This window comes from Phascolarctos cinereus, unplaced genomic scaffold, assembly GCF_003287225.1.
Source record: "Phascolarctos cinereus isolate Bilbo 61053 unplaced genomic scaffold, phaCin_HiC Scaffold_4;HRSCAF=312, whole genome shotgun sequence".
NCBI lineage: Eukaryota > Metazoa > Chordata > Mammalia > Diprotodontia > Phascolarctidae > Phascolarctos > Phascolarctos cinereus.
The window spans coordinates 122,836,110-122,897,849 of NW_027555847.1; the positions used below are offsets into that span (position 1 = coordinate 122,836,110).

A 61,740-nucleotide genomic window follows, 5' to 3' on the forward strand; every position below is an offset into this window, starting at 1 on the left:
TGGGCAAGGCCTTTGAGGTAGTCTATGTGAGTCTACACTTCTGCTCAGCAAGGCCCGACTCTGCCGCTGTCTTCAAATCCCAGGACCATGGCCGAAGCTGGTCACCTCTACGATTCTTCTCCTCACAGTGTAACCGAGTATACGGTAGGCCAAGCCGGGCTATGGGACAAGCTCCTGCCCAGGCCGCTTTGGGCTCCATAGTCCCTCGAGGCCCTGAAGCACTTTGTTCTGAGCCTCCACCAAGGACTGGTCCCCTCCTAGCCTTCAGCATGCAGGATGGCCTCCCACCTGGCCAGGACTTGGATTCCAGTCCTGTACTACAGGACTGGGTCACAGCCACTGATATCCGTGTGGTGCTCACCCGGCCAGTGGGGCCAAGGGCCACAGAGGGTGGGGTTGTTGCACCATATGTTTACTCTGTGGGTGAACTCCAGGTGGGTGGGCGCTGCAAATGCAATGGACATGCATCTCGATGTGTGGTGGACACCCAGGGCCGCCTGGTGTGTGACTGTAGGCATGGCACTGAAGGCCCGGATTGTGAGCGGTGCAAGCCTTTCTACTGTGACCGGCCCTGGCAGCGAGCCACAGCCCATGAGGCACACGCCTGTCTGGGTGAGGCAAACATGCCATGCCATGCATAACCAACCCCAGTTCCTCTCCTGGGAGGGGGACCCTTAAGAGCATTCTGTGTTTGGTCTGGGTCCCACAAGTTCCTAACTGCATGACTCCTGACCCATTCTTTCTTTTACTGATTTATTTAACAAACCTTGGTGCTGGGCCCCGTGACCTCCCAACCTTGACCTTTTTCTCAGCCTTCCCAGAAAAAGTTTTAGGGAGGTGAACAGTAAGATGAGTTCCCTTGCCTATCGCATCCACAGCCTGCTCCTTCTGCCCACCCTCTTGTCCCCATCCTAGTCTAATCCTCTGTACCTCGGTCTGAGTCTTCTCTTTCTTCCATGCCCCCCAATTCCTCCAGCCTGTTCCTGTAATGGTCATGCTCGTCGCTGCCGCTTCAACATGGAGTTGTACCGATTGTCGGGGCGGCGTAGTGGGGGTGTTTGCCTCAACTGCCGGCATAATACAGCAGGGCGGCACTGCCATTACTGTCGTGAGGGTTTCTACCGTGACCAAACCCGGGTCCTGAGCCACCGTCGTGCCTGCAAGGGTAAGACCTCACCCTAGTTCCTGAGTGCATACTCTAAATCTAAGCTATGCCCCATACCCCTCCACTCTAAGTCTCCAACTCCTGAAGCCCAGAACTGACCTCAGACTCCTACCCTCGACCTCCAACCTTGACTAACCTTTGGCTCTAACCTCCAGCCCTGCCCCCTAATCCTGGCCCTGAGACCCCCAGGGGCTTCTGCCTGCAAGGGTGAGACCATCCCTCACTCCTCTATCTCCAGCCTGTGACTGTCACCCTGTTGGAGCTGCTGGCAAAACCTGCAATCAGACGACTGGTCAGTGCCCATGCAAGGATGGAGTGACAGGCCTTACCTGCAATCGCTGTGCTCCTGGCTTCCAGCAGAGTCGCTCACCTGTAGCACCATGTGTCAGTGAGTGATTATCCACATCCTCTAGGGACCCAGATCCCTAGAGTTCCCTTCAGATTCCTTTGCATCCTGCATCAGTGAGTGGCTCAGTCACCTATGCTCCCAGGCCCCAGGTGATGACCTAGGTTCCCTTATTTTCAATGTCCCAAAGACTCCAGATGTCACCTGTGTTAGTGAGTGGCACAGGCTCCCAGTCTCCCCAGTCTCTCCCCAGGCTTCTAGCGATCCCTTGGGCCCTTGAGTTAGTGAATCACCCCAGAGCCTACAGAATCCCTAAGAACCCTCCTGCCCCCCAAGTCTTCAGGAGGTTTTGGGAATATGCTCAAGATCAGTTTCTTCCCTCCTTTCCATAGAAATTCCAGCTATGGTACCCACAGGAGTGACCAGCACAGTGGCCCCTGAGGGTGAGTGAGAGAGAATGGGTTTAGAGAGGATTTGGGGGGGTGGAAGAGATTTGCATGGGGTGGAGGTTCAGGGTAGGGGATGAGGAGGGCCAGGGAAGAACCATGAGACTTTGGGCTCTAAAATCTGCCTTCCTGGCCCCCAGATTGTGACTCTCATTGCAAACCAGCCAGGGGGAGCTACAGGATCAACTTGAAGAAATACTGTGGAAAAGACTATGGTACCAAACCCTGCCAACACCGGGTCCCTCTCACACTCACACATGAGTCGACTCTGCTATTCCTGGCACTGACAGGTCCCCAACACTAAGCCCGTCCTCCGCCCCGCCCATTCCTCTCTCTGGACCCTCAAAACCCAGACTCCACCCCCAATTGTTGACCCTGCCCATTCCCGACCCACCCTCAAAATTGGCTCCATTCCCAAGCACACATTCCCTTCCTTTCCTTTCTGATCCCCTCTTCTCCCTGATTCCTCTCTCTCCCCTATGAATCCAACCCCAGTCTTGGTCCCTCCCATTTAAAAAATCCGCCCCAGTCCTCCTATTTCTTCCCCCACCCCCACATCTCCGTCCTGTTCCCTTCCCCTGCCGGGTCCCCCAACCCTAGCCTTGCCCAGCCCCATCCATAGGCTCCACCCCCTCCCCATCTAGCCCCGCCCCAGCCACTACTAGCTCCACCCTAGGCTCTTTTTTTTTTTTGGTCTTGCCCCTCCCTACCCTGGTCTCACCCATCCCCGGTCCGGGCTCTTCTCCAGACCCCTCTCCCACGTAATGTGACCCCTCCTTCTCTCCCCCACCCCAGCGGTGCAGGTGGCAGTGGGCGCCGCTGAGGCCGTCGGTTCGTGGACGCGCTTCTCTGTGGCGGTGGTGTCGGTGTACAAGAGCCGTGAAGAGCGTGCGAGGCGCGGGGAGAGCGTCCTATGGGTTCCCGCGCGGGACCTGGCGTGTCGCTGTCCACGCGTGCACCCGGGGCACAGTTACTTGATCCTGGGCGGGACAGGACCAGGAACCGGGGTCGGGGAGCGGGCGGGACTTACCGCCGGGCGGGGCAGTCTGGTTATCCCCTGGCGGGATGCTTGGGCTCGGAGGCTCCGGAAATTACAGCGGCGGGAGCGGCAGGGACGCTGTGGAGGGGCGGCGTGACAGGGAAGGAAGGGAGGGCATCAAAGCAGGGACACGGGTGGGGAGGGGTGCCGCTTGGGAACGTGTGTAAGTGAGCAGGCGCGTGTGTGAGGGCACCGAGCGGCCACCGAATAGGAGAACTGGGCCGGAGAGGTCATGCGGATTCGGGGCCCTGAGAGAGTGGGCCAGGACCTTGGAGAGAGGGAGCCCTCGCCCGGAAACCTTGCCTGTAAATACTGTAAATACCTCGACCGCCGGCGGTCTTGGTCCCGCTGTGTGGTCCTTATTGTATCTGTCCTTGAGTCATTGTACCGAGCTCTGTATCATTGTATCAGTAGCTGTATCACTTTATGTATAGCTGTACTGCTGTATCCATTGCTGTACTGATCCCTGTATCGATGTATCCATCGCCATGTTGTTGTGTCTAGTGTCATCTGTATCGCCGTCATCCCCTCCGGATTCTACCTCTGCTTCTCTCCCTTAAAGAGTCATAACCCCAGAGGAACCTCAGGGGTCACCTATTCTAACCTGTAACTTCTACAGCATCCCTGGCAAGTGGCCGTTCAACTTGAAGGCCTCCAGTGATAGAGGACTCACTATCTTCCTAGACTGCTCATTCCATATTGGGGACAGCTCTACTTGCTAGAAAGTTTATCACTCTCTCCCCACCCCCATCTTATAAAGAGCTCAGATCTACCTCTTTAATTGACACTTGTTGATCTTAGTACAGTGCATAGGACACTGGCATTGGAGTTAGGAAGACACGAATTGGAACCCTGCTTCAGGGCCCTTAAAACCCTGGGATCTACCCATACCTCAGTTTCTTCCCCTATAAAACGGGGATAATAATAGCACTTGCCTAATAGCCTTATTTCGTGAAGAGTAAATGAATCAGTTTATGTAAAGCAACATTGTTATTCTCTCTTGGCTTAGTAGATTTAAAATTAGGAAGAAACAGAGTAACCTAGTCAAACCTCCCATTTTACAGATAAGAAAACTGAGGTTCAGAAAAGTGAAGTTTAATGAGATGGAGCCAGGATTTCAGTGCTCTTTCCACTGCACCAAGCTGCTGAGATTTGGGCCTAGGTCTTTTGAATCCAAACCCATTCCTCATTTCTGATCCAAGCAAAACAAACTCCTTTAGCTATTTCAGAGAACATCAGAGTAGGAAGGGACCTCCAAGCCCATCTAGTCCTACTCACCCCTGAGCAAGAATCTCTATAGTCCACCTAACAAGTGGTCAGCCTGCATTTGCTCAAAGGCTCCATTGAGTGAAAATGCTACAATGGTTTTGAAGCCAGTAGTCATGTTCTCCCTTCCCCATTAAATCTTCCATCATTCAGGCTAAAGTACTAGTTATTAACATCATTCTGGTTCCTTTTGAGCTAATTAACATCCTTCCTTAAATATGGCACCAATAACTCACCATAATACTCTGGATGTGGTCTGATGAGAAGAGTTTAATGGAACTATAACCTCTTGGACACTGTGCTTTTACCAACGTAGCCTAAAATCACATGAGTTTTTGTAACTATCTCATCACTGTTTTCTGTTAAACTTGCAGTCCACTAAAACCTCCATGTCCTTTTCCAATGAATAATTGTCTAACCCTATCTTAAAACTTGTGCAGTTGATCATTTTTAACCCAAATGTAGAACTTTACATTTAACCCAATTAAAGTTAATCTTAATTCTATTCAGTCCATCTTTCCAACCTGTCAAGATCTCCTTGGATCCCATTTCTGCTCAGTGCATTCTGTATCCTTTCTAGCTTCCTGTAATCCTCAAATTTGACAACCATGCCATCTAGGCCTTCACCCAAGTCACTTTTAAAAAAAAAGATTTATTAAAACAAACTAAAGAAAAGAACAGTACTCCATTAGAGACATACTTCCAGGTTGAGATCTATCCATTAGTCACCACTCTTTCAGCCAAGTTATTCAACCAGCTGTTTATCTATCTAACTATATTATCATTTAGTCTACTTCTATCCATCTTGTCCACATGATCATCGTGAGAAATTTTGTTCTGTCTTTCTGAAATCCAAATATATTGCGTCTAGGGAGTTCTAACAGTTCTAGTCTTAAATTGGACCTATGATTTTGTCAGTTTAGAAAAATCGCAATAAGGAATTTCCTCTAGTTAGTCAATTAACATTTGTTAAGTCAGTATTATGTACCATGTCCAAGAAACAGAGAGAGAGAGACAGAGACAGAGGAGAGAGAAGAGATGGCAAAAGAGTCCCTGCTCCCAAGGAGCTTATAGTTTCTCTAATGGAAAAGACAATGTACAAACAACTCTGTAAAATCAGGATATACAGGGGCAGCTAGGTGGCACAGAGGATAGAGCACTGGCCCTGAAGTCAGGAGGATCCAAGTTCAAATCCCGACTCAGACTAAACACTTAACACTTAATTGCTGTGTGACCCTGGGCAAGTCACTTAACCCCAATTGCCTAAAAACACACACACACACACACACACACACACACACAAGAAAGCAAGCTCTTCTGTGTGTCCCTGGGAAAGTCACTTAACCCCAATTAAATTAATTTAAAAAATTGAATTTTAAAAAAATCAAGATATATACAGGATAAATTGGAGGTAATCAACACAGGGAAGGCACTTGCATTAAGGAAGATCTGGAAAAGCTTTTTGCAGAAGGCGGGACTTTAGCTGAGGCTTGAAGGATACCAGGGAAGTCAAAATGAAGTGATAAAGGCAAAGAGCATCCCAGGTATGGGGAAAAGCCAGTGAAAATCCCCAGAATCAGGAGACAGAGTGTCTTGTTCCAGGAAAAGCCAAGAGATGCCTAACAACAACTGGTAATCTTAGAGTTGATCGGGCACTTAGAGGTTAAATGTCTTGGCCAAGGTCACATAGCCAGTCAGACATGACTTAAACCTGTGTCTCACTGACTTTGAGGCCTGATCTCTATCCATTATACCTCTAGTGTCTAGTTTAGTAACCTTGTCAAAAAAAGAAAGGAAGGAAGGAAGGAAGGAAGAGGGGCAGGTAGGTGGCACAGTCGATAGAGTACTGGCCCTGGAGTAGGAGGACCTGAGTTCAAATCTGGCCTCAGACACATGATACTTATTAGCTGTGTGACCCTAGGCAAGTCACTTAACCATGATTTACACACACACAAAAGAAATGAAGTTAGATTGGCATTTTTTTAGGCAATTGGGGTTAAGTGACTTACCCAGGGTCACACAGCTAGTAAGTGTCAAGTGTTCGGTCTAAGGCCACATTTGAACTCACACCCTGTTGACTTCAGGGCCCATGCTCTATCCACTGTGCCACCTAGCTGTCCCAGCTTGTCTTGTTCTTGATGAAACTACGCTGATTCAGTGATCATAGATTCATTTCCCAAATGCTAACAAAAATAACACATACATTTCTCTGTCCCTTGTCTCTTTCCTTGTGATAGAAAGCAGGGTTTTTAACAGAAGGCACCCCTCACCAAACCAAGACTCATTCATGTGTTCAATTATAAATCTTCCATCACACATGAAAACCCTTCATTCATGCTTCTTCCACCATAATGATGATGGAGATTCTCTGAGTCTTCTCAGCAGACCCCCAACCCCATCCTTCTCACCCTTTCCCATCATGGTCCCCTCTTAGGGCAAGACCCTAGACCGTGCATCCTTTGTCATTCTCTTGTTCTACTCTCCTTACCTTTGGAGTGAGTCCCATCTCCTCCCATGACAATTCAATGCTCAAAAAATGTTGAATAGGACAAAGTCTGGACACATCTAGAACTGCTGTTTGGTGAAGGAGGAGGAGGGGGTACAATCTCCAGATGTAGGGCAGAGAGCATCCAGCCATGTCTTTCAGCCTATGTGCCCCACTCCAATAGGAAATTATAATTAAAATTAAAAGAAGCAGAAATTTTTAAACAAGTCCCCAAACACACCCTTCCAATCTATTCTCCCTTTTTGCATCTCTATGTCTATTTCTATGTCTCTTTTTATATCTGTATGTGTCTCTTCCTTCTTTTCCATCTTTGTCCACATCATTCATTTTGTGATGAAAAGTGGCTCTCTATGAAGCAGCTTAACACTCTTTTTTACACGTCCAAGGTCACTGTGGTCTCTGAAGACTCTATAATTGCTGTGGGCACTTCAGAGACTGTGGTCACTACAAACACAATAAGCATTATGGGCACTGTGGACACTGAGCACTGTGGTCATACAAACACTCTCTTCTTGGTAGATGTGGTCACCACAGACACTGCCTACTTTAAACACAAATGTTCCCTATGGACACTGGTCAGTGATTATTTTCAGCAAATTCCTTTATAATAATTAAGAAGGAAATGCTAAAGAAGGCTAATGGAGACAGAGAAACAGACTAGATGATAAAATCTTCAAACGCTCCCTATAGCCCATGAAATCAAATACAAATCCCAGATCCTGGTCCTCCTCAAACTGACTTCAACATACTTTTCTAGCCTTATCTCATGTTTTTTCCTTCACATACTCTGTTCCAGGCTCTAGTTCTACTCTAGTCCTGCTCATTCTGGGATCATGCCTTTGTTCACATAATACATAGTATTCCTATTCTTGGAATGGAGTCCTTTCACCATTCCATCTGTTGAAATCCTTCTCCTCCTTTAACACCCAATTCAGGCAACACCTCTTTCATGAAGTCTTCCCTTACACCACTAATCCCCAGCTGACTCTCCTCAAATTTCCTATAGCACTTTGCCTACACCTTTTTTTTTGCACTTACCACACTCATCCTTGTACTATAATTGTGTGAATTTTGTTTCTTCTATTAATCAACAAATATTTATTAAACACCTATTATGTCCCAGACATTGTGCTAGACACTACAAAGACAAAATCAAAACACAAGTTCCTTGAGAATAGATGTGTCATTAAAAAAAATTTAATAACTGCTATTCAACATAATTGTTTCCCCCTTGTAATCCTATGTATCTTATGCCTTTAAAAAATTATTCTGAGGAGTCTGTAGCCTTCATCAGACTGTCAAATGGGGTCCATAACTCAAAACAGGGGAAGATCCACTCATTTTGTGAGCTAACAGAAGACCAAAATGGTTAAGTGATTTGCTGAAAGTCACACAGCTAAAATGTAGCATACTCAGACTCAGGTTTTCCAGGTCTAAGACCAGTGCTGGCTCCCCTACCATACAACCACCAACTAGAGGGTCAAAGGTCTCCATGTCAATTATCTTCAGGAACTCTTGGAGGCGAGGAGAGGCGAGGCGAGGGACAGCTTTCTGATAGAGACCTATACCCTCCCTATGCCCTTCGGCATACACCTATACCTTCCCAATGCCCGCGGTCTCCTTGGCCCCTCCCTGTTCGTCCTCCTCCCCACTCCCTAACACTTCCATTCCGTCTCCACCCACCCCCCACCACGTCCCGGTGGCTGGCTCCCGCAGTGCCGCGCATGCTCTCTCCACGATACAGCGCGCTGGCGAAGGGCAGAGTTCTAGTAATGCGCATGCTCGAGATCAGGTATTCAGGCTCGCTTTGTGAGAACCCGGGGGCGGTGCGTGCGCGGCACGGGGCGGTGCGGGGGCGGGACCAGTTAAAACGGCGCCTGCGCGTTCCGTCTGCCCGCTGTTGGTCGGAGAGCCGAGGTGAAAGCGGACCTTTGGAGCTGGGTGAGGCGCTGGGTGAAGGAAGAGATGGGGGTCTCGACTGTGGGGATTTAAGGCCTCCAGGTGCCAGTGGGAGGGCGGAGGAGAGGCAAAAGGAGCCCTGATGGGTGGCAGATTGTCTAGGCGTGGCGACTTTTCAGAGGAGCTGGGGGCTTCAGGGGGTCTGAGGGGGGACGTGGAGGCCTTGAGAGCTGTGAGGGAAGAAGGGGTTCATAGCAGGACGTTGGGGGGCACAGAGGGCAAGAGTGTTGGCAAGAGAGGAAGAGGATGTGGAGAGCATGTGGTGTGGGGGAAGCTTGGGAGGAGGTCGGGACTTTGATGGGGAGAAGTGTAGGTGACCAGGGAGCTCGAGTGGGGGTGGGGGAGTCGATCGGTGAGGGGTTGCAGATCCCCACGGAGCAGGGGATTGGGACTGGAGAGGGATGCGGAGGTCTTCTTCATCTGTCTGGGGCGGGAGAATCCATGGCAGAGCAGAGCAGAGCTGTCAGATGGGGCCAGACATCGACCAAATCCTGTGCCTGGCCAGGGTCTGTTGTGGAAACAGGGGTGACAAGTGCGGGTTAATCCAAGGAGCTCTGAGTGAGTGTTCTGAGTGTTTGTCCAATAGCCTGAAGGGGAAAAGAGGCTTTGAATCAACAGGCTTGAGCAGTTAAATAACTGCACAGTCAGATAACCTATCAGGTCAGGTCATTTGCTATTTCCTCAAGACAGCTGCTTCTGGGACCCTGAAAACTTAGGTGTCACAAAAAAGCGAGGGATCTCTCTACACTCTAGGGACCTCCCAAGTTGAGAGAGGCTGATTCAAGTATGAATGGTCAGACACTCAGCATGACCAACTGCACTTGATGAATTAGTCACAGGGTAGGGCTTATTCTTGTGATGTTTTAAAAGAGAAGACCAAATTCCTTAACTGCTGAGGTGGGGAAGCCCCTTGGATGGGTAGCTATGCTATCTAGTGCCTGTTCTAAGGAGGCACATCTAAGCAGTAGATCTTCATTAAATGAGACCAATGTTCCCCTCATTAATTGAGAACTGTTGTCAGCTATCGTCTGGTCCCTTCCAAAGCAGAGTTCCTTTTTTCAAAGCTCAGAAGGAGGGGCTTATTACTCTGGTTTCAGAAGTGGGGTAGATGTGATCTCCCTTCCTGACCCTCCCCAGCGATTTATGTGTAGAGCCTCCTGAAAGAGATAAAAGGATAACCTGGGGCTGAGTGGGAGATTGAGGAAGTAGATGCCTTGATCTGAATGAAGCAAGGAAATGAGACCTGAAACAAGATTAAACCTGAAGGGTTTTAAAAAAAAACCCTAAGTGATTTTAGATAGTCCTTCCAAGATGGCAAAAAGAAAGCCACCTAAGTAGACCAACAGCAATGAAAGTCACATCTCAGACAGGCTCACTATGGATGCCCAGTAGGACTAGAAGGCCTCAGGTATCAGGAGTTGCTCCTTGATTTAACTTCTATATTTTATTTTGGGTTTTTTCTCTCCCTTGTCCTCTCAGTGGGGATAGATCTGGTGCAGGCCAGAGAAGATAAGAATTTTGAGAACCCAACACTTAAATCTCCAGTAACTCTGGATGCTAGAATCTATAGAAATTTCTTCTACAAAGCAGAGACTCACTGATCCTAGGAATCTTTGCTCCAGTCCCTTATATCTTTACTATTACCTGTTCCTGAATGTGGGCACAGTGCCAGAAACTCTTGGTAACGTTTGCGGACTTTGGACAAATTGATCTGACCATTCTTAAGCTGAAGCTTGCAAAGAGGAAACTATATCTTAACCAGACTTGGAACTATCCATGCCACTTTGGAGTCAGAGAGAGATCAGGATTTCAGCATAGAGTTTCCTACTCCTTCCCACTTCACCCTGAATTATCCCCTCTTATCCTAGGGCTGAAACAGGTAAAACACTAGTAGCTTGATAGATTATTGGCAAGTTTTTAACCGTTTTGGTGTGGTATGCCTATTAATGATGAGTTTAATTCCAGGAATGACTACTTTTGGAGGTCCTGTGTTCCCTGATCAGCACAGGTCAGAGTAGGGGCTGGTAGTCAGGCTTTTTTGCATCTTTATCGTCTACTCCCTGTGGGTTCTTTAACTCAATCTTTTAAAATCTGTCTTGTCAGGCCTTTATAGGACCTTTGCTTTGGATTTTCAATTTCAAATCTAGAGAATATTCTTCATATGTTTCATATGGCACCCAAACTCCTTACAATTAATATCTTTCTACAGATTTCACACTGAATTTGTGCGTATTAGCTAATCTCATATTTGCTTTATAGAATCATACTTGAAGAGACCTTAGAGAGCTATCTAACCTAGATTAATTCCTTGTCTAATGGATCAATCTTCTCTTTAAGATTTCTGTCAAGTAGTCATCCAGCCACTGCCCAAATTTCTGGGGTGATAGAGAACTTATTACCTTATGAGATAGTCCATTTCATTTTTAACAGCTCTAATTATTAGGAAATTCTTACCAGTTTGGAGCTGATATGTCTCTCAGTACTTCTACCTGTTGGACCTAGTTCTGTCCTCTAGGGCCAAGCAGAATAACTCTAATCCCTTTTCTTTGTGATATTGCTTTCACTTACTATGTACCAAATTTTTAGATTAATAGCTATCTTTCAAAAATGTGAAGGGTTATCATGTCTCCATTAAATTTCCTCTTTTAAGTTAAACATCCTTACTTCCTTAAATAGATACTCAAATAACATGGTTTTGAATCACCTGCTTCTAGTTTGTCATACTTTTTAAAATATGGTGCCCAGAAATGAACACAATTAGTCTGCCCAGCATACAACACAGTGATACTGTCACCCCTCTTATTCTAGATTCTGTCTACTTCTGTTATTACAGCCCAAGAATCCATTTCCTTTTTTTTTTTTACCAGTAGCCACACTGATTCATATTAACCTTGAAATCGATTAAGCTCACTGGTCTCTTTTTACATTAATTGTTGCCTACCTACATCTTCAGCATTCTGTATTTGTGCAATGGATATTTTAAAACTGTATAAGAATTTACATTCATCCTTAAGAAATTTCCTCTGAAGTCTGCTTCATTGTTCCAGTCTGTCATATCTTTTTGGATCCCAATTCTGTTATCTAAATATTACCTCAACTTAGTGTAATATACAAATTTTTTAAGTATTCTGTTTATTTCTTAAGTCATCAATAAGCCCCAAAATAGGCTAGAGACATAGCTATTTACACATTATTAGAGATTGTCTTTCAAGCTGATATTTTTGGGTTAGGTCTTTCAACCAATTTTAGATACATCTAATTGTAGTATCATAGCCTATTTTTAAAAATTTCAACCACTTTGTCAAATCTCCTGCTGACATCCATGTATATCATTGTCTTTTGACAATTTCTAATAATTCTATAGTTCTGTCAAAAAAGGAAACCAGGTTAGTTTGACATGACCCATGCTGTCTTGTAGTGTGACTTTTTTTTCATTATTTTTATTATCAGTGAAAAGAAAGTATTATAAAACTATCTTCTATACATATGATAGATATATAGTATACATATTATATTTTATATATAATATTATATATTGTTTAATAAGAAATAAAAAAGTAATGATAATTAGTAGCATTTTCTTTGGCATTTCAAATGTTAAGACATCACTTTCATATTTGAAACTGTTAGAGAAGTGGAGCTGTTCCACAGAAAACAGACCTGTGCAAAGAAATCATTAGTGGCTGAAAAATAAAGGATCATAAAATGTCACAGCTGAAAAGGACTTTCAAGGTCATTGAGTCCTGTTGAGGTTTAGAGGTTTAGGGGTACAGGGGCCTCAAAATCATAACATGTGGATTCTGCCCAAAAGAATTTGACCAAGCCTTCTTTCAGCCAAAGACAAGGTTTATTAGAACATCTGCCATATTGGCCAGACTCTTAAGGAATCTGAACATTACTGAGCTATTGGCTAGATTATAAGAATCTGAGCAGTGGCTAGATTTTAAGAATCTGAGCAGTATAGTGTGACTTTTGCATCCTTAATTTCGAAAATCATCCATTTGATCCTGTCTTATAAAATCTTACTGAATGTGGATGTCAAACTAATCCATCCACAGTTGCAGAAGCTGAGATATTTGATTATCCGGATATTATTTGCCCATCTCCAGTTGTATGTTTAGAGACAACATAGAGTAGTTCAGCATTTACCTTGGGGTATAATTTGTACAAGCTAGGTACTTGAATTTATTTAGAATAACTAGGCGGTACCCTTTTATTATCTTTTTAAACTTATCTTAAATTTAAATTCTCTCTTGACTTTTATTGTTCTGTCTTTTCCAGTCTGGAGATCATTCTCCTTGATAGATAAAACAAGAAAAAGTGGAGTTGAGTAATTCTACTTTCTCTCTGCCGTCTGCTAAGATTGCCCCATCACAGGCCTATTCCTTCCTTGTTGCTTTTGTCTCCAATGCAGGTAAAACATTTGCCCTTTAGCATTTTTTACAGGTCTTAGACTATTTTGGACTTGTCTTCCTGACAGTTTTTTACAGATCCTTGCTTTTGTGCTTGGTCTTGGTTTAATGCACTCCTTCTAACTCCTATAAAAGTCCATTTTGAATCCGCTCATCAGAGATTCTGTATAACACCACTGGATATTTTAATCTCCTGCCTGAGGTGGAAGTCATCTTAATCTTAGCCCAAGCTCGCTCGTGTTCTCTCTCTCTCTCTCTCTCTCTCTCTCTCTCTCTCTCTCTCTCTCTCTCTCTCTCTCTCTCTCTTCTCTCTCTCTCTCTCTCTCTCTCTCTCTCTCTCTCTCTCTTCCCTCTCTCTCTCTCCTCTTCCCTCCTCTCTCTCTCTCTCTCTCTCCTCTCTCTCTCTCTCTCTCTCCCTCTCTCTCTCCTCTCTCTCTCTCCTCTCTCTCTCTCTCTCTCTCTCTCTCTCTCTCTCTCTCTCTCTCTCTCTCTCTCTCTCTCTTCCTCTCTCTTTCTCTCTTTCTCTCTTTCTCTCTTTCTCTCTTTCTCTCTTTCTCTCACCTCTTGCCCACCCTGGAAGTGTAGCAGCTACTGATAGGCTTAATCCTACTGCTGATCATCATCCTTTGTTTCTGACCCAAACCACTTCTCTCTTTAAGCAGCTTGGTAACTCCCTGCTCCTGAGGCCCACCATATTAGTGCCAGACTGAGTAAGGATACTTGATCTGCTTTAGCCAACTGCAGCTCAGAACCCTCCAACTCAAAGATCCGCTAGCCTCAGCCTCCCCTGTAGTAGTGATTATAGACATTTGCCAGCATGGCTGCAAACTCTCAGGTTCATAGAAGCTTGTCTTGTATCAATCTTGGGGGAATCTTTCAACTTTCATTTCCCTGTGTTGTTTTTCTTCCACGTTCAAGATTTTAAAAGATAGGCTGATACTTCATTCCCAAAGAAGCATATGTTTTTCTAAGATCCTGTTTTATCTTGGCTAATGGAAATTTCCTCTTACCATGATGTCAGGCCAGCTCTTCTGAGATCTTCTGTATCCCAGCGTTGTCTACAGTCTTCTCCAGTCCCTCAGTTTTCCTGCTGTTGGCCTCCTGATCATTCTATTGTACTGCCCAGTTGTGGATCCATTTGCTGCTACATTTGTTAACCAAACCATTGCTGCTTCCTTTGGAAGACAAGTAGAAGGGAGAAAGTAAAAATGTTGAGCAGAATTTTAGGATTAGTTGGCTTTTGTTCTCCTTTGTCTTGTAGAAGCAGAACTATCCGTATGGAGACTGGATTATACCTATATCAGAATAAGTTACTTAATGAAGTCTGAGGATAGGATACATAAAATCATCCCTCTCCACTGAGGCAGCTCTTGCTAAGAGCCTGGCAGAACTGATTTATCTGATTAGCCAAGGGAACCAAGCTGTGCCTGGTACCTCACAGATTAGGTCATGCTGGGCAATGGTTAAGAGACACTAACTTGTAGGCTAAGGATCAACTAAACTGACCACGGTGCCTGAACCTATAAGTCAGATGTCTTACAGTGGGGAAAAAAGCCCAGAAGCCTGTTTTTTCCCCCATGGGTTTGTATTGCTTCAGAGCTTGCAACCTGTATCCCCACATTGCCGTCATAGATTGAAAAGGTGATAGCTTGATGGTGTTGCTTCTTTCAGCAAATGACTTGCAGTCAACAGGAAGGATACTATCACACTTTGGCATATGTCATAGTCTCCTTCCTCCAGAAGTTATGATTTAACTGTATCTATGATTTAACTATATATATATGATTAACTATATCTAGGCAGACTCACATGCCAAACAGTATTTAAGAAGAGGTTCTCAAATGGATTTCATTGTCTTTTATTTTTAAGAATGTAGGGGGAAAAAGGAATATGAAGCAAGATGGGTAGGCGCCCAGAGTTGGATGTGATATGAAAGCTAAGGAACTTTGATAATTCTTATAATTGTAGGATTATTTACTGGGAGCATTCTGTGCCCTTGTGCAGAAATAAGTGAGTATTTGTTGAGTGCCTACCATGTGCCCTGTTCCTTGTTGCTTGTCTATAGGATCTCCAGAGGACCCAGAAGATTTTTCTTGCTTTAAACACAGTGGGCTTGGGGCTCAGTCACTATTTACAGTCTTAAATCCTGTGGACCACCCTACAGGTTTGGCTGTTACCTGTCTCTTTACCTTGGTATGAACTTCCTACCTGTGGCAGACCTGCATTTTCTGTGACTAACACCTCATTAGTGGTTACATCTATGTTATACCTGGCACGTGGCCCTCATTGTCTGCTACCAGCAAAGGGCTAGGAATTGAGTTCCATGGTAATTAGCTACTTGGTAGTTACTGTGGAATTCTAATCATTATTAATATTTGAAAAATTTCTATACTCATGCTACAGCATTGAGACAGCATGTATTAATCTCAAAAATGTGAACATCAGGTTTCTCTTCACTGGTAGAACTTAGATACCTTTTAGTGACCTGGCTGTTGTTCCCTTCTAAGAGCAGTATTCTTCACTTTGGCATCCGCTCTAAGAAGTACTCTAGAGAAGGAAGTTTTCCTCCTAGACTTGTAGTTCACCGGGTCATTCAGAGTCTTTTATGAGGTATCTAAGGCTTGTTTGGTTTGCTCTCTACTTGACCATTCTGAATCTTTTATCTTTGAAGATCCCTAGCTACCCATAGCCTCTTTCACTGGAAGCTTTTTAATTCTTTAAGATGGAAGAGAATTGAGCATAAAGCAGCTTTCCTGTTTCTTTCCTTGCTCTCATCTTTTCTCATCTGATTCTTTATTGACAGAACCTCTTTATTGTGTATGCATTAACCATCTGCATTTATTTCTTTAAATGATCTCTCACAATTCAATCCTAAAATGGATTTTCTGTAGTAACATAATGGGATTTCCCCCCTTTTAAATTTGAACTTAATAAATACCAACTAAAATGAGAACTTCCATAGACATAGTAAAACAGAAAGAGAGGGTTGCATATCTCTATGTATAGCTTTTCTTTTTCAGTTGTATAATAAATTCAACATGTTTTTTTCAAAGCTGTCTTGTTTCTCCATTTCCTTCTGGCTTTCCTTTTCTCTTCTGTGAATTTCAAAAGTATGTTTCAATGATGTTTCTTTCTTTATATTTCCTTTTTTGGGCAATCTTATCCTCTTTAGCTCCTCACACCCCCCTCCCAAACTAAGGAAAATGAAGAATAAAACCTTTGTAACAAATACGTCTAGTCAAGCAAAAAAATTCCCAAATTAGCTATGTCCAAAAATGTATGTTTCATTTTGTACCTTGAGCCCGTCACCACCTTGTCAGGTAGTGGATAGCATGGCTGATCTTTGGTTGCCCTCAAATTGTGTTTAGCCATTACAGTGATCAGAGTTCTTAAGTCTTACAAAGTTGTTTGCCTTTATGATGTGTTGTTATATAAACTGTTATCCTGGTTTTGTTCATTTCACTCTTTATTGGTTCTTCCCAGGTTTCTTGGAAGCCACCCCTTTTGTTATTTCATATGGCACAATAGTATTCCTTTATATTTTTATACCACAGTTTATTTGTTCAGCAATTCTTCAGTTGGTGGATACCCTCCCCCTCCCTCTACCTTAGCTTCTAGTTCTTTGCTATAAAAAAGAGAACTATTACAAATATTTTCATAGAAATGAGTCATTTTCCTCTTTTCATGCTTTCCTTGGAGTATAGACCCCTTTTAGTGGTATCACTGGGTCAAAGACATGTACAGTTTAGTGACTTTTTGGACATAGTTTCAAATTGCTTTCCAGAATATCTGGACTAATTCATAGCTTCATCAACAGTTTATTAGTGTTTTTGTTTTCCTGAATTCCCTTAACAGCTGCCACTTTCCTTTTTCATAATTTTTTAAAATTAATCTACAGTTTCTAATTTTTAGTGTTGTGGAGTGTTTTTCCATATATTTGTGGATAGGATTTCTTTCTTTGAAAACTGCCTGAATGCTTCTAGTGTCTTCTTTCTCTTTAGTGCCTACTAATTCCTTGCCTTATGCCTTTAAATATATGCAGGTATTTTATTACCTTGAAATATGCTTTTTGAAAAAAAAAAAAACAACACTATGGTACCATGCCTCTCCTTTTAGGGCTAAGTTTCTCAAAGTTTCCTATATGTGTTATGTGTGTTGCCTCCTTCCTTCCTTTCTTTTTTTCTTCTTTTCTTTCACAAAATTCCATCTTAATTTAAAACTGGGTATAATTCCCCTCCCCTCTCACCTCAGTCTGGCCTCTTTCCCCATTAGTCTACTAAATCTCTTTTCTTTAATGTTGCCAGTGACCTCCTCCTTTGGCATCTATTGATCTTTCCTGAATTATCAGTCTCCTTGTCCTCTTTCTAGCATTTGACACTTAGCAGAGTGCCTGGCTCTTAGTAGATGCATAATGAATGCTTATTGGTTCCTTAATCTCCTTATAACTCTTCTTCCTTGACTTCTTTGACTTTTTACTGGGCAAGTAGGTGATGCAGTGAATAGAATACTGGACCTGCAATCAAGAAGATCTGAGTTCAAATTCAAAGTCAAATATATACTAGCTGTGTGACCCTTAACCTCAGTTTCCTCATCTGTAAAATGGGGGTAATAATAGCATCTATCTTTCAGAGTTGTTGTGAGGATCAAATGAAATAATGATTGTTAAATGCTCAGCACAGTAACTGGCACATGATAAGCACTATATAAATGTTAGCCATCATCATCATCATTATATTTTTCAAGGTTTCTTCTCTCTCCAGTTATTCTTTATCAGTGGCACTTATTCATTCTTATTATATCTGCCTTAGTCTTAGGGTCTCCTCTAACACCTGGATATCTTCCTAGCTGATTTTTTTGGGGGGACAAGGCAATTGGGGTTAAGTGACTTGTCCAGAGTCACACAGCTGGTGAGTTTCATGTATCTGAGGCTGGATTTGAACTCAGGTCCTCCTGACTCCAGGGCTGGTGCTCTATCCACTGCTCCACCTAGCTGCCCCCTTAGCTGATTTTTTCCCCTTGTAGCCAGTCTCTTCCCTTCCATACCATCCTACATATTGCTATGAAAGTAATCTTATTAACATACTGCTTTCTATCCTGTTATTCCCCTGCCTCAGAATCCATTGTGGACTTTGCCTAAAGAATGTTCCAAACTTCCTTGCCTGGCATTTAAGGCTCTTATCCATCTTGCTACTATGTTATTATCATGTATGCAGTATTATGTGACACTGTGGCACAATGGAAAGAGCACTGGATTTACAGTCAGAAGATCTGGGTTCAAATCTCAACTCTGTTACTGCCAGTGTGACCTTTGCCAAGGCATTGAACCTGTTGTGGGACATTAATTTCCTCACTTGTAAAATGAGGGAATTGGATTTGTTGACATTTAAGGTTTCTTTGAGTTCTAAATCTATAATTCTTTTATTTTCTACTCTGTCCTCTTCCCCCTCTTCTCCTACCCCCACCCCTCACCAATTCTCAACCGTTCTATCAACTCTTCTCTCATTCAACATCCACTACATTAAAATGTGACTGGATATTCCAAAAGACCTTCTTATACTGATCTTACTCATTTTGATCACCCTCTCTGCTTCATTCATTAAGTACTAATGTGTATAAATAAATACTATGCTAGATATTAAGGGATATGTAAGGTTTAGATAACCCATGATTGAAATTAAGGTAAACTGAGGCACAAAGTTCCACACATGTTCAATTTATTGGTAAGGCTAGCACTTACCAATGAAAGGAGTCTTTGGGTCTTCAGCAAACAAAAAAACCTTGAAGGAGGGCAGACAGATCATGTATACACAAAAAAGGAGGAGCATCCAAAAACTAGCAGGCAGCATCATAGAAGGGAAAACAATATGATTGGTTACACAGTCTGAAACATTACAGGCATGAGAAACAATATGATTGGCTGGAAATTAGGAATGAGGGGTTAGCAACAACCCCTCCTTCCATCTTGTCACTAAGAAATGTTCATTGTTTGAATCCACCTGCAAGGACAGTTTAGCCATAGTGGACTATACTACCTTGGATAACAGACCAGACTCCTTGGCACCCACTTTCATGCTTCAAGGAAAATAGATTTCCTTAAGGCAAGAATAGAACAGTGCTTAGCAGGAGAACTGAACTTCCAAACTTAACTTAGAGACAGTGAGTGATTTACAGGAAAGATGAATTTCCAAACTTAACTCCAAGACAAATGAAACATGATTTAAGTCATTACAAAAATGTCAGTAGTGATACAGAATGGAATCAATAACAAAATATAATCAATTTGATTTTCCCAATTTTCACTTGGTTTCATGGAGTTGGAGAGACTGATATATGGTTACATAGTGAATTCATTAACCAATTTAGATTTTAAAACAGAAATGTACATTATAAAGACAAAGAACTTTGAAAGACTTAAGGACAAAGATCAACCATGATTCCAATGGACCAATAATAAAGCTTGGGGTGCAAAATGAGATGTATATTTTCTGGACATGGCCAATATTGTTTTGTGTGACTATGAATATATGTTATAAGGGTTTTGTTTGTCTTTCTTTTTTTAATGGGGTGAAGGTAAAATAGGAGAGAAATTAAATTAATTAAAAAAAAGAAATGTACAGAAGATGGAAGACCAGGTAACAGAGTATAAGAGTAGCATGGTCCTGTAAAAAGTATCAGAATAGCCTTAAGCTGGTGAGGGGGACTAATGACAATAAAGGGGGCTTTTAAAGTTATATTGGGAAAAAAGGGAGGATCAAAGAAGTGATATGACTTTTACTTGAGGTAGACCTCAGATCTGAGCATTTTCTCTAGCTGTCCCCCATGCATAGAATAAAATTTGCTGATGACACAAAGCTGAAGGGGGCAGCTAGCACACTGAATGACAAAGGCAAATTCCAAAAGGATCTTCACAGGCTAGAGAAGTGGTGTCAAGGTCAAATAGAAGAGGATCCCTGAAGACCACATTAGAAAACCACAAATTAACATTATCTGTGTTGTAGTGTACTTTTATTTATTTTGTTAAACATTTCCTAATTACGTTTTAATCTGGTGTGGCCTGGTGGAGTGAGTTTGATGCCTCTAGGCTAGAGCATTGGGCTGATTCTAATAATAGGAAATTCAATAGATAAAATGTAAAGTCTTTCCAGAAACTAACTCCACAGCCATAAGATGGGGGAGGCATAGGTAAGCAGCAGTTCTGAAAAGTTTCTGGAGTTTTAGTAGATTGTAAACTCAGAAGTGTGATGTGACAGTCCAAAGAGTTAATGCAATCTTGGGTTGCATTAGGAAGGACGTAGATTCCAAAAACAGAGAAGTGATAATCCCGCTGCACTCAGCACTTGTTCTATGCCATCTGGAGCACTGTGTGCAGTTCTGAATGCCATAGTTTAAGCTCAAGAGTATCCAGAAAAGAGCAGCTAGAATGGTGAAGGGCTTTGAGTTCATGGCATGGGAACTGGAGATGTTTAGTCTGGAGAAAAGAAAGCTTGGAGGAGACTTGATAACTGTGTTCAGGCATTTGAAGAGCTGTAATGTGGGAAAAGAGTTAGACTTGTTCAGTTTACTCCAGAGGGCAGAACCACCAGCAATGGATGTATGTGGAAGTTGTAAAGAAACCAATTTAAATGTGACATCAGATCATTAAAGTTGTCTGGAAGTGGAATACACTGCCTCAAGAGGTGGTGGATTTCCCCTTCTAGGAAATCTTCAAGCAGAAGCTGTATGACCACTTGTCAAATATGTTATGGCAGAGATTCTTTTATGTATAAGTTGAACTGGCTGAAATCTCTTCCAATTCTCAAATTTGGTGATTTTGGGCTAAGTTACCAGTACAAATAATTATAATGGCGGAAGGAAAGGGAACAAGTATTAAGCACCTACTGTGTACTAGGCACTGTGCCAAGTGCTTCACATATATTGTCTCATAATGTTATGTTAGTGAGTACACTAGGTAATTACAAAACAAAGTGTCATGTGAAGGCTTAGGAGGAAGGTCATTATCAACCAGGGCTTTTGCTTGATTAGGGCAGCTGGAAGAAATAAGATTTGAGTTAGGCTTTAAAGGATGGTTAGGAATTTGGCCAGCAAAGGAGAGCAAGGGAATTCCAGTCATAGGGAACAGTATGAACATTGGCATGGAGGTATGAAGATAGGTGTCATTTTCCAAGAACAGAAAATTTAAATAAAGTATATTGCTCATGGAAGATAGGTAATATGAGATTAGAAAGGGACCAAATTGTGGAGTGTCTTGGATGTCAGTCAAAGAAGACTGAACTTTAGTGAGGCAATAGAGAGCTATTGATTTTTAGTGTTATCCAAGAGACCTAGTAGGAGGTCATGGCTCTCATTCAGCTGGGTGGTAATAAGGGACTATGCTGGAGTAGTAGCAGTAGGAATAGAAAAGAAATCAATGCAAGTGGTAAAGGTGGATAAGATGGTTTATTTGTTTGACAAAGTATGACTAACAAGAAAGGAGGTTCTAATATAGAAAGGCACATTTAGCCTCACAGAGATCACTAAGCCTTGGTGGGATATACCCATGACTGGAATGTAACTCTTAGGTAAAAAATGAGAAATAGCATTGTATGCACAGTGTATATTCTCATGTGAAAAAATCTAAGAACCAGAAATGGGAAAGAATTTTCCCACTGCTGAAGAAAATTTGATGAAATTCAGTTCAATTTCACATTTATTAAGCACCTGATAGATGTCAGGAATGCAAAGACAGAAACAAAACAGTCCCTGCCATCAAGGAGTTTATATTCTATTGAAGGGAAACAATATATGCACAGATAAGTAAATAAAAAATATATGCAAAGTAATTTGAAGAAGGGAACCCTAACAATTGAGGGAATCAAAGAAGTCTTCTTATTGGAGGGGGTGGGCAGAACTTGCATTGAAGCTTGAAGGAAGCATTGGGTGGAAGTGAGGAGGGAGATCATTACAGGCATGGGGATGGGATATGGAATGTTGTATAGTAGAAGGATTAGGTAGGCCAGTTTGGTTGGAATGTACAGTGCGTGAAGGCGGAATAATGTGAAATCAGCCAGGAAATATGGGCTAAAGGCAATATTATGAGGGGCTTTAAATGCCAAATGGAGGAGGTTTTATTTTATCCTAGAGGCAAAAGAGAGCCATAGAGCTATTTGTGCAGAAAAATGACATAATCAAATTTGTGTTTTAGGAACATCAATTTGGTAGCTATATGAAAGATAGTTTAGAGAGGGAAGAGACATAAGGCAGGAAGAACAATTGGGATGCTTTTGCAGTGGTCTAGGTGACAGGTGATAAAGGTCTAAATTAGGGTACTTGTGGTATGAATGGAAAGTAATGGAAGTAGGATTGACAAAACTTGACAAGTGATTGGATGTACGGCATGAGAGTAAAGAATGTAGGGTGACTACTAGCTTGCAAACCTGGGTGACTGGAAGAATGGTAGTGTCTTTGACAGCAGAGAAGTTAAGAGAGAGAATGAGTTTAAGGAAGAAAAAAGAAAAGATGAGTTCAGTTTTAAACATGTGTAAGATGTCTGTGTGACATCTAAATAATGTCCAACAGGCAGTTGATAAAGGGAGACTGGTGCTGAAGAAAGAAATGAGGGCTGGATATTATAGATTTAGGATCATGTATGCAAGGAGGTTGAACCCATGGGAGCTGATGAGATTCACTGAGATAAAGTCAAGAGCGAGAAGGTAAGAGGACTCAAGACAGACTCCTAGTATTCACCCCACACATAGGGATGGTTGATGAATGATAATATAGTAAAGGAGATTGAGGAGTGGCCAGACAGGTAGAAGGAGAACCAGGTGAGGGTAGTGTCATGAAAATCTAGAAAAGAGAGAGTATCCAGAAGGAGAGGGTGGTCAACAGTGTCAGCACTGAGCAAAAGCCATTGGATTTAGCATTAAAAAGATCATCGCTGACCTTGGAGAAAGTAGAATAGGTCATGCCACACTACCATCCCTTCCCAGACTTGTAGATTAGGAAAAGGTAGATATAATTTACCTGCTCTTCTGCATAGATGGATACATTTATGCTGGATAATAGGAGATTAGATGAATTCAGAATTTACTGAATGGCTGAACCCCAAGGGCCATTAATGGTTCAGTGTCAGCTTGGAGGGAGGTGTCCAGTGGAATTCCCTAGGAAGCTATATGTGACCCTATGCTGTTTAACATTTTTATCAGTGACTTGGATCATGGAATAGATGGAATGCATCAAATCTTCAGGTGACATAAAGCTATCATAGTGAAACACTTTAGTAGAAAAGGACACTGGCCAAATCTATTATGACAAAATTTATACTCTGGTTCAAAGAATTTATGAGTACAAAATGGAGGAGGCATGGCTAAACAAAAATTCATCTGAAAAACTCTTGGCTTAGTGGACTGCAAGCTCGTTATGAGTCAGTGCTGTGATGTGGCAGCCACAAAAGCTCATGTGATCTTGAACATCATTAAGAGACCTAGTTTCTAAGAAAAAAGGAGATGTTAGTTTAGTTCCAATATATTCTGCTTTGGTCAGACTGTATTTGGAGTATTACGTTTAGTTCTGGGCACCAGACAGACAAGTTGGGGGAGAGCAACTGGATACTGAAAGGCCCAGAGTTGATGCTATATGAAGACTGGTTGAAAGAACTGGGGATGTTTATCCTAGAGAAGTCTTAGCAGGGATGTGATATCTTTCTTCAAGTATCTGAAAGGCTGTCACATGGGAGAGAGGTTAGACTTGTTCAGCTTAGTGCCAGAGACCGTAAATTGGTGCATTGGATAGATGTTGCAGAGAGGCAAATTTAGGCTTAAAGTTTTTGGGATAGAGATAGCTAAACGTAAAATGGACTGTCTCAGAGGAGAGTAAGTTACCCCTTGTTGGAGACCTTCAGTCAAAGGCTAGATGAGCACCTGTCATGTATGTTGTAGGGGAGATTCTTGTTGAGCTTTGGACTGGACTAGATGGCCACTGATGTCCCTTCTCATTTGAAAGTTCTGTGAATCAGTAGGACCTGGTAATTAATTGGGGATGAAATTTGAGGGCTTCCTCAAGAAGATACGCAGACAGCAATGAGTTCTCATACATTTTTGGCCACAGAGATTTGTTGTTATTCTTTTGTTTTGCTTGTTTTGGCATGCTTTTTTTTCCCCAGCAAGTCAGTGAAGAAACCATGTTTTATTTTTTTTACACCTCACAGTATCTGCTACATTCTGTGTCTTGAGGGGTACTTTGAATGATTAGAACATATTTGTGGGAGTAAGTAGAATTTGCTTCCCAGAATGCCATCCAACAATCAGTCAACAAACATTTATTAAACACCTACTATGTGCCAGGCACATAGTATGTGTCTGTGCAAAGTGCTTGAAATGCAAATCCAAAAAAAAAAGGACAACAAAGTGGAGGACAATAGCACACAAAAGGAAACTGAAAAGCAGGTGAGGGAGAGGGAGTTGAGAAAAAGGAAGGAGGAAAGAGCATAATGAAGAGTCCAAAAGACTGCAGTGGTGGGAAAGAGATGAGATATGAGTACCAAGGCTGTTTTCACCTTGTAGGATAATGAAATTTCCCAGTGATAGGGTTTCTGAGGGCATAATGTAGAAGTCCCAAAGAGTGCAGCTGGATGGGAAATGAAGAGAGAAAAATTTTCCCAGTCCTATTCTCATGACTTCCCTCTACTAATTATTTTCTGTGTATTTTATATACAACTCGTTTTGTGCATGTGTATCTCTCTCTATATATAGATATAGATATAGATATAGATATGTATGTATGTATTTGTTGTCTCCCCCATTAGACTATGGTTCCTTGAGGGCAGGAACTATCTTTTTTGGTATCCTGAGTGCCTAGCATATAATAGGTGCTTAATAAATGTTTATTCTATGAGAGATGAAGAACCAGGATTATTTCTCCCATTTCCTCCCTGTTGTTCTCTTATTAGTTAACTCATTCCAGTTCAATTTCACAGTCACCAAATCGTAGTTAGAAGAGGACTCAGAGGTCATCCAATCCAGCATCCCTATGAAAGGATTCATCTAGCCTCTACCTACTTAAATGTTGGAGAGTTTACCACCTCACAATTAAGTCAGTCTCTGCTCTTTCTTCCTCTGTGCCTTTATTCACTCTGTCTCAATATCTAGAATGCCCTTTATCTCTGACTTTTGAAATCCTACTATAATAACTAGTATTTATATAGCACTTTAAAGTTTACAGTGCACTCTACTGATACCTTGTCGTATCCTCACAGAAAACCTGTAAGGTAAGTGTTGGAGGTAGGATTTGAATTCAGGTCTTCCTGATGCCAGCTCCAGCACTCTATCCATCATGTTTCCTAACGCAGATGCTTTGTCCTCTATTTATCATTGGCATCATATTTTAGGAAGGATATGGACAACCTGAAGAGAATCCAGAGAAGGATAATCTCAAATTTTGAGAGTAGGAAGGGAACTCAGTTGCTATCTAGTGCAAATCATATGCAAATCGAATCTCCACTCTGACACACCTGACAAGAAGCTGCCCAGATTCTGCTTGAAGAATTTCAAGGCGGGGCAATCTACAACTCACTTAGCTAGCAAAGCACTGGGCTAAGCATTATAGATAGAAAGAAAGGCTAAAAACAGTCTCCCTGCTCTCAAGGAGCCTACAGTCTACGTTGGGAGACAATATGCAAAAAACTATGTACAACCATATATACAGTACAAATTGGAAGTAGTGTCAGAGGTACGGCACTAAAATTACTGAGGACTGGGAAGGGCTTCTTGCAGAAGGTAGGACTTTAGCCGAGACTTGAAGGAAGCCAAGGAAGTTAGGAGATGGAGGTGAGGAGGGAGGGCATTCCAGGTGTGGGAAAGTGAGTAAAGATAGCATGATGTCATATGACATAGGTCTCTACTGGACATTTGGAATGAAATCCAAGTTCCTGGGGGCTTTGTGGGGCTACTGGAAACCCTGGAATTAAGTAGGGAAGGAGCTGAACCTAGATAGAGCAGGCATGGTGGTAGTACAAGGGGTCTCTCAGGTCCTTAGAGTAAAGCTATCAGGTTCTTAGGAGTTTTCCTTTCTAGTTACTATGTTGATAAAAGTCAAACTCATATGTTTAGAAAGAATGAAGTTTTAGATGGTACCTGGCTCCCACAACTTGTAGAGCCTTTTTGTGTTTTCAGTTTCTGCAAGGTAGAAGAAAAATTGGGAAAAGAAATGAGAATTATGCTGAAAAGAAAATCTGATTTTCAAATACAAGACTCAAGAGAAGCATAAAAAAGTAAACAGGAAAGAGAAAACATAAGGGATTCAATAAGGGATGTAAACTGTTTACATCCTTACACAGGAAGATGATACTTGTAACTTTTAAGAACTTTATCACTATTAGGACAATTAGAAGTATTGCATACACAGAGGGTGTGGGTATGAGTTGACAGTTTCTGCAGCTGGGGATGAACTATGAAAATACCAATAATCATGTGTGAAAGGAAAGGATGATAGAGGAACCTGGGGGAAGATTTGCTTATGACACTTTCCCTTAACCCTCACAGCATCTGATGAGAAATTTGCTCATTGTCATCCTGGCCTCTGCCTGAGAGGCAAAAATGTAGGAAGTTCCTTGTACCTGTTCTGCTGTATGCTGCTGAGTTGTCACACTGACCTTTGGTCTCTAGGATCTCGTTGGCTGTAGGGACTAAACTGGTTCTTCCATGTTGCAGCATTATTTTGAGCTCTAATTGGGGTGACATGTAGAAAAGTTGCTAGGTTCTTAAACTCTGGTCCAAATTCTTGTCAATGAAGAACTGCCTCATAGGAGAGAGAATCTTATAAAGAAGGTTCTCATAGACATCAAATAGGGAATTCCCTAACTTAGAGTGCAGAAATTTAAGAATTAGTGACTGCAAGCTAATCAAAGAGGTGCCTTTCATCCTTTTTAGATAGATATGCTAATTTTTACTATTTCACTGATCTTTATATTTTTTATCTTTAGTTATGAACCTGATAGATCTGTAGGCTGACAAGAAGTTCAATGTAGTGTAGGGTCCCTAAGTTGTCCCTGCACCATGAGTAACCAACTTGTGGAGGTATTCAGTTCTTAAACACAAGGGTGTTCTGGGGGAGAGGAGGAAAGAGAATCTGCTTTGTTTGGCAAAACAGTAGCTAAAAATGTGCTTTTTTTCCCTCCCCTTTTTGTTTTCTTTTAAGTAATGCTTAGTCTGTGGCAGGAATGAGGTTAGTATGGCTGAGGAGAGGTCAGGGTGGGGATGACCTGAGCCAGGTGAAGGTTCTATCTGGGAAACAAGCTTGAGCCTAGGATCATAGATTTAGGATTGGAAAAGGCTTCAGATAATCTAATCCAATCTCATTTCGTTGTTCAGTCATTTCAGTTTGTGTCTGACTGTGATCCCATTTGGGGTTTTCTTAACAAAGCTACTGGAGTGTTTTGCCATTTCCTTTTCCAGATCATTTTTCAGAAGAGGAAATTGAGGCAGACAGGATTAAGTGACTTGCCCAGGATCGCACAGCTATTAAGTATCTGAGGCTGGCTTTGAACTTAGGTAAATAAGTCTTCCTGACTCCACAAACTGCATTCTTGTCAGCTGTGCCACCTTGCTCATTTTACAGTTGAGAAAATTGAGGCCCAGGGAGATCAAATGTTTTGCCAAGAGTCATAAAGGCAGTAAGCAGTAGGAGAAGAATTTGAAACCAGTTCTTTTGACTTTAAATCTAATGCTTTTTTCATTCCATGCCTCCCTTGTCTTTTGTGCCAGGTTTGGGCCACTTTCTTAGTTTGTGTGCTTATAATAAAACAGTAACTGAAATTCCACTTCCTTGAAAATTGGGAGGATTATCAGCCTAAGTGTCAAAAGTGGACTTAGGCTTATTTGAGGTTTGTTAGACCAGTATTACCTCCTGCAGGAAGAAGAATATGGAAAATAAGCAAGAGCTAGGATTTTTTTTCAGCCATCTCTAGATGATTATATTAAGTTGTGCATACCACTTTTGTGTGTGTGTGTATGTGTGTGTGTGTGTGTGTGTGAGAGAGAGAGAGAGAGAGAGAGAGAGAGAGAGAGAGAGAGAGAGAGAGAGAGAAATATTTATAGTCAAGCAAAACAAATTCCTGCATTGGCCATGTCCAAAAAATATTTGTCTCGATCTTTATCCTGAATCTATTACCTTTTGGTCAAGAGGTAGGTAGCACGTTTCATCATGAAATTCCAGAGTCCTCTGGAATCTGGCTGGTCATTTCATGGATCAGTATTAAGTTTTTCAAAGTTGTTTGTATAACTTGTTCTTTTGGTTCTGCTCATTTCATTCTGCCTCAATTCATACATGTTTTCCCAGGTTGCTCTGAAGCCATCCCATTCCTCATTTATTACTATATAATAGTATGCCATTACATTCATATACCATAATTTGTTCAGCCATTCTCCAACTGATGGGCAACTCCTTAGTTTCCTGTTTTTAGCCATCACAAAAAGAAGCTAGGATGATTTCCTTTTTCCAGATGACATGTCCACTAATAGCATTTCTCTGTGACATCAAGTTTTCCTGCCTTCTTTTTTCCCCTTCATAAAAACTACAATAAATCTAAAATCTGATGCCCCTACCTGCCTAAAGAAAATCCACTGAGTAGCAGGGCAAAGTCCAGGATAGCAAGAAGCCTTTCGATAACTCCTCCATGCCCTTTGCAAGTCTTCACCTTGCTAACAGGTTACCTGGTCTGCCTATACTTTGGCAAGCACACAGCTCCAGCTCTGCTTCTTCCAGTCAGTCCTTTTCAAAGGAGACTTCTAAGGGATGATAAGTGGCTTTGGAGTTTCTAGTTTAATATTCAACCTGAATCTGGGGAGAGCTGGGTGAAGGTTAGTACTTCTCTGGCTAGTGCCTGTCTTATTTATAAACATGTTTGCCATTAAGAAGAATAATTGGTGGGGTGGGAGTAGGAAGAGAATGGAAGCAGTACAGTTAAAATAAGATTGTTAAGCTGAACTGAGACTTCTTAAAAATAGCAAAAAAAAAAAAAAGAAAATAGGCCTAGACTTTACAGAGAGTAGTCAATTCTACCCTGAGTAGTTCCAACCTATATAGCCCAATGGTCTCCAAACTTTTTTGATCATGCCCCCCATTAGTAACACATTTTTTAACATGTATGTTCCAATATATATATATATATATATATATATATATATATATTTACTTATGAATATATAATTCACTATTATACTAATAATTGCATACATTATAAAACTTATGAGAAGCAACATGGTCTAGTACAGCAATTCTCAAAATGTGGTCCAGGGAACTCTGAGGGTCCCTGAAGTTAAAATTTTTCATAATACTAGGACACTTTAATGTCTAATATAGTAAATATCAATAAATATAACCCACATAAACAAAAGCTGTTTGAGGGGGTTTTCAATTTTTAACAGTGTAAAGAGGTCTTGAGTCTAAAAAATATTAGAACTACTGGTCTGGTGGATATAGATCTGGCCTCAGAGCCAGGAAGTCCTGGGTTTACACCTCTGCCACATGCTGGCACTTGTGTGTGACCTTGGGCAAGTCACTTAATTTCTCTCTGCTCTAGGTAGCTCTTTAATACTGGTAGGTGCAGGGAAGGTTCCAACTTTTATTGGTATAAGAGTTTGCTTGTCAGGAAGTTCCTATGGCAATAAAATCAGTCTAGTCCCTATCCCTATAAAACTCTCTCTCTCTCTCTCTGTCTCTGTCTTTCTCTCTCTCTCTCTCTCTCTCTCTCTCTCTCTCTCTCTCTCTCTCTCTCTCACATACACACACACACACACACACACACACACACACACACACAAAAGAATGAGGTAAAGACAAAATGATATTTGATACTGGAGGAAATAGGGAGCCACTGGAGAGACATGGTCAGATTTATACTTTGAGAATATCAATTTGGCAGATATGTAGAGGATGGATTGCAGTGGGGAGAAACTTTAGCAAGATAACCCATTAGGAGGTGATTGCAATAGCCCTGGCAAAGGCGATAAGGGCCCAAATGAAGGTGGTGGCTGTGTGAGTGGAGATGGCTATGAGAAAGATGGAGGTAGAAATGACACATTTTGGTAGTTGGTGTGATATGTGGAGTGAGGGAGAGTCAGTAGTTAAGAATGATGCAAAATTTCAAAACCTCAGTAACTGGAAGGTCACTGTTGGTATCCTTTCAGAAAGAGGAAAATTTGGAAGAGGGAAGTGGGTTGGATGAGGGGAGGAGAACAGACAATATCCATGCCTGCTAATACTGAGTGACTCACTTGGTTCCACCCAAAACAAAAGTTAGGGGAGTGGAGAGAGTAAGATGGGAGATGGGAAGGAGGGTTTTTAACTCACCGGCTACTATTCCAAAGTTCAGAGCCTGCCAATTGAGGGGTCCCTGAAGCAGTATGGGAATACTGGACACAGAATGGAATATTTTACCTGAAGCAAAGCAGTAGATGAGTAGGGCCAGAAGTAGAAGGAGCTAGAGCTAGGAAGTATTGAGGTTGAAGGGGGTAAAGTAGGGGGTTGTGAGTGATAATAGAAAAGAGAGTGGTTCTTATGTTGTGGAGACAAGCCCACGCTAGGTTATCAAGCAGAGGGTGGGAAATGATCATTTTCTCACACTCCCACTATCTCATGCTATGATCCCTGCTTTGTTTTTTGTTTGTTTGTTGTTGTTGTTATTTTAGGCAATGGGGTTAAGTGACTTGCCCAGGGTCACACAGCTAGTAAGTGTTATGTGTCTGAGGCCAGATTTGAACTCAGGTCCTCCTGAATCCAGGGCCAGTGCTCTATCCACTGCACCAGCTAGCTGCCCCATATGGTCCCCACTTTGGAGATCACTACCATAGCCACCAATACCTCCACAATAAAGTTTAGGCCTTGAAGTAAGGTTCCTTATTGTTACTATTCTGTCACCTACAGTACTTTGACTATCAGACTAGAGGGTAGCTGGGCTAGACAACCAGGTTCCCCCTACATTTAACAAAGAGCTGGGAGGAAGAAAATCTCAGCCTGATTTTATCCCAAATACAGATACATAAAAGAAATGTATACTGACCATTTTCAAGGCTCTTTCTCTGTGAGGCAGATAATTCTTGTCCTAGCATCAGGCCTAGGTAAATTTGCTGGATTTCTTTCAGAAGGACTTTAAGATAAATTGATTTAACCACTACTAGGTCTGTATCCCAAAGAGGTAATAAAAAAGGGAAAAGGACCCACATGTACAAAAATATTTATAGCAGCTCTTTTTGTGGTGGCCAAGAATTGGAAATTGAGGGGGGATGCCTATCAGTTGGGGAATGACTGAATAAGCTATGATATATAAATGTAATGGAATACTATTGTTCCATAAGAAATTGTAGACTTCAGAAATACCTGGAAAGACTTGCATGAACTGATGTTGAATGAAGTGAGCAGAACCAGGTGAACACTGTACACAGTAACAGCAACATTGTGAGATGATCAACTTTGTTAGACTTAACTCTTCTGAGCAATGCAGTGATCTAAGACAATTCCAAAAGACTCATGATGGAAATGCTATCCACATCCAGAGAGAGAACTTTGGAGTCTGAATGCCGTGAAGCATACTATTTTCTCTTTCTTTTGTTGTTGTTGTTTTTTTCGTGGATTTTTAAAATTAATTTATTTTGAGTTATCAACAATCACTTTCACAAGCTTCTGAGTTTTAAATTTTTCTCCCCCTCCCCAATACAGCGTGCAATCTGATATAGGCTATACATATACATTCCTATTAAACATTTTCACATCAGTCATGTTGTAAGGAAGAATTAGAACCAATAGAAGGAACCACTCTTTTGTTGTTTTGTTTTTTCTTTCTCATGGTTTTTCCCTTTTGTTCAGATTCTTCTTTCACAACATGACTGATGTGGAAATATATTTAATAAAATCATACATATATAGGCTATGTCAGATGGCATGCCATCTTGGGGAGGGGGAAGTAGGAGGGAGGGAATTTAGAAGTCAAAATCTTAGTGAATGTTGAAAACTAAAAAGAAATTAGTTAATAATTTAAAAAAGAAAAATTGATTTAAAATCAAATTTATTCAATCACTAGTACCTTGATTTTAATAAACATTTTTTATAAGTGAATACTTTCTTGAATTTGGTATAACCATGATGCATCATCTTCTGAGATCAGAAGGAGGTCTTGTGGGAGGTAAGGGAAGGGAAGAGTTGTTGGCTCCATTTTTAGAAGGCAAACATTTTAAAAGAGTGAATGACTTTTATATTTTTTCAGATGAATTTCCCAGATACATCAGAAATCTGAAAAATGACCTGGTTATTTACCAAAGCTAACTGAAGCCGCTATTTTTAACACTGTTGGATCAAGTTAACAATCTCTGATTCAAAAGGTCAGTCTCAAAGGTTTGTAAAATGTTAGAGCTGGAAGGGACCTTCGGGATTCTTTTGTTTCATGGTCATGAATGTGTATAGAATATTTTATGCTGAAGAATTAATCACCTGGTGGCCAACCTCTGAATGAAACTCTCCATACTTAGCTGGACTGGTGCTCAGTTAGTGTTTGACATGAAGGTGATATCCAAAGTCTTTTCAGTTTTGTATGCCAGATGGGGCTTTCATTCTGTTGGAATAGCCAGCCTTCCGGAATTCAGGTCATTCATGGCTAATGTGGGAATTTGTTTTGCATGACTATACATATTTGTAATGGATTTTGTTTTTCTTACCTTCTCAATGAGTGTGGAAGGGGGAAGAGGAAAGTAGAGAATTCGGAACAGGAAATAAAATAAAATTGAATTAAAAAAACAAATTCAGGTCATTCCCATGCATGATAAAGCAGCAGAATAAGGTTTTTGCACTCATGGCAAAATATGACACAGATAAAACTACAAACCCGGGTCTCTGAAGCTCCCTTTAGCTTCCTGCAGTGACAGTGGGAAAGACAGGTACAAAATATAGTAAGAATCAGTTTTTAACCATCCATAAGCATTAACTTAACTGGTACTTTAAATGTAAAATTCTTATCCAATGACCAGTTCAGTTGATACACTGACATTCTCACTATAAATTTCAAATACAGTGATATAAAGAAGTTACAGCTAAATGGAAAATGTCTCACAGCTATTTTCTCTGCAGAAAATGAATAAAGGAATTGATGAAGTTGGTTTCATCTTGTACCCATAGACAACCAGAAATGTCATTTCATGACCTTCATGAAGTTGGTTGTGGCTTGTGTACCAACATCTGGTGCAGAGCATTGGGTAATAGATAAATTCAGCAAAGAACTTGCTGAGAGCCTCCAAACCAAGTCAACATATACCTTGACATTTAGTGACTTCAGGGCAAAGAAGAAGGGCAAAAGTGGGGAATGGCAAAAATATATTGGAAAATATGGTTTGAAATTAAGAAATGAAAGAGGCCAAAGGATCATAGATAACTCGGAAAGCTCCATCTGTAGATGTGAATACATACATATGTATTCTGTATATACTGGATGCTTTCTTTTTTTTTTAATTTTTTTAAATTTTCGCATTAGTGATGTTGTAAGGAAGAATTAGAACCAATAGGAGGAACCACCAGAGAGAGGAAACAAAACAAAACAGAAGGAAAAAAAGTAGCAAATAGTATGCTTCGATCTGCATTCAAGCTCCATAGTTCTTTCTTTGGATGTGGATTGGGTGCTTTCTTTAACAAGAGAATTGGAGCCATTTCCTACTTGATACAGTTTTCAAAAGAATTTCAAATTATGCACAATCATGTAGAAAATTGTTCCTAATCACTACTAAGAAAATGCAAATTAAAATGATTCTGAGGTTTTATCTCAAACCCAGCAAATTAGCAAAGATGTCAAAAGACAAATAGTCAATATTGGAGGAGCTGTGGGAAGAAAACATACTAATACACTGTTGGAGTTGTGAATTGGCCCAACATTCTGGAAAATAGTTAGAATTATGTGAGAAAAATCACTAAATTATTCATACTCTTTATCCCAGAACTCCTTGTTGTTATTGTTCAGTCATTTTTAGTCATGTCCAACTCTTCATGACCGCTTTTGGGGTTTTCTTGGCAAATATACTGGAGTAGTTTGCCATTTCCTTCTCCAGCTCATTTTACAAATGAGGAAACTGAAGCAAACAGCTTACCCAGGGTCACATAGCTAGTAAGTGTCTGAGGCTAGATTTGAACTCAGATCTTACTGACTCCAGGTCTGGCTCTTTATCTACCACACCACTTAGCTGCCCCGGAACTCCTACTACTTGACAGAAAAGGTAGCCTTATATACATATCAAAATGTTCAGAACAGCACTTTTGTGGTAGGAAAAAAACTGGAAGTAAGGTAAGTGCTCGTGAACTGGAAAGTGACTGAACAAGCTGTAGTATATTAAATACAATGAAATATTGTTTTGCTGTAAAACTGAATTCAGAATAACATGGGACTCATACAAACTGATACAGAATGAAGTTAGCAGAATCAAAAGAACAATACATATGATGACTGCAATAATGTAAATGAAAAGAAAAACTAAGCCAAATGCTGAGTAATTATTATGACCAATCTTGGCTTCCTGAAACATAGTGAGGGAAGTACCTCCTTCCTTTTAATAGAGAAGTGGAGGACTACAGGTACACAACATTTTAATACACTGGTGGGTATAATTCATGTGTCTTAACTTAAATGTTGGTTTTACTTAACTGTTTTTTAATTTATTTCCTGAAAGCTCATTTTGTATGTTATATCCAGAAATAACTGATAATGGAACAAAATTAAAATTAATATTTTTAAGTTGAAAGGTGCTACAGACCTGGAGAATTTGAACACACACACACACACACACACCCCATCCAAAACCCTGAAATTGATATCTTAACAGACAAGAAATGACTAGTGACTTTTATGAAGGCCATTTCAGAATCAGTCTGGAGTCAGATCACTGATTAAAACAAAGGTCAAAATTAACAGATTGGAAAAACGTAAAAAAATGAGTTATAACTACATAGCTCCAAACCTGTTTTGGCAATCTGTTGCCTCTGAAAAATAAGAAAAGGATAAAAGTAAAACCACTGTTTTTCATTATGACTATTACTTAGATGTTTAACCAATATAACAAATTTACTTTCAGCCAACAAATACTGGATCACCTTTCCATTCAGAGACATGGCAACCCAGTGTAACACCAGAATACTAGCTCATTTGCAAACTATTAGAGAGAAAGATAATGGGGGGGTGAGGGGACAGGAGAACTACTATTTTATAAAACAAAAAACAAATAATGAAGAGGATAATAAGCCTTCAGAAAACTTGGCTTGAGACTCAACTAAACCAGATCATTCCAAGAGCATTTGCAGATAAAGCTGGAAAGAAGACAACAAATAAATGTGAGATGGAACCAATCATCCAGAATTTCAATAGTGATGTATCCTCTTAATCTGGGAGAGTACAACCATAATATTTGGATGCCACCACTTTGGTACCTCTTAATTACTAAGGTGGTCGAGGTAATAAAAATAGCACTGAAGAAAATGAGGAATTAAAAATGGCACCATAGAAATAGAAAATTAAATTAAGAATTGTGACTGGACCTGATCAAATAACATATAGAACAAATCTATTCTGGAGGCAATGCAATTTTAAAGGTACTCAGGGATTTTTTCTTAATAATACCTAAGGAGAAAATTTCAAAAGAATGGAAAAGATCATAGACAATCCATTTTTTGAAAATAGTGACTAAGAAGACATTGCTAATTGCTGACTCACATACCTACTTTCTCATCTGAGATCTGTATAAGAATGGTCCATTTATGCATCAAGGTTATCCTTGATGGAAAATATGAAAAGGGATGGAATAGGCATGCTGTAGCAGATGATTTTTCTTAGTAGATCACATCGTCAGTTATACAAACGATTTGGGTATAGACAATATAAAACCCCACTTTATAGATATATGTGTATGTATATTTTTTTTTTGCAAAAAATATTTGACTCAGTAGGAAAAAATGTACCCTTAAAGACTTTCCCACAAGGTGCTGTCCCATGCATGTGTTAAGATCATTCAAGATTCCTTGATAGCTGTAACTACAAAGAGAATTTTTATTCAGTTATCCTCTGTCAGTATCAAGTGACTGTCAAAATAGACCTGTTCTCCACAAAGGTGTTCACCAGTGCCAAGAAAGATGTCCTGTTCGAAGCCCAAATGGAAGAGGGAATCCCTGGTAGACAGTGAAGTGGTCCATATGTTCCTGTTTACAGGTGGCTTTGTGTAGATTTCACAGAACCAATTCTACAGGGCCTCCTCCATGGGATCCAGGGTCACCCTAAAGAAATTTTCCTTCCCATACAGAATAAACGTGTATTGCCCAGATTTATGGAGTTAGATGAGCAACTCTTTGCATTAAATAGGTGCTGTCAGATGGACAATAAACTGGGCTTAGAATTGAATAGGAGAATGCAAGTAGAATGTAAGCCGATTGAGGGCAGGGACTGTTTTACATTTTATCTGTGTATCCCCATTGCCAACCAGCACTGTGCCTTAAATGTAGTAAGCACTTAATAAATTCATGTTGAATAAATGAGGAAATGCTAGATCCTGTTTGGGAAATTGCACAGTGCAATTTGCAGAGCACACTGCTCCCTGCTACTAAAGCACATGTTTTAAACATTATTATCCCAGTGATGATATATGGTAACAAATCAGGGAATAATGCCACAATGTCAATAATCAAAGTTATGCTTCACTTAAAAGACAACATAAAGCCATATGATTGGTGTTAATACCTGTAGCATATTACTTACAAGTAAGTAGAGTCAAAGATGAGAGGAATACGTATGACTAAAAAGAACATAGAGTTGTTATGTATGAAGGGCATCAAATAGTCTGAATGTTGTATTAGTGACTATAAAATATTAAAAGACAGCACTGGGTGGATCTTTTATGGAGGATTTATGAGACAACACAGACAAGAGTTGCACAGGATAAGAAGGCATAGATGACTTGTAATCTATATCGAGATCCACAGATGAGCTCTTGGAGCCATCAAAATAAACATGTTAGGATAAGCATCATGGCATAATGGAAGGAGTGAGTGCTGGGGAGACTGTCAGGAAGACCTGAGTTCAGATTCTATCTCTGACATTTACTTGTTGAATAACCATAGGCAAGTCACTTAATCTTTCTGATCCTAATTTTTGCTATCTCCAAAATGAGAATGATAACAATATACCTAATTCAAAGTTGTTATGAGATCCAAATGAGGTGATAGTGTCTGCAAAACACTTAGCTGACATGTATATAGAACTTAAAATTTTTGTTAATAATCATGAGAATATTAACCTGCAGCCAAAATGATAAAAATATTTCACTTTAGAAGTGCTAAGTTTCAGGTATTGGGACATCCAGATGGAGATAACTAGAAAGCATTTGATGATATAGGACCTAAACTCAGGGCACACTGAATGTATACATTTGGGAGTCATGTGCTTCAAGGTCATAATTTAAGCCACAGGAGTAGATGAGATTGCCTTTGGAGAAAACTTAGATAACAGGGCTGAGGACAGAGTTTTGAAGGATGTCTATACTTAATAGGCAAGAGGAAACCAGTGACAGAAACCAAGAAGGAATAATCAGAGGAAAGAAGAAATCTAGGAGGGCACAGTGTCACGAATTCCAAGGAAGAAAAGAGTATTAAGAAAGATTCAAAAAAATAAAAGGCTCAATACTCTCATACTCCAGAAAGGTTAAGGAGTACGAGAGTGGAGAAGAGACTATTGGATTTGGTAATCAAAGAGATTATTGGTGACTTTCAAGATAACAGTTTCAGCTGAGTGATGTGGACAGAAGCCAGATTACTTGGGATTAAGAAAAGAATAGTGATAGCTGTCTACATCTCCTACTTGAAACTTGCCTTTTGGAGATAAAGGCTTTATTTTTGCTGTACTGGTACAGCAAAGGTCACTGTCTTCTCATCACTGTATAATCAAGCATGTTATATCCAGCAACATATCCATAGTTTGGGAACTGACGCTAATAATCTCTATTTTTATGTTTTGTTTTACTCCTACAATCTTTTCCAACTCTAAGAGATATGATTCTATAATTCCCAGACCAAAACTAACTGCTTGATTATTCATAGAAGTAGAGCTCATGAATGGAATGAAGAAAGAACTAAATCTATACCAAGTGTGATAAAAGTTAAACAATGATCATTTGATCAGTCCAAGTTGAAATCAATCTATATGCCAAAGTTCAGCATACTTTAATGTTCCATATCTAGATGTTATGTACCCAACTGGTAGAATGCTAAATAATTTACTCTCCCAGAACACTTAAAAAAGTTAATGTTTCAGTTTACAAACTAATTTAACTTGATAAGCATCTTTTTGTCTAATGAAATTTTTTATACTAAATCAAGTAGCAATATTTTCTTTGGTTTTCCTAAATTACCTGTAGAGGAGACTGTGGCAACCCTTTTATTGCAACCTGTTCCTAGCACTTTTTAGGAAATTTGTCATAAATATGAGAGGTAGTATAGTATAGTAGAGAACTAGGCTTGAAGCCAGGGAGATCTGAATTTTAGTCTTTCTGATGTCAAATACTGACTTGCGACCCTTAGTAAGTCATTTAACCTCTCAGTGTTGTAGGCAACTCTTAAGACTAAGTTGCAGAAAAGATATTGACCCGAATTGGTAAAGGGAGTTTCCTCACTTGGGGGTTCTTTATTCCAATGTTTTTAAACATCTAACTCATTTAAATAGACAGACCCTATTTTCTTTTTTTAAAAAATTTTTTTATTAATTTATTTTGAGTTATCAACAATCACTTCCATAAAACTTTTTTTTTTTTTGCTAAGCAATGGGGTTAAGTGACTTGCCCAGGGTCACACAGCTAGTAAGTGTTGTGTGTCTGATGCCGGATTTGAACTCAGGTCCTCCTGAATCCAGGGCCGGTGCTCTATACACTGCGCCACCTAGCTGCCCCACACTTTCATAAACTTTTGAGTTTTAAATTTTTCTCTCCCTCCCTCCCCCCCTAAGATGGCGGGGCATGCAATCTGATGTAGGCTATGTATGTGTATACATTCCTATTAAACATATTTTCACATTAGTCATGTTGTAAGGAAGAATTAGAACCAATAGGAGGAACCACAAGAAAGAGAAAACAAAACAGAAGGGAAAAAAAAGCAAATAGTATGCTTCCATGTGCATTCAAACTCCATAGTTCTTTCTTTGGATGTGGATAGTATTTTCCATCATCAGACTTTTGGAGATGTCTCAGATCCTTGCATTGCTGAGAAGGGCTAAGTCTATCAAAGTCATCACACGATGTGGCTGTTACTGTGTGCAATGTTCTCCTGGTTCTGCTCATCATTTCTTATGGTATAATAGTATTCTATTACATTCATATACCACAATTTGTTTAGCCATTCACCAATTGATAGGCATCCCTTCAATTTCCAATTCTTTGCTACCACAAAAAGAGCTGCTATAAATATTTTTGTACATGTGGGTCCTTTTCCCATTTTTATGATCTCTTTGGGATACAGCCCTAGAAGCACTATTGCTGGGTCAAAGAGTATGTACATTTTTATAGCCCTTTAGGCATAGTTCCACACTGTCTTCCAAAATGATTGGATCATTTCACAACTCTACCAACAATGCATTAGTGTTCCAGTTTTCCCACATCTTCTCCCCACATTTATCATTTTCCTGTTTTGTCATGTTGGCCAATCTGATAGGTGTGATGTGGTACCTCAGAGTTGTTTTGATTTGCATTTCTCTAATCAGTAGTGATTTAGAGCATTTTTTCATATGACTATAGATGACTTTAATTTCTTCATCTGAAAACTGCCTGTTCATATCCTTTGATCATTTATCAATTGGGGAATGACTTGTATTCTTATAAATTTGACTTAGTTCTCTATGTATTTTAGAAATGAGACCCTTATCAGAGACGCTGGTTGTAAAAATTCTTTCTCAGTTTTCTGCTTCCTTCCTAATCTTGGTTGCATTGGCTTTGTGCAAAAACATTTCAATTTGATATAATCAAAATTACCCATTTTGCATTTCATAATGTTCTCTATCTCCTATTTGGTCATGAATTCTTCTGTTCTCCATAAATCTGACAGGTGAACTATTCCTTGTTCTCCCAGTTTGCTTATAGTATCAGCCTTTATATCTAGATGATGAACCCATTTTGACTTTATTTTGGCATATGCTGTACGATTTTGGTCTATACCTAGTTTCTGCCATACTCTTTTCCAGTTTTCCCAGCAGTTTTTGTCAAATAGTGAGTTCTTATCCCAGAAGCTGGAGTCTTTGGGTTCATCAAATAGTAGATTACTATAGTCATTGACTACCGTTTCTTCCACTGATCCACGAACCCTATTTTCAAGACTTTCTAAAAATTCCTTCCAAATGTGTGGTATCATATAGCCTTTGATCAAGTGATACTGACCTCTTGGCTTTTCCACAAAGACACTCCATTTCTCAACTCTAGGCTTTTTCTCTGGCTGTACTTCATGCTTGGAATGCTCTCCCTTTTCACTTCCATATACTAGTCTCCCTGGCTTCAATTAAATTTCAGCTAAAATCTAACATTTTTCAGGAAGCTTTTCCCAACACTTCTTACTTCTCATTCCTTCCCTCTCTTAATTATATCCTATTTATCATATGGGTGCTTATGTGTTTATCAACCCCCACCCCAGCAGACTGTGAGTTTCTTGAAGGCAGGGACTATATTTTGCCTTTTTTTTTATATGAATAGAATTGAGCAGAGTGCCTGACACTTAACACAGTAGTTATTGGACTATTTGTGTCTGACCTGTGGTAAAGCCTTCCAAGCTTGTATTGGTCTGATAAGCCATAGTTGAACACATTGGACCTTGACCCAAACATAGTGATGTCATTTTTGTCCTTTTCAAGAAGGAAGGACACCAAATAGCAAACCAGCCATTAATTATTCCAACTGCTTTGGTAAGCCAATTGGAGTTATGTGAGAAAAATCACTAACCTATTCATACCCTCAGTGCCAGTGTTCCCAATATTAAATGTAGGCACCAAGGAAGTCAGATATATAAAGAAGGCCCCATGAACCATAAAATATTCATAGCACTCTTTCTTTAGAGAAACTATTGGGAACAAAGTGGCTTCTTTTCTATCATTCAAGCTAAAATTGCTTTCTCCAAATTTACTATTGGTTCCTTAAATATTCCTGTCTCCGTTATAGAAACAAACAAACAAACAAACTACACCAAACATGAGGTCTCTACAGTGGGGCAAATAGAAGAGAAACCTCTAAGATAGGTGGAGTTTTAGAGCCATTGTTTTTTCTTCTCCAGGTGCAAGGCTGTGCTACTAAGATAAGGCCATTCCCCTTATTACTGCCTTTGAGGAATTTCTCTGAGTCATGGATACCCCAGAGTACAACCGCTTTGTGGATCCAGAGAAAATGGAAGCTATGATCCCGGATGAAGGACCCAAGGAGATGATAAGCACAGACTTCCAGGAGATAAAACAGTTGGCACGCCAGGGCTACTGGGCCCGAAACTACACTCTTAGGGGGAAGGTTTACCAAAAGCTGATTGAGGACATTCCATGTCGAACAGTCACACCAGATGCCTGTGTGTACAGTGACATTGTAGGAAAGATTGTGGGCAAACACAGCAGCAGTAACCTCCCTCTGCCTGAGTTTGTGGACAATAGTCTGGTCCCAAATTACTGCCTGAATCCACAGGGAGAAGAAGCTGTTCGAAAGATCCTCTTGTGTATTGCTAACCAGTTCCCTGACATTTCCTTTTGCCCAACACTTCCAGCAATTGTCGCCCTACTCCTGCACTATAGCATTGATGAAGCAGAGTGTTTTGAGAAAACTTGTCATATCTTGGCTTGCAATGACCCCAGCAAGAGGTTTATTGACCAGAGCTTTCTCGCTTTTGAGTCTTCTTGTATGACATTTGGGGACCTTGCTAATAAATACTGCCAGGCGGCCCACAGAATGGTGGTAGAATTGTCGGAGGATGTATTACAGGTCTACTGTGACTGGCATCGGTGGCTCTTTGCAGATCTGCCATTCAGTTACTTTGCCCGAGTCTTTGATGTATTTCTGGTTGAAGGGTACAAGGTGCTTTACAGAGTTGCTTTGGCAATTCTTAAGTTCTATTGCAAAGCGAAAGCTGGGCAACCCCTGGACTCAGACAATGTGAAGCAGGACATCCGTGTGTTTATCAGAGACATCGAAAAGGCAGTATCCCCTGAGAAGCTGCTGGACAAATCCTTTGCTATCCGTCTCTTCTCCCGGAAGGAGATCCAGCTCTTGCAGATGGCCAATGAGACAGCTCTGAAGCAGAAAGGCATCACGGTCTATAATAAGAGGTGAGGTAATTGATTTGGTTCTCAGTCCACACCTCAAAACCAAGGGCAGCCTTTCCCATCCTCTCCCTTTTCCTCTAAAATAAGGGTAGGTTGATACTTTGGGGAGTGTGAGACCAATGTCTATGTACTGAACACAGGAAGTTTGTGCTTGTAAGAGGAGGAGGCATGTGTAAAATGATTTTGTGTGTGCATCTGGGTTATGAGTTATCTCAATATCCTTCTCTTAGTGAACCTGAAGACTATTGGGTATACATTCAGTCCCAAGGTCCTTCTAAATAAAAATCATGGGCAGCTAGGTGGTGCAGTGGATAGAGCTCCAGCCTTGGAGTTAGGAGGATCTGAGTTCAAATCTGGCCTCAGACACTTGACACTAACTAGCTGTGTGACCCTGGACAAGTCACTTAACCCCAATTGCCTCAAAAAAAAAAAGGTAAAAATAAAAATCATTAGAGTTTATCATTTTTATAAAAGTGATGACCCAAAGGTCATATATCCCATCTGTGAGAGAATGGTGAGGGTGGGGCAAAAGGAGACTGTGGACAACCTTTGGTCTATCTCATCTCTCTGGGAACTTGAAGTTAATCTGGGTTTGAGAGATTGGATTAGTTTCTAGGGAAAGTCCGAGGTACCTTCAGTCATTATTGAGACCGTGAATTGCCTTTTAGGCTAGTCAGAAGCTACTACATCTGCTAGAGTGCATTAGTGGCCTTCAAACTCTGGGTCCCATTACTATACTCCCTGTTGTTTCTTAACCAAATCATACTCCTCTCTGCAGAACAGTCCCTTAAAGATACTAGGGGAAAGTCAACATTGCATTGCTTGTAGGTATCCTAGGGTTAAACTCCTAGATTGTCGAGGGCCATCCTTGTCTATGACTAGGTGACTGTGTTCAAGAAGTAATATGTTTACATCTTTCTCTTTAGGCCTATGCAAAGAGCTTACTGTGGATCTAGGGACTTATTGTTAATCTTTTCCTATCTTTCTCATTTTTTATTTAATTCCATGTCCACTGCCTCCTCCTGTTTTTTAGTGTTTCATCTTCTCAAAGGTAGGTTTGAAAACTGAATCTTTCTGCTTCTCTTGTCTGTCTTTTTTCTGCCAGTTTTTGGACCCTGCCTCACTAGTGCTATCTGCCAACTCTGTGTGTGTGTGTGTGTGTGTGTGTGTGTGTGTGTGTCTGTATGTCTGTCTGTGTGTCTGTGTCTATGTCTGTGTCTGCGTCTGTCTGTCTGTCTAAATGTCTGTCTGTCTGTCCTATGCTTGGCTGATTCTCCATACCCTGCTTCACTGGTGCTATCTGCCTTTCTGTGCTTGGCTAACTCTGGGACCTTGCCTTATTGATGCATCTGCCTGTCTGTCTAATCTGTGCTTGCCTGACTCTTGGACCCTGCCTTGCTGGTGTGGGGACTGGTTCATGGGAGATGGGGAAAGCAGCCCAGGGAACCTGTAAATATGGTCCAAAGGGTGAAAACTTCAACACAAACTAGGGTCACCTTGATGCCCCCAGTTCTACTTTGTGTAAAATGAAAACATTCCAGGTTTGTGGGTGAGAGCATATGAAGTAACAGACAAAATGGGCAGGCATGTGGGAAAGAGTGAACCATTCCATAGAATGTGGCTTCTCATCAGGATCTTTGGAAATATCAGAGCACTAAGTTTCCTCTCCTCTGAGGTTATATGTGACCTCAAATTCCTGTCCCCAAAGCACCAAAGAATGTACTATGAAAACAATACAAGCTTTAATGCGGAAAGCATAAATCCAAATGAGAACCTTTGTTTGAAGTGTGGATCCTTATTAATTGGGAAAGGAAAGAGGGGAGCCTATGATTAGTTCCATAAGATTAGGATATCAACAGCCTGGTCATACACTGTACCAGCTCTTTGATCTGTAAGTGACGGGTATCATTACCATAGTTCTCTGTACTAAAGTAGAATGTTAGGAAGTTTTGTGAAACAAAGAAGGTGAACTGATGTGTGAGGTAGAGAGAAGCATTGCTTGTTTTACTTTTTGGAATAGCAAGTTCTTGATGTGGACTGCAGTGCCAACAGTACAAAGGAATAAGTGACTCTGTAGACTGGTTAAATGTATCAGCCCAAAGTCAGATTGTGGCTGGTGTAGGTGAGTGAAAGTGGGGCCCAGACCAAGCTGGACTGAAAACACTCAGCCAAAGATTGAATGGGTGGAGCGGGGCTATATATGTGCCTTTCTTGACAACTTTGAGTTTCAGTGTTCCCTCCCTCTCGGTGAGGTAAACCCAGTATTCTGGGTTGTGAAGGAGAATAAGAGTGGGTATAGTCCCAGAGGTCTCAGGTGAAAGACATAATAGAAGAAGGAGAGGGTCCAGGTCCTGATTGTCTTTCCTTTGGGATTGCATTTGGTCCAGGGACAAGGAATGGAGGCAAACAGATTTAAGACCTTTTGCTAGAAATAAGCTTGAGGGGCTTCCCTACTTCCTAATTAGGCATTTCACCTCTCAGTCCTCTTTTCCTCACCGTTGTTCTCTTGGTCCTTTTTCTGCTTGTGTTGTGCATATCCTAGCCCTAGGTTATTTTACTACCTTCCTACTGAGCCTATTCCTTTTAGAGGATTCACTTTCCAAGCCAGAGAAATTAGCATTCATGGAGATGACTTGTCCTTCCCTGAACTGACGAAGTTGTTGAGGTCACTTGTCTGAATAGTCAGTACTTACCAAAGTTTTGTTGATTCTTGGATGAGTGGAAAAGTAAGGTTCATCTTTTCATTTTTCATATTAAAGCTGTCAGAGCAACAGAGGCGACCTTGGAGAGATTCCTAGAGGGGAAGAATTTCAACTCTGGGAATTCAAGCATGTGGAGGGTTCTTCAGATTGGTTTCCAAGTGGTAACTACAACTGTAGTCTTGAAGGAACAGTCTGTTTTGAAAGAAATGTGAGATGTGTGTGCCTGGGAAGTCTGCTTTGTCCCTGAGCAAAGTGACATGGAGTTTTTTTGCTTGAGTTTGAAGATCTTAATTCAATTCAACAAACATTTGTTACTGCCTTATTATGAGGCAGGCACAATGCAGAGCACTTGAAATACAAAAAACTAAATAGTCCCTGCCTTCAAGGAACTTAATTCTACCAATAGTTTATACTTTTCTGTATTCCCATAGAGCTACCATCTGAACAGGAAGGATAGGTTCTGGCCTCTTGAATATATATGTGACTCAACAGAACAGGTTGCTCTTGCCTTGAGACTTTAAGGAAAAGAAGGACTCTGTCTTCTACGTAGGCTGACTTCTTTCACAAGTAAGGGAATAGTGCCTCCAGTAACTTTAGAATTGATGTTGCCTGTACTGGCTACAACACTGATCACCACTTTTCTCTCCCTCTTTCTTTCCATGCAAACCAGGAATTCCCACAATGGGAGTCCCATTCAAGCCTGGTCCCAATATACCATTCTTTTTCCTAGTTTGGCTGCCTGGGAGGCTTCATGGTATGTGGCCACCTTGGAATTCTAAACTCATCTCCCCTCCCCCAGGCACTTCGTGCACTTGGCTGTTCATGCTGAGAATTTCCAGTCGGAGATTGTCACTGTGAAGGAGATGAGAGACATCTGGTCATGGCTCCCTGAACGGTTTGCTCTCTGCCAGCCTCTGCTGATTTTCTCCACTATGCAGCATGGATATAGCTTGACAAGGTAACCCTATCCAGCCATGATGCCCTGCCCATGTAGGATCCCAGAGCTAAGGATTTGAATGACTCTTCTCTCATTCAGCTCTTCTGTAGACAGCATGGAAAGAGAAATAATGGAGGGAAAGTTGGGGCCCTAGCCTTGACTCCTCCATACTTCCCTGGGTCAATTAAGTGGTAATTAGGGTACTGAAAGGGATGAAGCTCATTTCCTTGCTGCCTGGGGCCCTAATGCCTCACCCAGGCCTTCATACCAGTGGTCATAGAAATCTAAGGAACTTCTTATCCAGGAACAACATGTCCTTCCCTTCTTTGGCTTTAGGCTTTACTGCCCTAGAGTGATTAAGCTCAAATAAATGTTATTCTTGGGTCCCTGTTATATCTTTGTATGGACCAGAAATCTTAGGAGATAAAGGAGAATACATAGATGGGCTTTGCCCTTGAGAAACTTACTGACTAATTGGTAAAAATGAGAAGAACATTCAAACAGCAAGACATAACTGATTCTACCCCGTTTCTTTTGACCAAAAGCCTGAGGGAACTAGATGCTGGATTAAGTATGTTAGCTGCTGGTCTCTGTCGGAGCATTATCAGAAAAGGTTCCTCCAACTCCAGCTACTCCATTTTGCCCCAGGCTGTGGGAGGGGGTTACTGATAACTATCACTACCTGTCTCAGGTCACTGTTAGCTACTGGATGGGAATCTGCCAGGTAGAGAGGGGACTGTAGTGTCAGTGCCATTGCTTGGCCTTTCCAAAGCAGAGATACTGTGACTCTAGTCATAAGTGTTCTAGGAAAGGAGATGCCAACAATCTGCCTTGGCTAACTCATATAGGCAGCATCTGCCAGCCCCAACTCAGACACCAAGCAGCCTGAACCACATTTCTTAGTCCTTTCCAACCACTGCAGAACAGCACGTGCCAGTCCTGGCCTCTAAGAAGATTCCAGCCCGAGGCCTCAGGAAGGGTGGAGGGGAGACATAGTTGGCACCAGTTCAGGCCGCACCTGTTTTCTTTCTTTCCTGCAGTGTAATTTTTTCCCCCCATATATGCTATTTCCTCAAGCAAAGTGTAAGTTTTTCTTAGGCAGGGACCAAGTGTCCTGTTTCTTTTTTGTCCCTTATGGCACCTATTTAGTTTTGTCTACAGTAGGAATGCTGCCCAGGAACCTGACCTGAATTGTATGTGGTTTTGCAAAGCTACTGATCTGCCATGGTGGTTTTCCTCAGCCACTTTGACCTGAAGAGAAAAACTGGACCTTTTTCCTTACCCCATTACCCACCCCCACCCCCACCCTGAGCTCTCAACCAACAGAGATAGCTTGCCTTCTTTATCCCCTTCAGTACATCATGGGTGGCACCATAACTACTGCCACTGACATGTCATCTCTGCCTGCAGGCTTTATTACCACTGTGATGGACATGAGCCAACTCTCCTTCTCCTCAAGACAACAACGAAAGAGGTAAGTAAGGCTGGAGACCTGAGGCTTTGGATACAGTCTTATGGCTGACATTTCTAAACTTAGCTCCTCCTGATCATATTATGGCTCTGACTAATATAAGAGGGGATTGGGAGAAATGGAGGGTGGTGAGCAAAGCATGGAGCCCCTGGGGGGAAAGGATGCCTCTAGAGTGTGCATGAGAGGGGATGTTTCAGACTAGGAACCTGAGTTTAGAAAAAGAATATTTGTGGAAATAGTAACTTAACCAAAGGGACATATTTTAATGTTAGTATTTCAAATGCTTTGACAGGTAGACTGGAGGTAGGGGGTTGTGGAGGTGAGGGGAGGTGTTCTTCGACAGGAATGCCCTAGAAATCACATTCTATCAGTACACTCTGATTAGGGATTTGCTCTGTCTTTGAGGATATTAAACTCAAGGGTTCTGGAGCAGGGAGAAAGATATTCTTGCCTTGTCAGTGTGGGACCTTGACCATTGGGGGTCTGAAGAAAGTTGTCCCTCTAGCACTATATCTTTTATTCTTTGTGTCTAAGTTGGGAGCAGGTACCTGGAGCTTCTACCTCTGTCCTCCTCCATTTTAGAGATCTCTGAGAAATAACCATTTATAGGGACTAACAGGGGATCTAGGCATTTAAACCCTGAGGGGAAATGGGAGCTCAGACCCTTTGGGTAGAGTACTGTACTGACTGGTTCTTTAGCTCCATCCTTTCACCTGGGGAATAACTAGTGTGGGGATCGTTGAGCTTTAATTTTTGGGAGGCTGATGTGAAGGTTGGTGTTTCACATTCTCTTATTCTAGGTTTGTGGTGCTTACCTGTCGACAGATTGGAGGGATCGAAATAAATTTGGAGGCAAGCTGAGCTTCTTTGGGACTGGGGAGTGCTTTGTGTTTAGGGTGAGTAGACCTTGGTATGAAGGAGCAGGACACTGATGAAAAATGAGCATGAAACCCTTAGGGGGGAGTTCAATCTCTTGGGCAGTGCTGATTGGTCACCTATGCCCCACCCCCAAAGAGGTGTGGGCCACGAGGACCCTCAAGGTGAAAATGAACCTGATAATGGGTCATAACTTTGGGGGGGGGTAGTGAGCATTTTAGCCCTTTTGGCTTCCCTTACCCAGTTCCTGGCCCCTTGTTCAGGCTGACTTAGACCTTTACTCTGATACTTTTGTTCCCTCATCTCCACAGCTGAAGCCAAAAGTTCAACGATATGTGTGGGTAGTGATAAAACACCCAGAGCTGGCCAAGAACCAGAATTCAGCCTTAGAACCTACAACTTCAAGTCTCCAGCTCAGCCACCCAACCTCCACAGACCCCCCAAAACGACTCTCACCTTTCTTGGCTGCCCGGCACTTTGGTCTTCCTTCAAAAGCTGAATCTCTGTTCATGGCTGGATCCAATGAATGCATCATCATAGGTGATATGCTACCCTGCCATATTTTCTTCTACCATTCCAACCTTGATTCTCCCATATTTTTCTCTTCCTCCTACTTCTTAACCTTTTCCCTGCTATTCTCTCTCCTTTCCTTCCCCCACCCCAGCCATACAACATGTGTGTACCTCCATATCTCTCTTGAGCATTAGTCTGGGATCATATATTTAGAGCTGGAATAGGCCTCAGAGGTCATCTAATCCAAGCCCATCATTTTGCCAGAAGGAAAGAAACTGAAGCCAAGAGAGATTAAGTGATAGTTGCCCAAGGTCACACAGGCTAAAGTGGGTTCCCTTTCTATCCGTTCCTATACTTTCTTACCCTCCCAAGGTCACTCAGGCTGGATTTCCTTCTAGATTCTTACCACCCCAGAGGTTGATGCTGGTTCCCTTTCTGGGTATGACCAAAGCACTGGGGCTTGAGGGAGAGTCATGGTATTTGGGGGAGTCTCAAGTCTAGGACTGCTCTGCTTTTGGTCTTCCAATAGCCCTCCACCTATGCCAACTGAACACCTCTATCCTCAGCCTTAGCTCAGCTACATTGCAGGGTAAGCCTTGCCCTCTGTCTTGGGGAGTTGGTAGTGGTAGAAACAACACTTTTACATGGTAACAAGAGATAATATAATCTATTGTGCCATAGGCCATAAGTACTGGAAGTTCAGAAGTAGGCAGAAGAATCAGATTTGCTGTGAAAGACATGCTGACTTTTCAGATGCCATTAAAACATTCAAGTGAAGAGGACAGGTTGGCAGTTGGCAATGTGCTGAGGCTTAAGTTGGACTTTATGCACATTACTCCTAAAGTGATGGTAATAGTTCGAAGCCATATGGATAAATTTGCCAAGTAAATATTATAGCCAGCAGTTGTTTTCTAGCTATAGCTGCTGACCTTTTTATCTTCACAGGTGGTGGAGGTGGTCAGGCTCTGTACATTGATGCGGACCTGAATCGAGGCCACACAGGACATTGTGAAACCTTTAACAATGAGCCTCTGTGCTCTGAAAACTTCCTCATCTCTTCCTTAGAGGTATGGGGCTTCTGGAATGCTGACATACAAGAGTAGAAACAGCCACACTCACCAGTCCCTGCAAGGAAGACAAGGATATTCAGGGGCTTCCAGCACAGGAGGAAGGCTACTCCAGGATTGACTTCTCCATTTTCAGGTCGTGATCTTGGATAGAAACACAAGGCCCTATGATCCTTTAGGGGTCTCTCTCCATCCCGGCTTTCTATGATGGCTACTGACCCCTCTGAAAAGTCAGCCTGTAGTCAAGAGTTCCTGAAACTTCCCTTCTCTTCATCCCCCTAGGGAATGGGTTAGTTTGAGCTGGAGCCTGTTATGGGGATCAGATCATTTCTGGAGACAGACTCAAGCCTTGCCCCATCTGCTTAGAGACTTTGGTGTAATCCAGAGTCCTGTCTCCTCTTGGGACAGAGCCCACGGATGGTGTTGGGGGACATAAATAGCAAACATGATATTATGTGAACCAATTCCAAGGTCATGCCTAGGCTCTCTGGCTGTTCCTGAAGGGTGGGCTGGTGGGGTAGGGGAAGGAACCTTTGTTCTAAGGGTAATCAAGGTGCAGATGAACAAAGGCCCATGCATAAATTCCTCTGCAATTGCCCAGGAAGTCACCAGGCTTCCCCAGATGTAGCCCTTGGGATTACCCTTTTCCTCTCTCAAATCATAGGCTCAGATGTGGACAAACAATCCTTCCAACAGACACCTTATCATTCTGGGTTTTGGAGAAGGCTCAAGTCCAAGAGAGAGAAGTCCTCAGAGGGGATGGCATTAACCTCTGGATCCTGGAATTAGCACTCTACACAAATCCCTCATGTCTTCATAGCTTTCTGAGTACTCATTCACCTTCCTCCCTTATCTAGGTATCTTGGTCCCTCTATACCCTCAAAAAAAATCTCATTATGTGTATATACGTCTCTTCCTTTAACACTGAATCTGGTGGTCTGTGCCTGGGTATTTGTCCTGTACTTTTTCTTTGGGGTCCTGATTTCTCCTCTTTCTGGGAGAAGAAGAATGGGATGAGGGATGGGTGTTTCTGAGGTTACTCTCCACAAATTTCCAATACTGGGACCTGAAGAACAGTAGTTCCATTGCCTCACCAGGGCTTATGCGTCATTACCCTGTTACTCCTTGGACTTTGGTGCCCCCATGTGGTTCTTTTGCTCTTTGCCATAATAGAGAGTGAGAAAGAGAGTGACCTCTGGTGCCTGATACTTGTCCTTGGGGTACGTAAGAGCTCTGCTCTCCTTTGCTTGGGTAGTTTTGTCCCAAGCTGCCTCTTGTTCAGGATTCCAAAAAGCCAGCAGAACAACGCTATGGAAAAGTAAGAAGTTGCAGAAATGCTTTTGAGGTAACATTTCCAAGCCAGCAGTACATCAGAGCTGGTATAGACTTCCCTCTGGACGTCTCCATCAAGAGCCCTGATTCTTTCTTCTGCCTTCCCAACTCCTGCTCTGGCTTTTCTCTAGGAATGGGGAAGGCACCATAGCACATAGTCTTATGCAATCATATAATGAAACCTGGATCAGAATCAAAGTTACTTATGGTTCAGAACAAGTAGGCAAGGGATACTGAGACAACATGGGCTGGAGGCATGCCCTTGGAAACTGCCACATCTGAGTTCCCACTGACTAAACTTTATCCTTTTGCTTGCCTAGTCTCTTGGGGCTGGCCACCAACTACAACTATGAATGTAACACAGGGTTGATTGACATTTTAATCCTTTATTTGCTAACACTTTACAACTAAGTTGTGGTAAGCAGGTTTTTTTTTTCTTTTCCCAGAGAACTCTGTGTCTGATTAATTTTTTTTAAAAACCTTGAAGCCTCTAGTAACAGTTGTTTTCCAGGAATGTATGTGGAATGAAGGAAATCTTTACTGTCTTCAGTTGGGGCCTGAATAAAATTGAGATCAGGTTCAAAAGCTAAATCTAGTCACATTTAGGTATGAATGTCCTTTACAGAGAGGAGTTTGGGAGCTGAGCCACTTCATTTCAATTCAGTATTTATTAAACTGCAAAGCATTGTTCTAGACACTAAGGATAAAATAAATGAAACAGTTTCTGATCCTCTAGCTTGCAATAATACATAATCAACAAGCATTTATAAAATGTTTATTCTGTGCCAGGCACTATGCTAAGCACTGGGGATATAAAGAAAGTCAGCACTTCTCTGCCATCAAGAAGCTCACATTCTAATGGAGGGACAACATGTAACTATGTAAGTATAAGATCCATACAGAACATATGGATGGTAATCTCAGACAGAAGGAATCGGGGTGGGGAAGACTGGGACAGACCTCCTGCAGAAGGTGGAATTTAAGTGGGGTCTTGAGGAAAGCTAAAGAGGCAGAGAAAAGAAGGAAGAGCCTTCCAAAAGTGGAACAGAGAGCCCAAAGCCTAGTCAGAAGGTGAAGTGTCTATATAAGAAACCACGAGAAATCCAGTGTAATTGGAATGTAAAAGTGTAAGAAGACAGGAAAGGTAGAAAGGGGCTAGGTTGTGAAGGGCTTTTAATGACTAACAGAGAACTTTATATTTGATCCAGGTCGTAACAGGGAGGGACTGAAACTAATTGAATGAGTGGAGCATAAGCAGACTTTTCCAGCTACACACTGCTGCCTGATTCACTGGGACCAACCTTACCCCTGACTGATCTCCACCCTGCTACTGATACATGCAGAGATGGGCATGCCTTTGATCTTGCCATCAGCCACATTGTACTACTTCCCATGTTCAATGAACGCTGAAGTTCTTTGATCACAATCTCTTTTCATTCCACCTTCTCCTTTCCCTTACAACCCCAAAACCTGTTCTTCATCCTCACTATGACTTCCAGTCTCACCACTACTCCTATATTGACTACACTTTCTTCCCTTCCCCATCTTGACATGTTGGTGAACCAATTCAACCCTATGCTGTCCTCTCAAGTCCCTTGGATTCTTATTGAATCAAATATTTTGCTCTGCCAAATCTGAGCCTTGAATTACTCCCACCATGTGCTACATGCCTAACAGTGCTGAATGAAACTAGAGAAAACCAAAAAGCTGAACTCATGCTCATTAGGTCCACTACAGATGCATGTCCTCTCAACTGGGCCCCCACTGAAGCAAGGCAGTCCTTTTGTATCTTCCTAACTAATTCACTATCCCACTCACCCTAGCAAAAATTTTCCAAATTTTTTCATCTGTCTTCAAACCTCCCCCTAGCCTCTCAGTTGAGAACTTTGCCTCATATTTCATTGAAAAATTAAGGCCATTTGAGAGAGCTCCCTCTTCTCCCCTCCTCCTGTTATTCAGATGCCTTCTGCAACCATCTCCTTCACCCATTTCCCATAAAGATGTGATTCTTTGCCTTGCCAAAGCAAACCCCTCCATAGCTATGCCCAAGTGATCCCATTCCATTTTCCTTCTCCAAGGATGTTAGAGGAGACAATCTCTACTCTCTCATTTATGTGCAATCTTTTGCAGTCCACTGGCTGCTTTTCTGCTCCCAATATACATACATGTCTATGTCTCCTCTATCCTCAGAAAATTCTCTCTTGATCCATCCATCCCCACTATATCTCCTCTCTTTTTGGTTAAATTGCTTGAGAAGTCTATACACTTAATGCCTCCATTCCTTTCCTCTCACTCTTTTCTTGACTCTTGGCATTCTGGCTTCTGACCTCATTATTCAACTGAAACTACTCTTTCCAAAGTTACCAGTGATCACTTAACAAATCTTATGGCCTTTCCTCAATCTTCACCCTTCTTGACCTCTCTGCAGTCTTTGACACTGTCAATTACTCTCTACTCCTTGATACTCTTCTCTCTAGGTTTTTATAACACTTCTTTCTCCTGGTTCTTCTACCTATCTAACCATTTTTCTATCATCTTTGCTGGATCCAGGTCATTCCTGTTAATCTAAGACTCTCTCCTGAGCCAGCTTCTCTCTATACTGTTTCACTTGGTGAGCTCATTAGCTCCCATAGTTTCAACTATCATCTCCATGTAGATCGACTTGTTGATCCCTAACCTCTCTCCTGACCTCCAGTCTTGTGTCTCTAACTGCATATTGGATGTCTTGTGCTGGCTGTCTCACAGACATCTTAAACTCCATCTTAAACATGTCCAAATTTGTTCTAGTTTCCCCAAACCCTCCCCTTTTCCGAACTTCCGTATTACTGTGGAAAGGACTGCTAACCTCCCAGTTACTCAGCCTTACAACCTAGGTGTTAATCCAGGACTCCTCACTCTCATCCCCGATATATCAAATCACTTGCCAAGTCCTGCCATTTCTACCTTCATAACATTTCTCATATATGCCCTCTTCTCTCCTGTGACACTGCCACCATCCTGGTGCAGGACCTCATCCCCTCATACCTGTACCGTTGCAAATAGGCTATTGATGGGTCTGCCAGCCTCAAGTCTCTCTCACTCCAATCCATATTCAACCCAGGTGTCAAACTGATCTTCCTAAAGCACAGATCTGATCACCTTCCCTTTTCCCCATTCAATCAACTCCCTTGTTTCCCTATCACCTCCAATAAAGTCCTAATGTTTTTCATAACCAGACTTCTTTCTGCCATTCTAGTCTCCTTACACCTTACCTCCCCCCAGGCCCCACACACCTATACTTTGTGATGCAGCAACACTAGATTCCTGGCTGCTTCTTGCACACCACACTCTGCATCCCAACTCCAAGGGTTTTTGCTGGCTATTCCCCATACCTGGACTGCTTGCCCTTCTCATTTCCATCTCCTAATTTCCCTGACTTCAAGTCTCAGCTAAAACCTCACTTTCTGCAGAAAGCCCTTCCCTGCCCTCATTAATCTTATTGCCTCCTGAAATTATCTCCAACTTACCCTGTAAAGGTGTCCCAAAAGTCTTAGTGCAGTTTTGTTTTAATGGCTTAATACTTCATTTTAGTAGCTTAATACTGTCTGCACATAGCTATTTATTTGTATGTTGTCTCTCCTCTTAAACTGTGAACTTGAGAGCAGGGCTACCTTTTGCCTCTCTTCTTAATCCCCAGAACTAAGCACAGTGCCTGGCACGTAATAGATGCATAATAAATGCTAACTTACTGACTGACTTTAGGAAAATCGCTGGCAGCTGAATGGGAAGGATAAATTGGAGAGGGGAGACTTTTAAGGCAGGGAGAATAACTAGAAGCCTATTGCAATAATCCAGGTGAGAAGTACATGAACTTGGGTAGTGGCTAAGTGAGTAGCAATAAAGGGATATATTGAAGAGGGAGAAATAAGGTTTGGCAACTGATGAGTTAGGAGGAAGACTGCAAAAGCTGAAGGTAACACTAAGTTTGTGAACCTAAGTGACTTAAAAGTACAGCCCTTAACATCAATAGGAAAGTTCAAAAGAATGAATTGAGGGGGAGGAAAGATATTGAGTTCTGCCAAAAGGCAGTTGGAAATATGTATCTAGATATTAGGAGAAATATTGGAGCTAGAGATGGAGGTGGAAATCAATCACATAGAGATGTTAATTTGAAATAGTGGAAGTGGATTAGTTCATTTAGGGAGAGTCTGGGCTTGAGAACCATTTCCACTGAAGGGTCTGGTTGAGGGAGACCCTTGGTTATTGGTTTAGAGACATATATAATTTTTGGATATGTCTGATGTGAATGTTTTTTCTTGACTGTGATAAAAAGAGGGCTTTTACATGGGGAGGAGAAGGGATAGTGATAGAAATTTTTAAAAGGAAGAAAAAGGCTTTAAAGAAAATATACAGAAGAGATCAAAGGAGGTTGAGGGCAGTAGATAAGTGAGATAGCTTTGGAACTGACATGCCTGGTTGAATTTATACTTAACCTATTGATAATAAGACTAAGTTTCATTTAGAATCTTTTTTCTCTTGTTTGTATAGGGAAATATTATTTTTGTATTTGTCAAGTTCAGAATAACAAAAAAAAAATTAAAGAGATACCATTGTTAGCTCTTCCTAGTGATCTAGCTTTGAAGCCAGGAAGACTTAGCTAGCTTCAAGTTCCTCCTCTGATACATGGTGGCTAGGTCACCCTGAGCAAGTCACTTAGCCTCTTAGTGTTCTAGGCAACTCTTTTAAGAATAAGTTGCAGAGGTGTTGATCTGCATTGGTAGAGTTTCCTCACCCAAGAAATAATACCCTATACAAAATCACAGCTCCTGTCCCTATCTCTAACATAAAGTACTTGAGGCTTCTGTCAGGTTTGCTAATTTAAACAGATAATAGGCCTGGAGAAAAAGTTGGCGGAGGAAAACAAATCAGAGAGCTTAGAGGAGAAACATTATTGTACAGTAGTTAAAGATGCCAATGGAAAGGAAAGTACCAAGAAGGAAGGGTTGTCAACAGTATTTTTTTAAAAAGCTCTGGAGAGGTTAGGTGATGAGAACTGAGAAAAGCCTATTTGGATTTGGCAATAAATTTATTATTGACCTTAAAATAATTTCAATTAAAAATGGTGAAGACTTAAGCCAGATAGAGGGAGGAGATTGAAGAATGAAGAGGTAGAAAGAAATATAATCTTCAGTTGTAGAAGTCTCAGCTTTCTAAAAGTATGTCAGTAAAGTGCAGGGGAAAAAAGGCAGTAGCTCAGATAGATAGTGGGGCCAAGAGAGGGTGTGTGTGTGTGTCTGTGTGTGTATGTAAGAACAAAGGAGACAGCATGGCTGTAATCTAAAGGAGACTGTGGTAAGGGGAGAAGATTGAAGATGCAATACAGAGAAAAGATAACTGATGGAGATCTCAGAGCAAAGAGGGTGGAGAGCACACAGAGATATTATTGCTAATAAGGGGTAAGGATGCCCAATCCTCAAAGGTAAGAGGAAAAGAGAGGGCAGGTGAAGATAGTAAAGTTTTATAGCTGGGGAAACAAGCCTGGAGAGACTGGGTGATTTACCAGAGATCACACAGAAAGTGGCAAAGCCAAAATTTGAACGCGTTTTTGGAAAAATTGTAGAGAATGAGAGGGAGCCAATAAGGAGTCAGTAAAAAGATTACCAAGGAGCAGTGAGGGCCTAACTGAAGTTACACAGAATAAGTTTGTAGCAGGTAGAATCAGTATTAATTTTAAGGCTTTTCTTAGCAATGCTTAGTAGTCCAGAAGCATAGAAATCCAATAAGGAGGGTTAACCTAGGGTTGAGAATAGAGCAGGAATTAAAAGGGCAGAAGTGATGAAAAATTCTGGGATATCAGTTAATTAGTTGTTGAAATGGTTGGCCAGGAGTTCTAGATCAAATAAGAAAGTATCAAGAGACAAGGTCACTGTGTGGATAAAGAGCAGGTTTCTGGTACATGAGGAAACTGGGGAAGCAGGATACAAAACTATGTTAGAGTAGAATTTCATTGTTTAGGACATTGGAGGTGATGATAAAGTCTAAGGTATAGCTGTGCCTGTATGTAGTTATAGGTCATAGTATATTATAGATTTTGAGCTAGAAGAGACCTGAGAGGTCATGAAAGCTGTAGGAGTTAAGGAGGTGAGGAAATATGAGGTCAGGATGCTGTGGCGATACCTACATCAAGTTTAAAGTCACCAGTTGAGAGTGTGAGATAAAATGGAGAGGAAGATGATGACCCTAGTGCTGAAGGTGAGTAAATAATATGGAAATCAACAAATTATAGCAGCATTATCATTATAGAAACCCTGGTTTGTAATCTTGAATTCGTCAGTGTTGTTTACTTGCCTTCTTGCCTCCCAATCCCATCAGTTACCAAGTTCTGTGATTTCTACCATCTACCTATGGAATTTTTCTGCTTCATTTCACTTTACATTCACATAGCCAACACCTAGTTCCGGACCTTATCATCTCTTGCTTGGAACACTGCAGTAGACTTCTAATTAGTGGTCTCCTTGAGTCTAGTCTATCCTCTTTCACACAACTCACAAAATAATCTTCCTAAAGTACAAGTCTGATCTGTCACTCTTCTGCTTAAAAATCTTCAGTGGCTTCATATTATCTCTTCTCCCTTATACTGCTTGTATTCCTTTTCCCACTATCTCTTCCTTTACCCCTGTCTGACATGATGAGGTGGCCTTACTCCTTACCAAAAATAACCCTTTTATCTGCTCAAGTGATTCCATTTCTTCCCCTCTCCTCCAACAGGTTGCTCCCTCTGTCGTCCCCATTCTATCACTTATTTGCAATCTCTCCCTCTCTACTGGCTCATTTCCTGCTACCTACAAATGTGCCCATGTCTTCCCCTTCCTGAGGGAGGAAAAAACCCTTACTTAATTCTTCCGTTCCTGCTAATTACCATCCTATGTCACTTCTGCCCTCTGTGGTTAAACTCCTTGAAAAGGCCATCTACAACAGATGCTTCCACTTTCTCTCTTCTCTCTTTTTTTTCACCTCCTTACATCTGGCTTCTAACCTTATCATTCCACCAAAACTGCTCTGTCTAAAGTTACCAATGGTCTTAGTTGCCAAATCTAATGGCCTTTTCTCAATCCTCATTCTCCTTGACCTCTCTGCAGGCTTTGACACTGTTGATCATACTCTCTTCCTTGATACTTTCTTCCCTCTAGGTTTTCAGGACACCACTCTCTCCTGGTTCTCCTCCCACCTATCTGGGGTTCTCCCACCTATCTGGCTGGACTGCTCCTTCTTAGTCTTTATTGCTGGATCTCATCCCAGTCATGCCCTCTTATCATAGGTGTCCCACCAGGCTCTGTTCTGGGCCCCCTTTTCTTCCCCCTCTATGCTACTTCTCTTAGTGATCTCATCATCTATATGCTAATGATTCTTAAATCCTGCCCATCATGCCCTAACCTCTCTTCTGGCCTCCAAACTTGTATCTCCAACTGCCTTTTAGACATTTCGAATTGGATGTCCAGTGGACATCCTAAACTCAAGTACATCCAAAACTGAACTCATTTATCTTTCCCTCTAAAACCCTACTCCCCCTCCAAACTTCCCTATTACTATAGAGAACATCGCCATCCGCCCCATCTGTCAGGCTAGAAACCCAAGTCATCCTTGACTCCTCACTGTCTCTCACCCCCCAATATCTCCTCATTTCTCACCTGGATGCACTACTTAGGACTTCTCTGACTGACTTCTCTACCTACATCGGGTACCTCTATACACATATGCCTCTCACCTCTCTTTTCATTTCCTTTTATGTGTTGTCTTCTATTAGTTTGTAAGCTCCTTAAGGGCAGGTACTTGTAGTGCCTGGCACATAGTAGACATCTAATAAATGTTTATTTATTGTTTGATTCATTGATTCTCTTATCAAGCTTCCCACAGCTCCCTCTCTCCCTACCCTTCTCAGCTGATGACTTTGCCTCATACTTCACTGAAAAAAATTGAGGCTATTAAAAAAATTTTTTTTAACTTTCAATTCTGAATTCTCTCCCTCCCTCTTCCCCTAGTCTCTTGGCAAGAAATACAATACCCATTATATGTATGAAGTTATACAAAACATTTCCAAATTAGCCATGTTTGGGAAGGAGGAGCAGGGGGAAGGCAAGAAAAATAAAGTGAAAGAAAATATGCTTCGAAATAGGCTTCATTTCTCTCTCTGGAGATAGATAGCATTTTTCATCATGAGTCCTTTAGAGTGGTCATGGATCATTTTATGGATCAGAGTAGCTAAGTACTTCACAGTATTGTCATTACAATACTGCTGTTACTGTGTACAATAGTCACTTCACTTTATATAAACTCATGTAAATCTTTCCAGATTTTTCTGAAACCATTCCCTTCATCATTTCCTACAGCACAATTGTATTCCATCACAGTCACGTACCACAACTTGTTCAGCCATTTCCCAATTAATGGGCATTCCTCATTGTCGAATTCTTTGCCACCACTAAAAGAACTTGTCAACCAGACCAGAATCGGCCTCTAACCTGTGGGTAGCTGGAGCCAAACAAACAGAGTAGGCTAGAGACAGGAGAGTCATGACACAAACAGAAGTTTAATTTCAGAGTGAGGAAAATGATGTATGCATATGGAAGCCTTCCCTCCTAAGAAGGAGGGCTTACCATGCTGGACTAAAGGCAGGTCTTACATACGTCCTGAACTGGACCATGACATAATCATTTTTAGGTTTTGAGTTAATGTTCCCACAGGCCCTGTGGGAATAGTATTGTCTCAAGTCTTGGGGGTCATGCCCACCCTGCAGGGCACAGAACCAGAGTTCTGTGATGGGAACAGGAATGCAGTACCTGTCAGTGACAAGGAACAGGGATTGTGAATATGTGATAGATGGCCCTGGGAAATAGGGGGAGCTAAATTCCTCAGTGATCACCTGGTGCTGATCCAAGCAATACACTTTTCTAGAGGGTGATTTATTGCTATACCAAGCTCAGAACACAGCCTGCTTGTTGGGCCCTAGCTCTGGGAAACAGAGTATATCTCTATCATATTTTGACAGAGACTGCTTTAAATATTTTTGTACAAATAGATCCTTTTCCCTTTCTTTGTTCTCTTTGAGATACAGACCTAGTAGTGGTATTACTAGGTAAAAGGGTATGCATAGTTTCATAGCCCTTTGGGCATAGTTCCAAATTGTTCTCCAAAATGGTTGGATCAATTCACAACTCCACCAACAGTATATTAGTGGACCTCTTTTTCCACATCCCCTCCAGCATTTGCCATTTTTCTTTTCTGTACTGTTAGTCAATCTGATAGGTGTGAGGTGGTATTTCAGAGTTGTTTTAATTTGCATTTCTCTAATCAGTAGTGATTTAGAGCATTTTTTCATATGACTGTAGATAGCTTTGATTTCTTCTAAAAATTGCCTATTCATATCCCTTACCTTGACCATTTATCAGGGAATGGCTCTCATTTTTTATAAATTTGGCTCAGTTCCCTAAATATTTGAGAAATGAGGCCCTTATTAGAAAACTTGCTATAATATTTTCCCCCAGTTTCTTGCTTTCCTTCTAATTTTGGCTGCATTGATTTTGTTTGTGCAAAATCTTTTTAATGTAATTAAACTTATCTGTTTTATCTCCTGTGGTCCTCTCTTTCTCTTGTTTGATAATTAACTCTTGCCTTATCCATAGATTTGACAGGTAATTTTTTTTCCACGTTCTCTTAATATGCTTGTGATATTCCCCTTTATGTCTAAATCATTTTGGGCTTATCTTGGTATATGGTATGAGATGTTAGTCTGTGCCTAGATTCTGCCAGAGTGCTTTCTAGTTTTCCCAACAATTTTTGTAAAAATGATGCGTTCTTGCCCCAGTAGCCTCTATCTTTGCGTTTATAAAATAGTAGGTTACTGTAGTCATTTACTTCTGTATGTTGTGTACCTATGCTATTCCACTGATCAACCACTCTATTTCTTATCTAGTACCAGATTTTTTAATAGTATTTTTCCAATTATGTAAAAACAATTTTTGACATTGATTTTTAAAAATTTTGAGTTCCAAATTTTTCTCCTTCTCTCTCCCTTCCCCTCTTCCTAAAATGGTGAGCAATATATGTTACATGTGTGCAATCATATACAACATATTTCCATATTAGTCATGTAGTGAAAAAGAAACAGATCAAAAGGACACACACATGCACACACGTGAAAATAGTATGCTTTAATCTGCATTCAAAGTCTACCAGTTCTTTCTCTATATATGGATAGCATTTTCCATCATGAATCCTTTGGAATTATCTTGGATTATTGTATTGCTAAGAGAAACTAAGTCATTCATAGTTGGTCATCACACCACGTTGCTGTTACTATGTATAATGTTCTGATTCTGCTCATTTCACCTTGCATGAGTTCATGTAAGT

The 61,740-nt window shown here is 41.3% G+C and overlaps 2 protein-coding genes across 4 annotated transcripts in view; both read left to right on the forward strand.

The window, feature by feature from the left end:
* NTN3 (netrin 3) overlaps positions 1–3,485 on the forward strand; it is a 4,791-nt gene extending 1,306 nt beyond the window's left edge. Inside the window, exons 1-6 of the mRNA XM_021006364.2 lie at positions 1–612; positions 977–1,165; positions 1,404–1,553; positions 1,904–1,954; positions 2,098–2,172; positions 2,753–3,485. The exon at positions 1–612 is cut by the window's left edge and continues 1,306 nt beyond it. Of these exons, the coding sequence (XP_020862023.1) occupies positions 1–612; positions 977–1,165; positions 1,404–1,553; positions 1,904–1,954; positions 2,098–2,172; positions 2,753–3,093 (1,418 nt within the window). The 3' untranslated portion in view covers positions 3,094–3,485. The remainder of the gene's footprint in view (positions 613–976; positions 1,166–1,403; positions 1,554–1,903; positions 1,955–2,097; positions 2,173–2,752) is intronic.
* A 5,162-nt stretch (positions 3,486–8,647) lies between these two features.
* Positions 8,648–59,216, forward strand: TBC1D24 (TBC1 domain family member 24). 3 transcript variants are annotated; one of them, XR_002328181.2, is made up of 10 exons: positions 8,648–8,709; positions 32,374–32,488; positions 41,427–42,459; positions 43,490–43,507; positions 45,958–46,116; positions 47,506–47,569; positions 48,367–48,462; positions 48,754–48,982; positions 49,901–50,158; positions 50,687–59,216. XR_002328181.2 is itself a non-coding variant. In XM_021006295.2 (9 exons), exons 3-9 carry the CDS (start codon positions 41,495–41,497, stop codon positions 50,056–50,058), a joined length of 1,689 nt encoding a protein of 562 aa, XP_020861954.1. In that variant the 5' UTR covers positions 8,648–8,709; positions 32,374–32,488; positions 41,427–41,494; the 3' UTR covers positions 50,059–59,216. The 3 variants fall into 3 exon arrangements, 2 of the variants coding, with proteins under 2 accessions (XP_020861954.1, XP_020861956.1); XM_021006295.2 differs by having other exon boundaries at positions 49,901–59,216; XM_021006297.2 differs by lacking the exon at positions 43,490–43,507 and having other exon boundaries at positions 49,901–59,216.
* Positions 59,217–61,740: the final 2,524 nt, after the last annotated feature.

Excerpts from the sequence above, each read along its gene's own strand:
- TBC1D24 (XM_021006295.2), top strand. The coding sequence starts at position 41,495 with ATGGATACCCCAGAGTACAACCGCTTTGTGGATCCAGAGAAAATGGAA. Across the intron at positions 46,117-47,505 it reads CATGGATATAGCTTGACAAG|GCTTTATTACCACTGTGATG; the intron begins GTAACCCTATCC and ends CTCTGCCTGCAG. Across the intron at positions 48,463-48,753 it reads GGGAGTGCTTTGTGTTTAGG|CTGAAGCCAAAAGTTCAACG; the intron begins GTGAGTAGACCT and ends TCATCTCCACAG.